At 40.5% G+C, this 72,089-nt stretch overlaps 1 protein-coding gene across 1 annotated transcript; it reads right to left on the minus strand.

Annotated features, from left to right (window-relative positions):
• Positions 1-33,044: 33,044 nt before the first annotated feature.
• On the minus strand, positions 33,045-52,543 carry LOC126088349 (cytochrome P450 6k1-like). The gene is made up of 4 exons (XM_049906485.1): positions 51,652-52,543; positions 43,930-44,166; positions 38,606-38,857; positions 33,045-33,993 (listed from the first exon to the last, which is right to left on the minus strand). The coding sequence occupies exons 1-4, from the start codon at positions 52,541-52,543 to the stop codon at positions 33,815-33,817; spliced, it is 1,560 nt and encodes a 519-aa protein (XP_049762442.1). The 3' UTR covers positions 33,045-33,814.
• Between the last annotated feature and the right edge of the window lie 19,546 nt (positions 52,544-72,089).

The raw sequence follows: 72,089 nt of genomic DNA on the forward strand, positions 1-72,089 counted from the left end.
CTTATGTTATATAATTGTAATTGACACCAGTTACTCAAATTAAGTAACTTGTAAGCATTCATTTCACTGCACACATTTCTGTTGGTCATAGTATATGGACAATATGTGAGAAGTAGGGACTGTTAGTGTTTGCACGTGTGTTAATAATTCAGCAAGGGACTGGATAACAGCATTGCTGGTTCTAAGGACAATTCCAAAAACTTTGTGAGTGCACAAGTGGTGGTTATGGACTTGCTATCTTCTCTGCAAGACTCTTCGATGGTGATTGTGCACCTGCACAGTCGCAACAGATGGCTGCTGGCCATCTCTACAAGGACTACAGTGGGTCTGCATCTCTGGTGGCCCACCAATACTCTCTACAAGGACTACAGTGGGTCTGCATCTCTGATGACCCACCAATACAATACTCTCTACCAGGACTACAGTGGGTCTGCTCTGTGATGACCTACCTACCAATCTTCTTCAAAACGTCGAATGACTCTGCTGTGGGTTTGCTCCATTGTGGCACATTACCTGTCCGCATGTCAAGAGTCAGCACTGTCTTTCTGTTGGAAGGACAACACTACTTCTGCAAGACTGCATGGAAATCCACTACTTCTGTGTGCAATTTCTTTTACTAATGAGACTTTGTGAAAAAAACTGTAATTACTATTATGATGAACGATCAGGACTGTCTTTATGGACTGTGAGAAAATTTTAGCTGTTGACCAACATTGTATCAATAAGTGTGTGCATTTGATATCTTTGTTATTGTAATTATGAAAAATTTTTTCAAATCTGTATTGGCCACTGGCCAAAAACATTTTGTAAAATTTTTTGTGGGGAGCATGGGGGCTATGTAAGTAGGCTGTTTATGTTTTCTTTATGTAAGTTTGCTGTTTATGTTTTCTTATTGGCAACGTTACGTAGCGCGCTCTGTATGAAAATCACTGGCTGTGCTGTGTGCAGTATGTCGCTAGTTTGCATTGTTGCCTGCCATTGTTGTCATGAACTGCTATAGCTGGATGTGAACAGCAGATAGCGTTGGGCAGTTGGAGGGGAGCCGCCAGCAGTGGTGGATGTGAGGACAGAGATGGCGGAGTTTGAAATTTGTAAAAATTGATGTCATGAGCTGCTGTATATATTATGACTATTGATGACTATTAAGGTAAATACAGTGTTTGTTCTCTATTAATATCTTTCATTTGCTAACTATCCCTATCAGTAGTTAGTGCCTTCAGTAGTTTGAATCTTTTATTTAGCTGGCAGTAGTGGCACTCGCTGTATTGCAGTAGTTCGAGCAGCGAAGATTTTTGTGAGGTAAGTGATTTGTGAAAGGTATAGTTTAATGTTTGTCAGGGCCATTCTTTTGCAGGGATTTTTGATAGTCAGATTGCGTTGCGCTAAAATTATTGTGTGCCAGGTTAAGCACAGTCATGTACAATTGTTCTAAGTGGACGTTTCATATGTATAAATTCCTCTAAGGGGACGTTTCAACATGTACGCCATTTTCAGATCGCTGCTGCCGACGCCACGTTGAAATCAGGTCTGTGATTCGTTTTCTGAATCCAAAGAAAGTTAAACCAAAGGAAATTCATCGGCAAATCTGCGAGGCTTACGGACAAAATACTATGAATGATTCAATGGTTAGAAGATGGGTCAGACTGTTCAGTGAAGGACGTGATCAAGTGCACGATGAAGAACGAAGTGGACACCCGTCTGTGGTTACTGATGAACTGGTTCACACAATTGAAAATAAGATTAAGCACAACCGTAAATTTACACTTAGTGCCTTTCCTATGGAAGTTCCGCAAATCTCACGATCACTAATTCATGAACTTGTTACTGAAAAACCACATGGTTGAATACACAGGCGGCAACCTTCTATGAAGAAGGCATACAAAAACTTGTGCGACCCTATGAAGTGCCTACAAATTTTCGGGAGCTATGCAGAAAAGTAATTTAACAGTTGAAGATTTTTGTACAATAAATATTTTTTCTGTATCTGTATACGCTTGTTTTATGTAACCAAACGGAATTTGCTTTGTTGATGACCCTCGTATTTGCAGAACACTTAGAGATTGTAACAGGTCTACTAAAGAGAAAGCTTACACTAATCTTGTATTGCTGTACAATGTAGGATCCGCAACAGATAGGACTTGCGGAGGATATCGAGAAATTTCAATGAAGGGCATCTCGTTTTGTGCAGGGTGTTTCAAAAAGAACATATGTGTGGATATGTAACTTTGTCATGGGGCACATATTGATGAATCTCTCCAGTTTAGAATACAAATGTTAAATATACCCTACATCAAGGACACGAACTGTATCAGATAGACAGTCGAATTCCTCCCATGATCAGGTAAGCATGACTATCGCCACTGATATTGCGGCAGAACGGGCCGGTTCTTCTACTCTTCTATGTTCTGCGGTAGTGTTGGTCCATAAAAACGGTCTTTAATGAAAACACACTGGAAGAAGTCACAAGGCATCAAATCTGGTGACCATGGAGGCCAGCTAAGAAGTGGTAAGCTGCCGGATGTTTGACGACCAGTCCAACGGTGTGGTAGAGTTTCGTTCTGATAGTCGGGCGATGCTGAGGGAATTAGATTAGGAAATGAGACACTTAAAGTAGTAAAGGAGTTTTGCTATTTGGGGAGCAAAAGAGCTGAAGATGGTCGAAGTAGAGAGGATATAAAATGTAGACTGGCAATGGCAAGGAAAGCGTTTCTGATAAAGAGAAATTTGTTAACATCGAGTATAGATTTAAGTGTCAGGAAGTCGTTTCTGAAAGTATTTGTATGGAGTGTAGCCATGTATGGGAGTGAAACATGGACAATAAAGAGAATAGAAGCTTTAGAAATGTGGTGCTACAGAAGAATGCTGAAGATTAGATGGTTATCACATAACTAATGAGGAGGTATTGAATAGAATTGGGGAGAAGAGCAGTTTGTGGCACAACTTGACAAGAAGAAGGAACCGGTTGGTAGGACATGTTCTGAGGCATCAAGGGATCACAAATTTAGCATTGGAGGGCAGCGTGGTGGGTAAAAATCGTAGAGGGAGACCAAGAGATGAATACATTAAGCAGATTCAGAAGGATATAGGTTGCAGTAAGTACTGGGAGATGAAGAAGCTTGCACAGGATAGGGTAGCATGGAGAGCTGCATCAAACCAGTCTCAGGACTGAAGACCACAACAACAACAACAACGTTCATGCAAGTGGCGACTCCAGTGGGAAGGCGCTCCGTCTTGTTAAAAATGAACTTGTCCTCGTCCAGCCTTGGAAACACCCAAACATAGCAAGATACTGCCAACCGTTAATCGTGTTTCTGATAAAGAAGATGAGTCGTATGCAGACGAGTGGGATATCCTACAAAATACATTGACTTTGAGTGAATCTCAGAGATGTTCATTGTGAGCTTGTGAGTTCTATTGGCCCCAAGTTCGGACATTTTGTTTGTTTACTTTCTCCCCACGGTGGAAAGTCGCTTCATCAATCAACAAAGTACGTAGTGCGGAAATGTCATCATTTTAAGTCCATTCCGAAAAGCGTCCATTTATGAGAACTGTTTGAGAGCTGCCTAGCGCATGGTAGGAAGACCGTCAGCAGAGCCAACAACGAGGCGGAATATTAGCCAGAATTACGCTCTTATCCAGTGCAACACGCAGGTTCATGACATGAGCGTAAACTTGGTGTTCACTCAGGCAAGCCTCTTCTTCAGTAATTTTTTGCTGTGAGGGATTTAACAGATTTCCTAACAGCAAATTATTTTTGAGTTCTATTTGCAGTGTATATTAGACATATGCCTTTTCATTCATTGGTGTTACCACAGTCGCACACTTAGTCTTTATTGAAATTTAACATCAGTTGCTCACATGGAAAATAGTAGTATTACAAGTCCAGTACATCATATGGGAGATTATTGTATTTTCGTTAATATCTTGTCAGTAATTTTTGTAAATGCCTGTTAAGAATTTACGCTGATAATGTCAATCATTAGGTTGGTCATCTCCTCGAATGTGATAAGAGAGGGCGTGAAATCCCATTGTAAAGGATTGATGTTTTTACATTTAATCGTTGTTTCAGGAAATGTAAAAAGGATGTTTCTGAAGCTAACTTTTCTGTATTTGCTCTTAAGAAATTATTATGTGCTTTTGCGTTAGGTACATTCCTAAAAAAATATATTGCTCTTAAAGTCAGAGGGCGTAATTTATCGTAGTTTTCATTATGCGTGTACTTCACTTTTTAAAGTTTTTCTGTCATCTCTGGCTGTAAAAAGTCGTCATGTGATTTTAAGAGTTGTTTTTATGTAAGCTTTGGTTTTCCTGTTAATGGTATTTGATGTCTTCGGTTCGTGAGTTTTGAAATACAGAGGGCACTATGATGCTTGTTTTTGCTTTAGTGAGCTTAGCTAGTTGGCTCAGTAACCTACAAACCCACTTTACGGTGGATTGGCAACTGCTAAGATTACAGGATTGGTTCTTCAATAAATTTAAGTATTATTGTATGCAGTAAAAGTTAACATATCTGTTTGACGTAATCATCACAGCACGTGTTACACCTCATAGAAAATACTGTGCTATTATGATAAGGGACTACAAGGTACGAATTATTTGATATGTACGTGAATCTTTATATTTGTATATATTTTATATTTTTATGGTGGCTATACATAGAGCTTCATTTGTGTTAAGATCCTCATGTCTGATGGTTCTTATGTATTTTTAGCACTGAAGATGGTTACACAGTGACCGAAATTGATCTGTAAAATAGAGGATTTAAATATTTACGACCGATGATGCCATTTATCCAAAATATTGTTATCATCGTCACAGTAGTAGGAAGCTTGTCAGAAAATACCACACGTTTCCGCATGTGGTCATGATGTAGAGCCTGTAATAGCTGTAACTCGTACGGCTTCACAACCAGCCAAGGTGTCAAAACACACCAAATTGTGTTGTAGGCTATTGTAAGACGCAATTGACACGATGAATGATTTTGTAGGACTACGATGGAAAGCGATTTGAATTCATGAGACATTTTCGTCGGTGACTCGAAGGCGGCCAGGACTCTTTCCTCTACATACATATCCTGTGTCTACAAACTGTGGATACTATTTGCGAATTATCCATCCATTCGGAAGATCAACTTGGTACCTCAACCTGAAACGTCTTTACACTGTAATCACGGAATTACACTTCACAATCTCGAGAACACAAAATGATTACTGTTGCGGAATAGCCATTTTGCAAAATGTAATGTGAACCAAGCAAACTGAAGACAACCGACAATTAGAGGCAATGAATATAAACCGGAAAATGTATCGTTCCTCCAATAACCGAACCGTGCTGCAGCGATTTATAACTTTGACAACATAATTTTTTTTGTAAAAGTATGTTATTTTTGAATCAAAATGTATTATCGTGAAATAAGGGAGAGAGTGACACGGATACGACACACGAATTGAAGTGTCAGTTATTAAAACAAGGTGTTTTTCGCTCCGGCTGGACCTTCTCACGAAGTTTCATTCACAAACGTACTCCTCAGAGTGTTAAATATTTTGTTGGCTCCCAACTGCATAGTGAGAAATGATCATCATAATAAAATAAGAGAAATCAGAGCTAACTCGGAAATATTTAAGTGTTTGTTTTTCTCTTGCGCTGTACATAAGTGGAATGGTAGAGAAGTAGCTTAAGGGGAGTTAGAACGAAATAAAAACTTTCACATTTTCGGATTTTTCTCATCATAAAATTTGAAATTTTTTGAATAAAAAGATATATATGTATATCACTTATAAACTCACATGGGAAGTAATTTATTTTACAGGGTGTTTCAAAAATGACCGGTATATTTGAAACGGCAATAAAAACTAAACGAGCAGCGATAGAAAAACACCGTTTGTTGCAATATGCTTGGGACAACAGTACATTTTCAGGCAGACACTTTCGAAATTACAGTAGTTACAATTTTAAACAACAGATGGCGCTGCGGTCTGGGAAACTCTATAGTACGATATTTTCCACATATCCACCATGCGTAGCAATAATATGGCGTAGTCTCTGAATGAAATTACCCGAAACCTTTGACAACGTGTCTGGTGGAATGGCTTCACATGCAGATGAGATGTACTGCTTCAGCTGTTCAATTGTTTCTGGATTCTGGCGGTACACCTGGTCTTTCAAGTGTCCCCATAGAAAGAAGTCACAGGGGTTCATGTCTGGCGAATAGGGAGGCCAATCCACGCCGCCTCCTGTATGTTTCGGATAGCCCAAAGCAATCACACGATCATCGAAATATTCATTCAGGAAATTAAAGACGTCGGCCGTGCGATGTGGCCGGGCACCATCTTGCATAAACCACGAGGTGTTCGCAGTGTCGTCTAAGGTAGTTTGTACCGCCACAAATTCACGAAGAATGTCCAGATAGCGTGATGCAGTAATCGTTTCGGATCTGAAAAATGGGCCAATGAGTCCTTTGGAAGAAATGGCGGCCCAGACCAGTACTTTTTGAGGATGCAGGGACGATGGGACTGCAACATGGGGCTTTTCGGTTCCCCATATGCGCCAGTTCTGTTTATTGACGAAGCCATCCAGGTAAAAATAAGCTTCGTCAGTAAACCAAATGCTGCCCACATGCATATCGCCGTCATCAATCCTGTGCACTATATCGTTAGCGAATGTCTCTCGTGCAGCAATGGTAGCGGCGCTGAGGGGTGCCGCGTTTGAATTTTGTATGGATAGAGGTGTAAACTCTGGCGCATGAGACGATACGTGGACGTTGGCGTCATTTGGACTGCAGCTGCAACACGGCGAACGGAAACCCGAGGCCGCTGTCGGATCACCTGCTGCACTAGCTGCGCGTCGCCCTCTGTGGTTGCCGTACGCGGTCGCCCTATCTTTCCACCACGTTCATCTGTCATTTTTCAAACAGATCCTTTATTGTATCGCTTTTCGGTCCTTTGGTTACATTAAACCTCCGTTGAAAACTTCGTCTTGTTGCAACAACACTGTGTTCTAGGCGGTGGAATTCCAACACCAGAAAAATCCTCTGTTCTAAGGAATAAACCATGTTGTCTACAGCACACTTGCACGTTGTGAACAGCACACGCTTACAGCAGAAAGACGACGTACAGAATGGCGCACCCACAGACTGCGTTGTCTTCTATATCTTTCACATCACTTGCAGCGCCATCTGTTGTTGAAAATTGCAACTACTGTAATTTCGAAAGTTTGTCCGCCTGAAAATGTACTGTTGTCCCAAGCATATTGCAACAAACGGTGTATTTCTATCGCTGATCGTTTAGTTTTTATTGCCGTTTCAAATATACCGGTCATTTTTGAAACACCCTGTATTTTTTAAATATAATCTACACCGGTTAAAATGTTAAAATTTTTACGTGCATTACTTCAAGATCTAATAAAATCGGTAATTTTTTATATAGAGGGCTCTGGATTGCTGTAATATAAAGGTTGAATTATGTGTTCGTATTGGTGGCACTGTCAAAAACAGTATTGCATCGTTTCATAGTATAAACTCGCCTTTGTATGTCGAAGTGATAACCTTTTTCCGAGGAAAAATGATGAATAGATTGGTAAATCTCTCAAAAAGCAAAGTATGACGCCAAAACGAAATGTTTTTAAGAAACATGGTTCTCTTGGTCATAGATTTTCGAATAAAGGGAAACATTGTGTTCAACATGTGGCGTGTGAAGTTACAGACAATGAAATACAGGCAAACTCATCTAGAGAGACACCCATTAGTGCTTCGAAGATGAAAATAAAACGTTGTGATACACAGTTTTTTCAAAACGAAAATGATGTAAATGGTAGGTTAGGGTGTATCGTAAAATATGTGGAGGGTCAGTTGGTTTACATGAAGACAGTGAGGTATCAAATGGACTAGCCAGGAAACTTATCATTAATTGTGCCAGTTGTAAATATAGTCATTCATTTTGGAATTCTGGTAAGTGTAAAGATAATCATTTTGAAGTAAATGTTAGGTAGTTTTATGGATTAAGAGCTATTGGTAAATGACACACTGCAGCAAGAACAATGTGTGCCATGAGGAATATGCCACGCCCGCCTTGTAAAATCGAAAGGTATGCAGGATTTATTAGAGCTGCTGTGGAATCTGTTGCATGTCAGTCAGTGAAGGGTGTTTCAAACGAAGCTATTGCAATAAATGTTGGTATGACTGACATACCAGTAGCTTTTGATGGCATCTGGAAGAACTGCGGCTACAGTTCTAAGAATTCTGATGCTACGGTGACCAGTGGGACTACTGGAAAGGTCGTAGATTTCCAGATTTTAACCAAACATTGTTATAAGTGTAAATCAGGGAATGAAGAACGGCATAAAAATGGTTCAAATGGCTCTGAGCAATATGGGACTCAACTTCTGAGGTCATTAGTCCCCTAGAACTTAGAACTAGTTAAACCTAACTAACCTAAGGACATCACACGCATCCATGCCCGAGGCAGGATTCGAACCTGCGACCGTAGCTGTCTCGCGGTTCCAGACTGCAGCGCCTAGAACCGCACGGCCACTTCGGCCGGCGAATAACGGCATATCTGTGACAGAAATTAAGAAGGAACAAGTGGTGGTGGAGGCCTTTACAGCTATTGAAATTTTTAGTCGATCTGTGAACGTAAGGGGAGTGTGTCACAGTAAGTATATAACAGTGTAGTAGCAGCTCAGCCTTATGGCGAGAAGATTATCACAAAACTGAAATCTGTTGGTCAAGTCCAGAACAGGATGGACACCAGGTTGAGGAAGTTGGAACAAAGTTTGAGAGACAAGAAGCTTTCTGATGGTAAAACCATAAGAGGCACGCTGACAGACAAAATGACTGACAAACTATAGCAGTATTATGGGATGGCCATTAGAAATAATACTGACGAGTTATTGAAAATGAAGCAGGCAGTATGGGCTACCTTTTTCCACAGACTGTCAACTGATGAAAAACCAGTACACCACCTTTGCCCTCCTGGACCTGATTCATCGTGCAATTACCGCAATGCCCAGTACTCAAACAGTTCATACAGCCATAAGCATTCCGTCTCAGCAGCAGTCACGGATATTATAAAACCTATTTACAGAGACCTGGCAAATCCTGAATTACTGAAGAAGTGTTGTAAGAGGTCCGAGCAGATGTAATTTCGATGTATTGCTCATGCGCTGCCTGCGATATGCAAGGTATAAGAGAATCGCTGACCAGAGAGCAGTGTTGACCGAGTAGGAACTGTGTAGCTGTAGCAGTAAGTTGTTGCTAGTGGCTAGTCTGCAGTCTGCTCTGATCTGGTATAGTGTATCGTGTTGGCTGGGCCAGTCGCGGTGCAGCGATGCCGGAGACTGAGTATTATTGTATAGGGTAAAAAGCAGCCTCGCACATATCTAGTAATGTTATCTGAGCTCCCATGTAAATGTTTTAAAAATGTCCTAATAATAATCTTTCTCATATAATGTAATTTTTAACAAGCATTCATTTCAATATAAAGAATTTACTAATTTCTCCAATCCATGATCATTCCGGTTGTTGCAAAAGAAAAATCAGTTGCTTCCTTTCATAACTGACAAATCTATCGGCCAGCATTGCACAGGGCTGTGCTAAAAAAATATTTATTGTAAGAGCAGATATATACATGCGTTATCCGGCGACTTCATTGAGGTAAGAATTTTTCTCTTTTTATTCAGAATGATCTTTCAGGGCCATGACGCAGCACTGCTGACGTCCAAAATTTACCAGGTTAAATTCATAGCCAATTATTGAAAAGTTATAAGTGAGCGACAATTTAATTGAGAGGTTTAGGAATTTCTCTGTTTTGAGGTTACACTAAAATGGTAACGAAATTTTGTGGGGAGGTAAAAATGGCAAAGAATTTTGTAGGGAGGTTACAAATGTGAAGGAATGAATTTTGTGGGGAGGTTACACTTGGCGACAACCGGCCAGGATCGTATTTTCTTTGTGAATTTCTGAAAAGTAGTCATATATCTGCTCTTATTTACTTAAATGTAGTTTGCATCTGGCGCAACGCATTTACTAATTTGTCACTCTTTCTTTCACAGATCATCGGCAATTTATTGCTCTTTGTTGTAATTGTTTGTTTTCTTTTTGCTTCGTCTTTGTTTCATTTTTGTGCTTGATTTTGATTTCTGAAAAATGCCGCGAAAAACTGTTAACAGTACATCGCGATGTGAAATGAGTGTAATAGCCGACTCAAATAATTCGACCGATAATACTTGCGACACGCAGTATAATAGCGATAATCCTCTAATTACAGATAATCAGTGCGTGCCGATCACTAGTAAAGATTTTAATGCTAATGATGAGCAAACAAATTCAATTTAACGACAATTGATCACGCGGCACTTTCCGTTACAATTAACGCTGCCCAGTTTAACACACCTGATTTGCAAAATTTACACAGTGAACAGATAAATATTGCTAACGAAGGTGAACAATATACACAAACCACGTCAAATCTATTTGATTCCGATGTAGTGACCAACAGTGCACATCCGGTTGGCGAACCTTTTTGTGAATCAGACAATGACCAAATGGTTGCCGGTACACAAATCGTGACATATGCAGATACACCATCACACAGCACAGAGAATACAGCAGCTAATTTTGGCATGGATCGATTTATGGCATTATTGCTACAACTTAATGAAAATCTCAAACAGCAAATTAGTGAAAAATACGACAACCTTGTAGTGAAGAAATTAGATCTGTGGCACAAGAATTAAGTAATACACATGCAGCCACAACTAAATTACTTAGAGATGAAATTAGTGCAGTCGCTAAACAATGTTCTGAAAACGCAACACAGTTACGCGACGAGTTTAAATTAATGTCAGCAGAACTTTCACGCACGCTGGATGCCAAAGTAGACGCGAAATTTGACCATCAGAACAACCAAATTGATGAACGTTTTAATCACCACCTACAAAACAGTTAAACGCGTTACAGTAAATTTATACTGGAACAGAATAAAGTAAAGCAACAAGTCATGGAAACAATTACTGCACAGAGACAGGAAAATAAGCGTAAATTGTTTACGAAAGCAAAAACATACGTAGACAACAATATTGCTACAGTATAAGACGAAATCAAACAGTTGAACACCGAATTGCATTACGAAATCTCCGATCTTAAAACAAAAACTGACACACACACATTAGACTTTCAGACAATGACCAACAGACTTGAAAAGTTGGAATTAATACAGGATCCCGATGCCATCAAAGCAGACGTTAAAAAATTGAGCAAAACCACACGTAAAATACAAAAACAAATTAATGCTTGTGATACTAAAAACGATTATCAGGTAAAAGGGTTGACTGAAAAATATTATGAATTGGCCAGTCGTATTGACGTTATCGAAAATAATAATGACACCAAATCAGACGATACGTCACCAATTTCGCTTAATCAAACACCCGAATTGCAAAATTTACAGCAGACGATCAGTGAGATAGGTTCGTCCAATAATACATTACGTAGAAAATTGTCAACTTTACAGCAAGAAGTGACAGAGATGAAAAATATTTCAGCCTTTAACACATCACAGCATACGCCACTTTCCGAACATTTGTCAGACTCTCACAGCCAGTATAATTTAGGTAATGTACAGAGAGTACGTGACTTAGATTCTGAACAGTCACAGACAAACAGACTAGCATACAATCCTGAACCTGTTCAGACATTCAGAGACGAAAATTTTGATTACAAGCACTTTCTATCCGTGAGAAAATTTAAAGTATTTAAAAATGACAGAACACAGATTCACCCCTTGGATTGGATACAATTTAGCTTTGCTTTTCCACCAACTTGGCCCGTAACACACAAACTTGAATTTATTTGCAGTTTTTTGGAAGTCGAACCGGCAACTCGTATGAGACCGATTGCGAGACAATGCTACTCGGTAGAAGAATTTCAGAATGCTTTTCTGTCAGCTTATTGGTCGAAGACGACACAGCGCGGAGTCAAGGATCAATTAATTAATTTACCGAATTATGAGAACTCAAATTTTTCCACTGTGACGCAATTTTTTGAACACATGGTCCAACAAAACCAGTACTTAATTGAGCCATACAGTGAATCTGCACTTATCCAATTATGTATTTCTAAATTACCACGATTATTAAGAGTATTACTTTTAACAGGTCAGCAGAAAGAAAATATTTCGGCATTCAGAGATCTGTTACAACCTTTGGAAGTTCAGCAATCAGACTATTCTTTCATAAACAAACATTTTTCACATAATAACCAAAGCCAACCAACATACAGTAATTACGATCAGCCACGCTATTTCAATAGCAAAGGTAATAGACGCTCCAGGAACGACAACCACCAGAACTTCAATAACAGATAAAATTTTAGTTATCAGTATCGTCAAAATTATCGGCAACAGGAACCACATTTTGGTAACAATAGAGGCTTTTCCCTACAACAGCAACAAAACCAGCCGGTTAGCATACCTAACCAACAATGTAGTCTGCAGGGTCAACCAAGCTTTAATGTTTCGCCGCCTACACGTATAGCGTCGGCTCCGCCAAATAGTAACGCACAACAACAAGGATCACTACGTACAGAAAACACATCATTTTAACTCGTACCACAACGCGCCGTATAGTAATGACTATCATGACAGGCGTAAAAGTAATGAGCACAATTTTCAGCGTACGTTTAATAATAGTCGGTCTTACCAGCAGCAAAATCAACCACAACAACAGATTATCATGAATGAACCAGACAGTCGGTATAATCCCGAACGTAAAACGTCAGGAAGAAATAACAGAACAGTACAAATAGTTGAAATGCCACAGCATCCTCCCGAAAATAACAGTACATCAGAAAGAATTTGACTAGATACAGTGCAGAATGAATCTTCCAGCAACGCAAGCAATACTTTTGACACAGAGAATCTTGTTGACGAAAATGTTATTACTTTTGACGACATCCGAGACACTCTTTTGCAGGAAAAACCAGTTATTCAAAAAAATCATTTCCCACCCTGTCATTGAAGTAAAGATTGGATCATCCAAATTTTCAGCAGTAATAGATTCTGGATCACCTATGTCAGTTATAAATGAGGAAACTTTCAACGAATGTAACAAAGAGAATACCTATCCTACGTTACCATTAGGCAAAACTAAAGTAAAAGTTGCAGTAAATCCTTCCCTTTCCTTTCCTAGTTCTTGTAAAATGGTAAAAAAATATACAGTGCGTGTGCACTTTGTCATTTGTTAATATGTTTTGTACTCATTGCGTATCCTAGTTCTTGTAAAATGGTAAAAATATATACAGTGCGTGTGCACTTTATGTCATTTGTTAATGTTTTGTACTCATTGCGTATCCTAGTTCTTGTAAAATGGTAGAAATATATACAGTGCGTGTGAACTTTATGTCATTTGTTAATATGTTTTGTACTCATTGCGTATACATTTTGTGATTTCTTGATATGTTCTGTACTCAGTGCATGTGCATTCTATTTTATTTCATGTTCTGCACTTATATATATATATGTATATACTCTGTGACTGTAAACTTGGTTAATTAAGTAGATTATAGAAAAATTTGTTGCTCATGGCAAGTCCAATTAACTCACCATCGCTGCCAAATTTTTGCCCCCCCCCCCCTCCCCCAGTGGAGGGTTATGTAAGAGGTCTGAGCAGATGTAATTTCGATGTATTGCTCATGTGCTGCCTGCGATATGCAGGATATAAGAGAATCGCTGACCAGAGAGCAGTGTTGACTGAGTAGGAACTGTGTAGCTGTAGCAGTAAGTTGTTGCTAGTGGCTAGTCTGCAGTCTGCTTTGGTCTGGTATAGTGTATCGTGTTGGCTGGGCCAGTCGCGGTGCAGCGATGCCGGAGCCTGAGTATTATTGTATAAGGTAAATAGCAGCCTCGCACATATCTAGTAATGTTATCTGAACTCCCATGTAAATGTTTTAAAAATGTCCTAATAATAATCTTTCTCATATAAAGTAATTTTTAACAAGCATTCATTTCAATTTAAAGAATTTACTAGTTTCTCCAATCCATGATCATTCCGATTGTTGCAAAAGAAAAATCAGTTGCTTCCTTTCATAAATGACAAATCTATCGGCCAGTATTGCACAGGGCTGTGCTAAAAAAATTTTTATTGTAAGAGCAGATATATACATGCGTTATCCGGCGACTTCATTGAGGTAAGAATTTTTCTCTTTTTATTCAGAATGATCTTTCAGGGCCATGACGCAGCACTGCTGACGTCCAAAATTTACCAGGTTAAATTCATAGCCAATTATTGAAAAGTTATAAGTGAGCGACAATTTAATTGAGAGGTTTAGGAATTTCTCTGTTTTGAGGTTACACTAAAATGGTAACGAAATTTTGTGGGGAGGTAAAAATGGCAAAGAATTTTGTAGGGAGGTTACAAATGTGAAGGAAAGAATTTTGTGGGAGGTTACAGTGTCTGCGTGGTCAGACTCAGAATCCCAATGAGTCGTTCAATAATCTTATATGGACTCGCTTACCAAAAAATGTTTTTGTTGGAATCAAGATACTAAAGTGTGGGGGGGGGGGAGGGCAGTGATGATGTTTTTGCTTTTAATGATGGCAACATTGTTAGGATGGAAGTGCTACAGCATATGGGAATTAATCCTGGAGCAAACTGCATCAGAGAACTTGAATGGATGGACAAGGTTCGCATTGATAAAGCAGAGTATGCAGCATAGTTGGCCAGTAAGAAGTCCAGAAAGAAGAAAAGAAAAAAAAATCTTGTAAAAATATCAAGAGAATGGTATACAGTATGGTGCAGGGTGCTTCTGAGTCACTAAAAATTAAAAATTAAGCAAATATTAAGTGAGTTAGAGTCTTTTGATAGTTTAGAAGCCGTTCCTGAAAATTTACATTTTCTGTTGCATTTTTCCCTGAATCTCAGAAACCACTTCGAGTAGAGTATTCAAATTTTCAGGGAGTAATAATATACATATCCTGAGTCTACTGAACTAAAAGAAGGTAATGTTATGTATAGTTAAAGTTATTTAGGATAACATACAAAAACGTACACAAAATTTTAACTGTGTAATCAAAAACTTGTTATTCCGAAAGCAGTGGCTGAAATGCAATTATTGTAGTTCAGTAGACTCAGTACATACTGTTTAATGCCGTGTAAAAGTTTCATGTCAATGGCTACAGTGGTTTCCTAAATGCGGGGATCCAAGTGACTAAATTTAACATTTTCGGGTTAGGGTGTTCCAACCTACCTTAAAGGTGGTTCGATTAACCGTCCGCCAGGCACTTAAATGTGGATTGCAGAGTAGTCATATAGATGTAAGGAGACGATGAGCACATAATCGTGGGGCCCAACTGTGGTGTGGTAAGCGTGCGTCCAGATAGCTCCATTACTTCTGGAAAGGAAGAAGTGTGACTAGTACATGTTGCACAACCACATGCAACAGACATATACATCGAACAATAATAATAGTTTCTGATGTTCACCCAGGCCAATAAGTGAGTTTAGCCAACCGTCATATCCATAATTTGGGATACTATATGTATATCCTCATCGTTTTCCTGTCAATAATAAAGCATTCACATCTGTATCTGTGTTGTCATCAAGTGCATCTATAAATAAGAAAAAACAATACATAAGCACTCTGTGAAAGTGTAAATTATTATTTTGTTATTATTATTATTGGTAGAAGAAGAAGTACTAGTGGTAATACATATCTATTCCTCAATGCTCAGAATCATCCCCCAGACTAGAAAATGGTGTCATGGCCTACGACAGCTCGATGTCGGTACGATCTACAGATGATGATGATGATGTCGTGTGACGAGGGCCTCCCGTCGGGTAGACCGTTCGCCTGGTGCAAGTCTTCCGATTTGACACCACTTCGGCGACTTGCGCGTCGATGGGGATGAAATGATGATGATTAGGACAACACAACACCCAGTCCCTGAGCGGAGAAAATCTCCGACCCAGCCGGGAATCGCGCTGACCACTCAGCTACCGGGGGCGGACCGATCTACCGAAAAAAAACAGGAACAGATTAAGTATTGCATTGAAGAGTGACAAAAAGTAAGAACACCACATGTAAATAAGTATACTTACATTTGCCCACCTAAGAGTACAAATCATGCAACATTAAAGCCATAGCTTGACTGTCAAGGTGCAGGGACGTCAGGCTATTTTCCTCTCACATATATACATGAGATCATTCAGAACAGCTAGGAAAATATCTTATAAGCCTTGTCCTCGGTATTTTTGGAGAAAAAGTTATGCGCAACGTGTAGATATGTATACTTAGACTCCTGCGAGTCATTCAAGACGATAGTCAAAGAGCAATGTCAGTATGACATTGTCACTTGATAAAAGAGTACGCTTACCTCCACCACCACCACCACCACCACCACCACCATGAAGAGAAGCTGCTCGCACCGACTTATCGGAATGCATGTTTCAGCTTGCTCATGCTGATGATGTAATCACCAGTTGTTCATATCGCAAATGTGCGTCTGCAAAACTTTTCCAGTTCCATATTTCATCATATCGACAACTCCTGACAGGATGAGTGCTGTAAGCAGTATGACTGCACGTGCTTTCACCACTTTTTCACGATACGGAAGCAGCCAGCCGGTCACAGTAGCGCATATGCATTATGTAGGGAAGTCCAATTATGTCACAGTGTTTGCTCCACGGAGAGACTGCGTGTGAATGTTCACAGTGCATGCAGCACCGCGTGGAAGTGGGACTGCATTTACATTCGGTATTTTTTCTTCCACGATGCTGAGCAGTCAGTCATCGGTGTTCGTGCCAAGCAAATCACGTGCACTCGCACATGCTGGTCTTGGGCATGGAGGCTCAGGTGTGTACCTCAGTTCATATTTTAAATGACTGGCATTGTACTATATACAGAGAGGCCTGCAACGGCATATGGCAGGAGGCTACTGTGTACATTGTTGTAGGTTAAAACTATATTTACGAATCTTTGACATCTCTGGTGGGACTATATTTTATGTTATTAAGATATGGGAAAAGTTCAAGTGAAGGTCATTGTTGCCCATCTTACTGTGGTTGCATATTTTCTCCTTTACCGATTCAACAAAGACTTTGTAACATGTTTATTTGAGGCGGTACTTTTGCAACACTGTGTGTCGGAATAATCTTTACAATCCCCTGCCTTAGTGACATTTTACTGCAGCTCATAGTTCGTTATATTACTCTGAGGTGCACAAAGAAATTGGTATGGGCATGCGTATTCAAATACAGAGAAACGTAAACAGGGAGAATACGGCGCTGTGGTCGGCAACGCCTATATAAGACAAGTATCTGACACAGTTGTTAGATCGATTACTGCTGCTACACTGGCAGATAATCAAGATTTAAGTGAATCTGAACGTGGTTTTATAGTCGGCGCGAAACGATGGGATACAACATCTCCGAGGTAGCAATGAGGAGGGGATTTTCCCGTATGACTATTTCACGAGTGTATCGTGAATATCAGGAATCCGGTAAAACATCAGATCTCCGACATCGCTGCGGCCGGGAAAAGATCCTGCAAGAACGGGACCAACCACGACTGAAGAGAATCGTTCAACGTGACAGAAGTATAACCCTTCCTCAAATCGCTGCAGATTTCAGTGCTGGGCCATCAACAAGTATCAGCGTGCGGACCATTCAACGAAACATCATCGATAGGGGCTTTCGGTGCCGAAGGCTCCCTCGTGCACCATTTACGACTGCACGTCAGAGAGCTTTACGCCTCGCCAAAGCCTGTCAATGTCGACGTATTACTGTTGATGATTGGAAACATGTTGCCTGGTCGGACGAGTCTCGTTTCAAACTGTATCGAGCGGATGGACGTGTACGGGTATGGAGACAACCTCACGGATCCAAGGACTCTGCATGTCAGCAGGGGGATGTTCAAGCCGGTGGAGGCTCTGTCATAGTGTGGGGCGTGTGAAGTTGGAATGACACGGGACCCCTGATACGTCTAGATACGACACTGACAGGTGACACGTACGTAATCATCCTGTCTGATCGCTTGTATCCATTCGTGTTCATTGTGCATTCCGACGGACTTCGGTATTCCAGCAGAACAATGCGACGCCGTATACGTCCAGAATTGCTACAGAGTGAATCCAGGAACACTCTTCTCAGTTTAAACACTTCCGCTGGCCACCAAACTCCGCAGACATGGCCGTTATTGAGTGTATCTGAGTTGCCCTGCAACGTGATGTTTAGAAGAGATCTCTACCCCCTCGTACTGTTGCCGATTTATGGACAGTCCTGCAGGATTCATGGTGTTAGTTCCCTCCAGCACTACGTCAGACATTAGTTGAGTCCATGCCACGTCGTGTTGCGACAGTTCTGTGTGCTCGCGGAGGCCCTACGCGATGTTAGGCAGGTGTTCCTGTTTATTTGACTCTCCAATGTATTTTTACATATATGGAATCGCTTAAGATTGTAATGCTGGATTGCTTTATGCGTTTTGAAGGTATGTTAAGAAGCTGTCTGTGGTTATTCGCTGTCGTGCAGCAGTCAAAGGGACGTTCCCTAAAACTTTCTGATCAGTTATCAGGACAGAGTTAAAGACAAGAAAGGTAGTATTGAGAAGAAAACTCCGTGCCACATTACAACACTAAGACTTACACGAGACGACGTAAGTTCCATATGTCAGGCACTTTTATTTTTCATCAGTCAGCTTACTGGCATCAAATCCTTGCTACTCCGCTGATTGATACATTACGTTAGTTTGAAGTGGTTCGTTGCCGGCTGTCGGATATATGGATTCGACAAGCCTAGCACCTTACATTCTTGCAGCACCTTACATTATTGTTACAGGTGAGCGTCAACCCTGCCATTGTCTAAAGGCCTCTGCTTGTTCCTCGAAGTTCCTTGCTTTCTGGCTACTTGGTTACATGCATCTTGGGCTGTCTGGCAGAAGCGCGTGGCACTTACTGGTGTACTTGTGGAACCATGCATTGCGAGCCGTTGTGTGTCTTTCTTGCTCTTGGTGTGTTGTTCTGTTGTTTAACGTCCGTCAGTAGAAATCTAATTGACAGACGCCATTTCCTGTTTGAGGGGCGCCACCAAGCTGCCACTTGCACTACTTCCGCACAGAACGTACACTCACAGGATAAAAAATCGCAGCACCAAACATAATTAATGTAGAGTAATGAAATTTCGGAATACATTAGTGTACGTAACATACTTAAATGATTAACTTACAAGATCATAGGCTAATAGTCCGCCCCGGTAGCTGAGTGGTCAGCGTGACAGACTGTCAATCCTAAGGGCCCGGGTTCGATTCCCGGCTGGGTCGGAAATTTTCTCCGCTCAGGGACTGGGTGTTGTGTTGTCCTAATCATCATCATTTCATCCCCATCGACGCGCAGGTCGCCGAAGTGGCGTCAAATTGAAAGACCTGCACCAGGCGAACGGTCTACCCGACGGGAGGCCCTAGCCACACGACATTTCCATTTCCATAGGCTAATGTAAGCGCGAGATAAGCCATTGCAAATCGGAAATTCTGGTTCATTAATAACTGGTGTAACCGCCAGAATGTTGAATGCAAGCATGCAAACGCGCATGCATTATGTTGTACAGGTGGCGGGGAGTTACATACGTACTGGTCTTGGTCGGTCAATACAGACACTGTTAATGCTGTTTGTGGATGACGCTGGAGTTATTGCCCAGTGATGTCCCGCACGTGCTACATTGGAAACTGATATGGTAATTGAGCAGGCCAAGGCAACATGTCGACACACTGTAGAGCATGTTGGATCTCAAGAGCGGTTTGTGGACGAGCGTTATCCTGTTTTAAAATACCCCCTGGAATGCTGCTTATGAGTGGCAGAACAACAGGTTGAGTCACCAGACTGACGCAGAACTTTGCAGTGCATGGGATAACGACGAGGGCGCTTCCGCCGTCATACGAAACCGCCCTCAGACCATAGCTCCAGGTGTAGGTCTGATGTGTCTAGTACACAGACAGACTGGTTGCAGGCCTCGACTGGCTTCCTCCTAAACAACACACGGTGGTCTTCTATCTCTGTAGTGCCAAGTTGCCACCCAGAGCCCGGTCTCCCAGCGACTATAATTTTCCGCGGCCACCGCTGCCAGCAGTGGCTACATTCCTGCCAAGTCTATCTGCAATATCGCGGAAGGAACATGCAGCTTCTCGTAGCCCTATTACAGGACCTCGTCCAAACCCTCTGAGATGCTGATAATGGCGTCTTTGTTGTTTTAAAGGCATTCTTGACTAACATCAACTCACCACGCCCAATCCCAAAGGCAACTAATTCTCACGTCCGTTAGAGCGTGTTTTTAAAGCAAACCTGATTTGCATCCTCCACTAACGCCACTCTTACACGACTGCTGCGAAATTTAAACAGACATCATCCTTCAGATGTAGAAACACTCCTTCCAACTATCTTTTATGTCGCACAACTCCTTCCCTGTGTTGTGATTTTTTCCCGTCAGTGTATTTATGTTGTAACGTCTGTTGGGCGTACCCTACTGCGTGGCTGTCATTTTCTATTTTAGGGGCCCCGTCACTCTGGTACTAGTGCGGTTTACGGTCGGACGTGTTTTGTTTGTAATGTCCGTTTAGTAGTACCTACTGCGCAGGTGTTATTTCCCAGTGGGCGTGTCGCGAAGTTGATACTCGCGCGCTTGCGCATAGGAAGTAGCTTCGCTCTTCCTGCTTTGTGTTTGTATTCACTTAGTCTGCTTAATGCTTCTACAGAGCAATTGTTACGAGTGTGTCGATCGCTGGTGCTTATTTATCAAAATGTCACTACCAAAGTCTTCTTAATTTGTGTTTCAGCATGTTTTACAGCCTCTTTTAAGTCAAGTGATATGACAGTGTACATGAATGGCAAGCATATTAATGAAGTTTATATGTTGCGGACAAAATTTAGAATCATTATCATGGGTGGACTGTACATGTATGATATCATCTCCTGCCTGTTCCCAGTTAGTCCTATTCATCTCCACGAACCCTTTTTATGGAATGAATTTGTGTAGCTGGCCAACTGAATAAAATTATATGCCCCATCATAATTGGGTGAGTGTTTGTTTTACTTTATCCGTTTCGATTAAGTTGGTACTTGTTCTGTTTATTGGCCAAGTATGTCGATTCTGTTTTTTTTTCTGTTTGGTTTTAGATGTTGCCATTTGTAACATTCTAAACTTGCTCTTCGTTAAACATGTAGCTGTAAAGTTTTACTTTTCACTTGACTAGAATATCTAAGGGGGAATACGATGTAATTATTTTATTAAATTATTTCGAAAATTTTCGTCTTCCCGTGTGTGATTCTGTTATTTGAATGTCTCTAATTTTATTATCCATGTGCGTTTTTATAATTTTGCAGCACTGGATTTTATCATTAAAATTTTGCGTTGCAGTTGATCTCTGTTGCTGTAAAGATTTTGTATTCTAATTTCGTCATGGTTTATTGTGGTAACTTTAACTGATTCTTCTAATGGCGACTAAACTGTAAATTATGCAAATGTGTGATCTGAGGAACTATAGGTAATATGTAGATCCAAGTTATCTATGTTGGAAGCTGCACATTTTAATCCCGTACTTTATTTCTGGTGCCTTGTACTCTACAATTCAAGTTAAAACTACAAATAAGAAAAAAATATTAATAACTTTTGTCATTCGGCACATAGTGTTCTTAAACGTTGGGTGCCTCACCTGACTAGTTTATGTTATGCATTTGAAGGTTAATAAGTTGGTCGAACTGTAATGTAATAATCTGGATAGCCACATAGGTTAATATGCAATGTTTAAGAAATGCTAACATGTTTTCTTCTCAGTAGTTTACTTTCAATAATTCTTATTAGCGCTACCGACTTATTGTTGGAGGTCTTACTCGTTACCTGTATTGTATTTGTATTTCTTACCACGTACTGGATTGTGTTGTAGTAAAGTTTGTCTTATTAAAACTCTTTATTATCTCTAGTCCCAATAACTTAGCACTTCCCTAACCAGCTCCTGCGTTTTCAGTTTCGTTTTTTTCTGTGGTAATGTTACCAAACAACTACTTCATGCAGTTTGTCCCTATGACTAGAATAGTTATCGATTTGTGTTAGTCTTAAAGGACAGTTTCGTCGGCAAGACATTTTTGGAGCTCTTATTGCTCTAACAACGCCTAAGAAAACAGGAAAGAAGGGTTCACAGTAACTCTCGATATCCGGCTTGTAAGACGTCTGTATAGTAGTGGTGCAGCACACACACAGCTTGGGTCTAGTGCAGCAGGGGATACAACCCGTCGGCTTTGAACAATGACGTCATTCCTTAGCCATAGATCGTAATGTCTTCACTTCGAGGCATAGATAATAAAGCAGTTCTGTGTTCTAATAAGCACTATCATTAAAATAATTGAATGTAAATCTAAAAGCGATCGCTTGATATTGGGTGCATCATTTTACAGATTGCTCAATGAAGTAGGATCAGTTTATTCTATCTCGTGAGATTTTTTTTTTTAAAAAGCCAAAAAACTCTTATTACGTACTGAAGGGAGCTAGAACACTAAGAAGAATCGCTTCTCGGCTTTTGACAAGATATTGCTTAATAAAGTAGGATCAGTTTATTCTATCTCGTGAGATTTTTTTTTTAAAGCCAGAAAACACTTATTACGTACTGAAGGGAGCTAGAACATTAAGAACAATCGCTTCTCGGCTTTTGACAAGATATTGCTTAATAAAGTAGGATCAGTTTATTCTATCTCGTGAGATTTTTTTTTTAAAGTCAAAAAAAAAACACTTATGCTTTTGACAAGATCAATGTTTATCTCTCTCGCATTCCTTTGTTTCTCAACATTCTCCTCAGCTCGTTCATCTCTGTAATACATGCTCTCTGGCGACTTGTGACGTCATTGTTCAAAGCCGACGGGTTTTATCCCCTGCTGCACTAGTCCCCACAGCTTAGTGTAATTGGAATAGGATTTTACAATTGAATTGGAAGTAGTCAAGAGATCACGATCTAGGCATGTGAATAGCATATTTATAGACTTGAAATAGCATTGGGAAGAGTGGGTTATACATCTACAACTACATGGATACTCTGCAAATCACATTTAAGTGCCTGGCAGAGGGTTCATCGAACCACCTTCACAATTCTCTATTCCAATCTCGTATAGCGTGCGGAAAGAATGAACACCTATATCTTTCCGTAAGAGCTCTGATTCCCTTATTTCCGGTGTTCCGAAAGGATAGGCTAAACACGGTTGGCGGTGGCGTGTTTGTTGCTGTCAGAAGTAGATACTTCCTGTGATTTAGTATGGGCAGAGGCCATTGTTGGCAACCGGAATAAAATAATAATTGGATACTTTTACCGACCTCCCAATTCAGATGACACAGTTGCTGAAAGGTTCAAAGAAAACTTGAGTTAGATGTCAAACACGTACCCGACTCATACGATACTAGTTGGAGGTGACTTTAATTTACCCTTGATATGTTGGCAAAAATACATGTTCAATTCCGGAGGTACGCATAAAATATCATCCGAAATTGTGCTAAATGCATTCTCTGAAAATTATTTCGAGCAGTTAGTTTATGAGCCCACGCGAATAGTAAATGGTTGTGAAAACACACTTGACCTCTTAGCAACAAACAATCCTGAGTTAATAACGAGCATAAAAACCGATTCAGGGATTAGTGAACACAGGGTTGTCGTAGCGAGATTGAATATTGTAAGCTGCAAAAATTAGCTGGTGGAATGTTCGTGTTGTTTCGACACATCGATGTTGGCTACCACCTGCAGGGTAATGATGTAAGGTGGCATGCAGGATACTTTACCTGAGTGGTTTACCTTCTTGGAATGTTACATGTGGATAACATGCTAGAGACTTATTCTACGTTGCATAGTATAACACCATTTTAATTGGTGCACTACGCAATACTAGTAGCGTAGCGGTTAGCGGGACATCTTTGGATCATCTGATCTGACAGATGTTTTGGGTCTTCCACAGAATTAGAGCTACCGACAGTTTACAAATTGTGTCATGTTATAGCATGATCATGTGAAAAGACGGTTCCTTAATGGGTATAAATTCTTCTTTCTAAGAAGTGTGGCCTAGTGGTTCTAGTCGCTTAAGTCCGGAACCGCGCTGCAGCTACGGTCGCAGGTTCGAATCCTGCCTCGGGCATGGATGTGTGTGATGTCCTTAGGTTAGTTAGGTTGAAGTATTGAAGTAGTTCTAAGTCTAGGAGACTGATGACCTCAGATGAGAAGTTCCATAGTGCTCAGAGCCATTTTTTGCTAAGAAGTGTTTTAGTGAAGGGCCCGCCTCCTGCACTCATACACTACGTTCGATAATCTAATAGATTCTGTTTATGCTCTACTCTAGTAGGTTTTATGTCACTGATAATCTGTATCTGCAGCACGATTTAAAATCTAAACTCGCTTATTCATCAACAGCTTACAAGCAAGTTTTGCTAATCGGAAGAAGAACATGTGCAAAGATTTTTCTTTTATTCTGATGGGGATGTGGCAGTAATTACACGCTGAAATTTATACAAATAACATAACATGCGGCTATTCTAACTTGCTTATACACAGTTGTGAGTGTGTGGTGTGCGAACCCATAGAACATTTAATAATGGCAAGCTTAGCACGAGCACTTGGTCGTTAAACATTTGCTAGACGTCACAGATTTCTATACGTTAAGGAAGACGTATTTACCGCTGGAAGCCGTATTTGGACTGTATGGACGATGGTCAAACAGGTCTTATGTGAAACTTGTCAGTAGTTCACGAATTTTTTTGTTGCGACAATGTGTGGACTTAAAATACCACGCGATTTGTTTCGAATTCCTTTGCCGTATTTGGATTAGTGTCTCAGCCAGTAACTGAGTTAGTAGAGCATCTTTCCTCTTCCGAGAGACAGTGAGGTAAATGTCTGGCGAAGTTGCACTCAGTAGACTACTGATTTTTTTCTCGAATTTCGCACTAGAGGCCTGCAAACAGGACGTTTTGCTCGCTCATAGTCGCTGGAGCCCACTGCGAACGGGTGTGGTTTGTCCGAGTACGAATGCTCGAAGCGAACATGCCGATGTGAAACGAGGCTCTGCGGGTGCAGGGCTGGGGCATTCCGGTCTGGCGTCCCGTTTCAGTAGCACCTCTGTCTGCTGGGCAGCCTCTCTCCTGGCATACTCCCACTAGCTGATGGAGCTACTCTCCCATCATTTTAGTTATGCTGTAGATGTCTGTACCTGGCTGATTGTGTCCAAGTGCTGCACCATTGTCACCCATAAGAGAAATTTTTTTGCAGTAATGAAAATTAGGAAACAGTTTGTAGTTTCACAGTAAAACTTTGTTACTACCATCTATTTCGGTCTCATAATGAAAAGTCACATTGCTGTCTTTTATAACACCTGTAAGTAGACTGTTTAGGTTTTTATGTTGGTAACGCCACGCAGCGCTCTGTATGAAAATATCTGACTGCGCTGTGTGCAGTCTGTGTCTGGCTCGACTCATTGTTGGAAGTTTTTCACTAGTGTAGTGTTCGGCAGTTGGATGTGAACAGCCCGTAGCGTTGGGCAGTTGGAGGTGAGCCGCCAGCAGTGTTGGATGTGGAGAGAGAGATGACCGAGTACTGAGATTTTAATATGAGCGGAAGATTTGGACGTGTGTCCGTGAGAAAAACGAAATTTGTTAAACTGTATTTCACGAATTTATACATATATTATGACTTTTGAACACTATTAAGGTAAATACATTGTTTGTTCTCTATCAAAATCTTTCATTTTCTAACTACATGCCTATCATTAGTTAGTGCCTTCAGTAGTTAGAATCTTTTATTTAGCTGGCAGTATTGGCGCTTGCTGTTCTGCAGTAGTTCGCGTAACGAAGACTTTTCTGAGGTAAGTGATTCATGAAGGGTATAGGTTATTGTTAGTCAGGGCTATTCTTTTGTAGGGATTATTAAAAGTCAGATTGCGTTGCGCTAAAATATTGTGTGTCAGTTTAGAAATGTTGAGAATAAGCAAAGTGAAAACATTCTCAGTACGTTCAGTTTCACTCTGGAGTTTGAAAATCAAGTAACGTAAAAGTTTTACCAGCAGAGTCATTCTTTACATTCAAAGGGGAAGTTTCACACCATCTGCTTTGAGTCAAATGTACTTAAGTGAACCTGACCATCTAAGAAATTAGAAATGTAACAAGGACATAATTGTCTTCAAATTTCCCCTGTTGGCATAATTACAATGAATGAATTGGTTTCAGATCAAGTTTTCTCTTCCGTATCATATAAAGTTCCATGACTCAATTTTCTCTCGCTAGTTACATTTGAGGCTGGAACACAAAACATTTTTCATGCTAAATTAGATAGCTTGGGAAAGAGGCTATGGTTCCGCTTTCATCTCTGAAGCAGACATTCGTCGTCATCACTATCCATTCAGGCTAAATACAAGTCAACCACGTAGGTTATGACGTGGTCCACTGTCCTGTCACTCCGTAAACATAATCTTCATTCTTTTGGCTGCTGAGTGCAGCTCACCTGCCAACAGCCCTAAGTCAATATTTACAGGTATCACAAGCACAGATTAAGATATTACTGCTACGTTATAATTTCGTTCTTGCTATCAGGAACCGATATTTCATCAAATATTTGAGACACTTTCTAATGCCTCATCTCCATCAGGAGCAGACATAATTTCCAGTAATCAGAAGGGATTTCACAGACATGGTACTATTCTGTGCAACGTCTGTATTTCGACTTTTTCATCTGTGAGACTCGGCAATCGTTCAGCATTCGTGATATCTACAGTTAATACACAAGATAGCAGTTGTTAAAATACCAGTGACATTGAAACTGGCTTTTGCAATTGCAATTTTCATTTTCTGGACACGCAGCACATATTAAACAAGAAAACTGGGTCTACGATGTGCGACAATAAAGTAATGAGACTGATGTGAAAAAAAAAATGTTGCTTACCGTTTTAGTCAAATTTAATGTTGTCTCCTTCAAAGTAGTTCCCTTCTGCTTGCACATACTTTTTCCAGCGCTTCTGCCATTGATGGTAACATTTCTTGAACTCATCTTTTGTAATATCCTCCAAGATCCTCGTCACAGCTTTTTGGACATCTTGCGTTGTTTGAAAATGGTGTCCCTTGACTGCCGTTTTGACTCTTGGAAGTAGAAAAAAATCGCACGTAGCGATATCTGGTGAATAAGATGGCTGTGGTAGTACTGAAATTTGTTTTGAGGTTAAAAATTGCTGTACTGACAGAGCAGTATGGGATGGCGCATTATCGTGATGCAGAATCTAGTTATCAGCAATGTTAGCATGGACACGAAGAACTCTTTCACGAAGTCTAAAATTTCTTTGTAGTAATATTAGTTAACTGTTCGTCCAGGAGGCACCCACTCTTTATGAACAATTCCCTTGGAATCAAAGAAGCACACAAGCATGCATTTCACTTTTGACTTTGGCATGAGAGCTTTCTTTGGTCTGGGTGATCCCTTTGAGCACCATTGCGAAATTTGGCGTTTTGTCTCTGGATCGTACTGAAAAAAAAAACAACTTTCATCACCAGTGATAACACGGCTCAACAATTCTGGATTGATTTCCGTTTGCTCTAACAGATCGGCTGCTATATTTTTCCGTGTTTCTCGCTTTTGTGGTGTGTGATTTTTGGGGACCATTTTTGCAAAAATCTTTCTCATACCAAGATCTTCAGTTATTATTAGACGAACCGTTTCTCGATTGATGTTCAGTACTTCTGCAATCATTTTCACGGATAATCCTCGATCAGATCGTACGCGTTCACGCACCCTGGCCAAGTTGACATCCGTCCATGATCTTGATGGTCGTCCACTGTGGTCTTCATCTCCAACACTCGTTCTGCCTTCACTAAACATTTTATGCCAACGGAAAATTGGAGCTCTTGACATAATATCGTCTCCAAAAGCCTTCTGAAGCTTACTGTAAATTGTCGTCGCGTTTTCACCCGAAAGAAATGGCATACTGTTGTGCACTATTATGCGATTCCATTTCCGTGACGACAGACACAAACACGTGTTAACTTATTAAAGCACAACTCACGACTGAGAAGTTGCATCAATGTGCTGCTTGGACTAGAAGCAGCAAAGACCAATGTCAAAGATATTGTGCCTACGAAAGCCTACAGGTTTGCCACATCTTGCAAAGAAAATCAGTCTCTTTACTTTATTGTCGCACCTCCTATAGTAGTTTAAAAGCACACTCAACAGCAAAAAAAGAATACTGGACCGCTGCAGAGGAAACAGCAGAAGAATCGAACCATTTGGCAGTAACAGCAGAGAAACCGGACTAGGGAGTGGCGTCGGACAAAGGGAGCGGGTCATTAATGCGAGATACCCGACGCTCACTCTGTATACACCTATGTCCCGTGTGCCTAGGATTTCTTATTTTACGACACATATTACAGACCTGATTGAATGTTCAAGTCGCAGAGACAGCACCTAGATGCTAACAAATATAAAGTACGGAGGCTACAAAAGCTTTTAAGAATGCGCTTATAATGTCTCACTATCTACTACTCTGGCTTAAATAAGAATGGAAGACTGATTTCAACAGTAATTTTTTTTTAAATCGCTTATCTTCGTTTTTTGCAACCTGAACAGGTAATTCACTCGTTTTGGAATAAAGGTTAAAGCCACAGAATTACCTTTCACAAGCTTTTGGACTCACGTGTTCAAGAAGACTAATATTACGGATGTTTCTCGTAGTGTAATGGCTAGAAGACGGGAGTGTTAATCTGAAGGTGCGGATTTCTAAGATGCATTTCTTCCACTAGCTAAAAACTAGATATGTATTAGAATTTGAGAATATACTTGCTATGTGTTTGTTAAATTGCTGATTGGGCATATAATTATGGGATTTGGATGTAGATTTAGATTAAAAGTTAAGAGTAAACCGGAATGTTACTAAAACAACTCAGTCATATTCTAAGTTCGAATATAATAAATTTCCTCGAGACAGAACACCTTGTGTCCACAAGTCAGCATGATTTTGGAAAGCACTACTCGTGCGAATCTCAGCTGTGTCATTTCTTACGTCATACCCTGCGAGTCATGGATGAGGGGCAACAGGCAGATTCCATATTCCTAGATTTCCGAAACTCATTTGACACAGTGCTCCACTGCAGACATAACAAAGGTATGAGCATGTGGAATAGATACCCAGATATGTGAGTAGCTCGAAGACTTCCTAGTTAATAGAACCCAATAGGTTGTCCTCGACAACGAGTGTTTGTCAGAGACAAGGGTGTTCCCAGGAATGCCCCAGGAAAGAGTGACAGGACTGTTATTGTTCTCTATATACACAAATGACCTGGTGGACAGAGTGAGCATCAGTCAGCAAATATTTGTTGATGGATGCTGTGGTGTCCAGGATGGTGCTGTCAATGACTGACTGTAAGAGGGTACAGGATTACTTAGACAAAATTTCTAGTTGGTGTGTTGAATGGCAGCTAGTTTTAAATGTAGAAAAATTTGAGTTAATTCAGGTGAATAGGGGAAAAACCCTGTAATGTTTGGATACAGCCAGTACGGTACTGCTTGACATTGCTAGATGTAATACAGCAAAGCAATGTGAATAGAAGCGTTTAAAGATTCTGGTAAGGAAGGAAAATGGTCGACGTCTGTTTGATGGGTGTGTTTTACGACAGTTTGTCTCTCCTTTTAAAGGAGCCCGTGTATAAGACACTTGTGACCCTCCGCCACGCAACATATGATGGCTTGCGGCGTATGTGTGTGTAGATGTAGGTTAGCAGACTACTGTTACGATTGCTTCTTGTTCATTAGTTCTGTTTTGTGCACGCAACAGCTGTTTTAAATACCAAATACTACAGTGCTTCTGAAATGCCTTCACAAAAGAAGACGAAGTAAATATTCCAGAATTCGAATCGAGAACAGCTGCCAACATGAGTAACGTAGAAGTAAAAATCCTCGGAGTAGTAAAGCAGCTCAAATCACTTAATAAAAGCAAGTCTTCTGGTCCAGACTACACCAATTAGATTCCTTTCGGAGTATACTGGTGCATTAGCTCCATACTTAACAATCAGATACAACCGTTCGCTCGACGAAAGATCCGTACCCAAAGACTGGAAAGTTGCACAGGTCACACTAATATTCAAAAAAGGTAGTGGGAGTAATCCACTAAATTACAGGCCCATATCGTCAATGTCGATATGCAGCAGAATTTTAGAACATATATTGTGTTCGAACATTATGAACTACCTCGAAGGAAACGGTCTATTGACACACAGTCAATATGGGTATAGAAAACATCGTTCCTGTGAAACACAGCTAGCTCTTTTTCACATCAAATGCTGAGTGCTATTGGCAAGGGATTTCAGATCGATTCCGTATTCCTAGATTTCCGGAAGGCTTTTGACACTGTACTACACAAGCGGCTCGTAGTAAAATTGCGTGCTTATGGAAATTTCGTCTCAGTTATGTGTTTTGATTTGCGATTTCCTGTCAGAGAGGTCACAGTTCGTAGTAATTGACGGAAAGTCCTCGAGTAAAACAGAAGTAACTTCAGGCGTTCTCCAAGGTAGTGTTATAGTCCATTTGCTGTTCCTTATCTATATAATCGATTTGGGAGACAATCTGAGCAGCCGTCTTCAGTTGTTTGCAGATGACTATGTCCTTTATCGACTAATAAAGTCATCAGAAGATCAAAATAAATTGCAAAGCGATTTAGAAAAAATATCTGAATGGTGCGAAAAGTGGCAGTTGACACTAAATAATGAAAAGTGTGAGGTCATCCACAGGAGTACTAAAAGGAACTCGTTAAACTTCAGTTACACGATAAATCAGTCTAATCTAAAAGCCGTAAATTCAACTAAATACCTAGGTTCTACAATTAGGAACAACTGAAATTGGAAAGAACACACAGAAAATGTTGTGGGGAAGTCTAACCAAAGGCTACGTTTTATTGGCAGGACACTTAGAAAATGTAACAGACCTACTAATGAAATGTGATTCCTTTAAATTTTGGATTACAATCGGATCGATTACTACACCCCTAAACGAGACAAGCTGCTATTTTTAATGGAGCAACTACGCCACCACACAAACAAAGCACAAGGTGCTGCTTAGGATAGGATCAAAAAAGCTGATACAGTTCCCCAACGGTCGAAACTAAGCGCGGTCACATCAGAGTGATACCACGAGAAAGCATCACCGAAATAAACCGTTAAGGTATTAACTGCGGCGAACCTAATGTTTTGGGCTATACAAGCTGACGGAGGTCAGCTTCAAATTTATGACTTAATGACAACTACCTTGTTATTTTATCTCCATGTGTGTATGTGTACATAAATATCTTTGACTTTCACAGAAATAATGCATATCTTTGAGCTAGGCGCCTATTATGCTGAAGGGTACGTAATTTTCCATGGCATATCTTCCAACATGGCGCCCCTAAGCAATTGACTGTCTTATTTTAATACAACGGTAATATTGATTCTAGAGGAGGGGATGGAAAGTGCTTCCGACTTCTTGGATTTTTAATTTGTTTTATTTGTTAAAACTACATTCTGACTGGCTCACTCATTTTAATTCTACGCTGGGAATTGAAGGAAAGGAGGAGGGGGGCAGGGGAGGGAAGGGGGAGAATATGAAGTGACTTATCACTTGATGTAATAACAGCGTTACTAATAAGAGGAGCGGGGCCTGTGACGTCATCATTACGAGCTTTCCGAAGTGGTCACATGACTGCAGTCGTTGCATTCCAAAATGAATCAGAAATAACATAGCTATCCTGCTCGCAATGGGGAAGCACACAGCGTTAAAAATAATGGTAAATTTGTGTATGTGCAAACATTTGCACAAGGTTAATTAACAATCGGTCTGAATATCGGACGACTTTAATTTTTACGTATAATTATTGTATGTTGATAAGAAAATAATCCGCATTTCTAGCACTTTGTTTGCATTGGAAAGGAATGTGCTGTGTGGCTGTTTTCTGGCCAAATGGCAGCAGTTGCACATGTGTGCCTGTATGCTGGAAACACGATCAGATTACGCCCTTGCCTTTTAGCGTTAGACGCTGACAATACAGTAATGTCAGGCTGTACTAAGGTACAATAAAGTGACTATTACTCAGATCGATAAAGCCACGACGTGATTGTTCTACTTTTAGAGTTTGTTTTGGAGGGTCACTTAACAAAATCAAGTTTTCGCGTGGGAGCAGACTGGGGGATATTGCCCAATATTTTTATACTTCTTTAGTTCTTTATTTCGGGTACAAATCTACAGAGCAAATATCCTGAACAATGTATTTTATTTTATTTCATTTCGTTGCTTCCCAACTGTCGGAGGGTGTCTTGCGTTTCGCAGTAGAAGTTCGATTTCCGACAGGGGTTATTGTATCTGTAGTGGGTGTTGTGTGCTAATAAGTGGTTATGATCTTTGGAGCGCACATAATCTATAATAGAGACTCCTTCCATGGTCAGTCTTTACAGACAATACCCTTCCAGGTGAAGCTACGCAGATATTGAAAAAGCTTACATAAATATATTTAAAAAAATCCCGAAAATCCCTCTCATACATCTGATACTTGGGCTTATAATTTTTTAATATTTTACTGCGGAGTCACATCTGACTACTAGTCATGTGTGTGTACGAAACGGAAAACAAAACACTGTCTAACTGTAAGATGAACGTGAACTTCCTCGGTACCAGAGTGCTCTCTATCCGGTTTTTCTTCTATATGCTTCGTCATTCCTGTGTAGCGAAATTTCAGCCGTATGTACTGTAAAATTCTCATGGGGTTAGAGTTCTACGTGCCTATCGAGAAGGAGCTAAAGCTCACGAGGGCAGCACGATGGAGAAAATCAGCGTCATTGTTGTTTGGAGGAAGCAACAATACAACGGCATGAAAATAATAAGAGAATCCATGGAAAATGTAACTCGCAGTTGCAGGACCATGTTCTATCCTCGCCCATCTCAAAACGAGTCGAGTATCATCCGCTGCTTTGCCTCCAATGGTAAGGACAGTTTCCCTTCAGCGCGAAGGAAAAAATAATGTAATATCTTGAGACCGTGCACGTCGCCTAGATAATAGCAGTTTATTTTACTGTTTCTATTAATTCATAAAAAATATTCTTTTCGCCTTCTCCTTTCAAGAGAAACTCGTTGATGTTCTGATTTTATAGGCACATATCTAAATCAAAGAAATACTCTATCTGTAGGTTGACAGAGATAGGAACTTATAGTATGGAATTAATTAAGCGATTCTACATATCATCTCATTAAAAGAAAGGAAAATAGTGTACAGGCCCTTGCTTCTGACTTTTCCAAACATTCTTGTAAATTACGTCTCTGACTAACGTCAGCCCCTGCTTACTTGTATGAAGCGCAAAAGCTGTGGTCCTTACATCCAACAAATGTTCGCAATGGTACTCTAGCAACAAGCGTACCGTACGTGGTTTTGTTTCAGACAGTAGTAGGTAGAGACGACAAGTAAGTAAGTACGCTAAGTTAAAAGTGAGGATAGGTATTCGACACCTCTAAAGGGCATACAAAGACAACACAAAGCAAGTGAGCAGGAGACATTACAATGCATACATCTTTATGGTTTGGTAAAAAAAAAAAACTGTTCAGCTTTAACAGTGATATCAGTCTTAATGGACACTACATGACACAAGAAATAGTATCAATTGGCAGCTTGTAACATTTCATTGTAATCAATAAAATGACATTAATTTTCCGTCACGACACAGGGTTATTTGTGGGATCCGGTACTCAAGGGATGCGAGTAGAGGGTGTGCAGACACTCTTGCTGAGCTGTCCAACGTAGCTTCAGCTTCAGTTTAAGCCCCATCTTCAGCACGCAGCCATTCGTCGGCGCTCCACCCTCAGGTCGATTCCGCCAATTGGTGTCAACAAGATGTTGTTTGGAGCCATGCGTAGCTTCGACTGCTTGCCTCCAACGGGCAGAAAGTCAAATTTCGACAGCAGATGTACCAGCGCCACCTTCACCTGCATCAGCCCAAAACGCATCCCTGCAACAAAATAAAAAGTAACATCAGTTAGTTGTACATGTTATTGATAATGTTATTTTTCTTCAGTCTTGAATTGTCGGTATGAGTGAAAAACCGAATTTCATTCGTTCCCTGTATGACTGCAATGAATTTCAAAAAAATGGTTCAAATGGTTCTGAGCACTATGGGACTTAACATCTGTGGTCATCAGTCCCCTAGAACTTAGAACTACTTAAACCTAACTAACCTAAGGACATCACAAACATCCATGCCCGAGGCAGGATTCGAACCTGCGACCGTAGCAGTCGCGCGGTTCCGGACTGAGCGCCTAGAACCGCTAGACCACCGCGGCCGGCAATGAATTTCAAAATAATTCGTTATACTGAGCTAGTGCTGAGTAAAACCAATCATAGACAGGAATTAAGTGTTGAAAAACGCAAAAACGTAGAAATCCAGTAGTAAAACTGTTTTAATTAATACAGTCCACACAACAAATCACCCCATTCCTTTCTAGGTTCTGTTCAGTATTGCAGACTGAAATAAAATTTGATACAATCGCCTTGTGGGTAAGAACTACCTACATATCAAATGTGTGGGGGGGTGGGAATCGGGGTTAAAAAGAAGCTTTGTCCGCGACACGTGAATTCCCAGACTTTATTTCAGAACTAGAGCACTTGGCTACTTGCAACAGACGTCACACGATTTCAGACCTTCATGAACTTGTTTCTCGATGACAACTCCTACAAAATGATGAAAGGAGCAACGTTTACGCTTACTACTTTGCCGTTGTTCACGCATTAAAAGTGCCGCTTAAATCATAACGTCATAATTTATTACTTCTTTACTACCAACTGTACTCGCGACACATTTTACGGACAGTATCCACATATGCCGCTGAATGTAGCTACAATATTTTATCATTGTACGACACATGGTTCAGGAAATGTGCTAATATACCACTGGATATAAGATCAAAATTATTCAGTGTACGACACATAGTTCGGGAGATATGACGCCATAAATAATGAGATGCGTGAAAAGTCGCTGCATCTTGCATGATGTTTAAATTTATTACTTCTTTGTCTCTAACACTATTCGAAATAAGTATCGCAGACAGTATTGACATACGCTGCTGAACTACCTACATTATTATTTCATTGTACAACACATAGTTCAAGAGATATGACATGATAAACCTTGAGATACATGAAAAACTACCTCATCGTGCGTGGCGTTTAAATTTATTTCTTCATTACTACTAACTCCATTCGCAAAACATGGTGGAGACAGTACCCACATATGCCGTTGAGTATACCTGCAAAAAATGTAACTTCATCTAATGTCTGGGGGGCGGGACTACTGCTGGTGGATTTCCAATAATAAAATACCAACAGTTGTTATTTTGGTTTTATTTGTTAGGCAATCAATTTCGGCATTGCATTGTCCCATCTTCAGGCTTGCATATAACGAGTAACCATCGCGTTAGAAAACAACTGGTATAGTGAAGATTTTTTTCCTACAGGCATGTGCGCTCCTTGGAGTTGCTGACAGCTGTCTAAGGAGGGCACATGCCTGTGGGGAAAAAAAAAACTTCACAATACTAGATGACAGTGCTGCACTGGTTTCTAACACGAGGGTTACTCGATGTATGCAGGCCTGAAGATGGCATAATGTAATGCCGAAACTGGTTGCCTGACAAATAAAACCAAAATAACGACTGTTGGTATTTTATTATTGGCTACAAAATTGTATCTTTGTGCGACTCAATAGTTCAGGGGATATGACGTCATAACCATTTAGCACAAGGCCAGACGCTGCTTGGTGTACGCATGGACCCACTGACGTAAATAAATAACTGAGCAACGCTGGGTTTCTATGCTAATGTGGCTATAAAGATACTAGAGTGAAAAATAAAACTATACCCTCTGCTTTATATAGTATAGGTCCGCCACAACACACTGATCACAGTTTTCTTTTTCTTTTTATCCTGCTCTTTTAAATATGTATAGCTTTCATATTTAGTTTGCAGACTTGTGTTTTCTGGGTTTTTAGTGCTAATGATGACTAATTAGAATCGCAACCTGTGAAAAGTCATAAGTCAACCAAATGCAAACAAGACATTTACGAATACGATGGAGTATTTCAAATACATCGCATGCTCAATCTTGACAATCTTAAATTTCATTACAGTAGTATGGAGAGCGTGAAATAATTTATTTCACTACCTAAAACTGTCATATATAACTTGCTGATAACTTGCTGTCGTGGATGAATTGCACAGGGTTGTTTGACCTTCCAAAAAGAAATGCGCACAACGCTACACAGATAAGAAATGCATCGATAGTGAATGGATAGTTAGTGGGTATTGTGGATCCACCTAACAAAAATTTTGTGTTTGATCTCCGTTAGCTCTAGTATATTTACTACCAGCTGACTTAGCAATGATCTGATTTTGCCTTACTATGTAAGGCAAAATCTTAGTCTATGAAACGGGATGTATGCGACAGTTCAGTAAATAATTTCAAAATGTAGAAGTCACAACGACAAGCTGAAGAAAAGGGGATCAGTAAATAAAAAATTTTAGAACATCACTACCGAATAAAATAGATCAGGTTAACAAAAATAATAATCCTGAAGTCCTGAAGAAATAGGACAACGATAATCTGCCCCCTAAAAATAAGTAAAGAATAGAAAAAACATAAAGTTATCAGAAACTACAGATAGGAACACTTTTAAGTACAGAAGCCTCCAGAGTTCAACGTAAACTTAAAAAAAAAAAAAAAAGACATAGGCATGAGAAATTAAATGGCAACATGGAGAAGAAGACTATGGAGTACTGAAAAAAGGAAACAAGTATAATGTTGAGTCTTCTTCCTTACAGAATCGTGTTTATATTCTTACATGACTGGATTCAAGCATGTCATATAAACATGTTCACACCAACACGCTGCACTGTGGCCTCAGACTGAGCGTGGGCCATATAGTGTAAGCAAGTTGCTGAAAGAGATACGTGTCACATGTTCAAATATATGTCTAAACGTCAAAAAATACAAACATAGTCGCACCAGAAAAAAACTTTAAAAAGCAAAATATAAAAATTAGTGTTCTATCAACGGAAGAAGTGCCATTAACAATGCTATTCGTTCCAGTTTTCCGGGATAAATGTGGAGCCGTATTTCAAGATGTACCGATTTGGCACAGATTTTTAGTTATCAAGACACATTCATTAAATTACAGGTCAACAGTATGTGTGATTCCATTTCAGTTACTGTATCACTATTGATTCCACCCATTGTATTTCAGTGAGTTTCATTTACTTAATCAGGCGCTTCGATTTTTGTTCATAGAAGTGATTTAGATGTAAAGTTTCGTGCACAAAACAGCACGAACTGAGAGTGCTTTTGATAGATGACTTGTATCGGGTTTATTTTTTCAATGAGTATAAAACTGTGAAAACTATAAGTATAAAGTACAGGAAGCGTAAGATTGTCTAGTCGAATTAGATCTGGCGATGCTGAGGGAATTATAGTAGGAAATGAGAGGCTAAAAATAACAGCTGAGTTCTGCTATGTAGTCAGAAAAATAACTGATGACTGTGAATATTAAGCAAAAACATTTCTGAGCAAGATAATTCTTTCGACGTTGAATACATAACTGAATCCTAGAAACGCTTTTCTGAAGGTATTTGGCTCGAGCTCAGCCTTGTACAGGAGTGAAACATGGACAGTATACAGTCTATGCGAGAAGAGAATAATAGAATGCTGAAGATCAGAGTGGTAGATTGAATATCAAAAGGAGGTACTGAACGATGTTGGGGGAATAAAGAAATTGTGATACAGCTTGACTAATGAAAGGGATCGGATGATACATAGATGTAAGGTATCAAGTCGTTCTCAGTTTGGTAATAGAAGTGTGGAGGGCAAAAATTGTAGATGGAGGCCGTGACTGAAATAGATGCAGGTAGCTCTAGTTCCGAACAGGATAGACTAAGGTGAGAGTTGCATCGATCGAGTCTGTGGCCTCACGACCACAAGAACCACCATAGTAGTGTTCGAACAGTCAGCACGATTAATTATTCTAGTGTTTCACATTAACTAAAGATATTTACCTAAAGTACTTACGTTTCTTGATACGTTGGCAAAATCGTAATTGACACCAGATGTGAGTTGTTGGGAACTGCATTAAACATAGATATCCTATACCGTGTCACATATGTTAATAATTAATGTTATTGTGATACTTTTTCATCGTGTGCACTAGACGTGAAAATATTTTCATATGAGTTATGTAAAAAAACCGAACAGCTGCGAATGCGAATAGCACTATGTGGGTTCCGTACAAACTTAACTATGTATATGGATAGTTCATCTAGCATCATAGGTTTTGATGAGTGAGTTTCCAAGTATCCAAATATGTGGCATAAAACGGCCACATCTTTTCATTCCATTGACTTACAAATATTAGCACCACTAAAGGATTGTAGACTGTAATAACTGACATTAACTTCATCTTCTCTCTCTACCGCTCTTGAGGAAAAGGGCAACAGTGCGATCATATAAGGTTCTGTTTTTACCGACTGAGGAACGGAATACTAAAACAACAAAGAGTAAAGGTGAAAGGAGGAGTGACTCACCAATGCAGATGCGTGGCCCTTCGCCAAAGGGTAGATAGCAATAGGGGTGCCTCGATGCCTTCTGCTCCTCAGAGAAGTGCTCCGGGTCGAATTTCTCGGGGTTTCGGAAGAATTTCCTGTCATAATGGAGTCCCATGACTGGAATGAGCACCTTGGTTCCTTTCTCCAAGACACAGTCGTATCCTGGTAGCTTGTAATCCTGCACCGCCTCGCGATTCAAAACTGGAACGGGCGGATACATACGAAGGGTTTCTGAAAGAAAAAAAGGGAACTATGTCAACGGATGAGTTTTAATAAGTACTCCACACTGGTCCTCGATATGGAGTTTTGTCTCCCTTAGCGATTGTACTTCAGTTGTTGTCTGAAAATAAGTCAAAGAAAATGTACAAGCGTGGTATTTACAATAGAGAAAGAGAAGATGTGATAATCATTAAGTCCTGAACCGTTTGGCCAATTAACTGTTTTCTGAAGGCCTTTGCCAACTACTAAGTATTTTACGAAACGCACTACAGGCAGGTATCAATATGTGCTGTTTTGTCACTGTCGGTTTGTTAAACATCTATTGTTTATGTACCATGTCATGTTTTTTATGGCCTGCTTTCTGGTGTAACTGTTATTTTCATCATTAAGTGTGGCAAGGTGTGTATTAGGAGAGGACAGTTTGAGCATGGCATCATCCAAATTATTCTTCGGAGGACTGAAAGACAGTGAACATCATTGTGCAGGTTTTCATATCCACGTCACACGCTGATTGGGAGTGAAAAGAGAGAGTACCATACAGAACAATTAACAAAATGTCTGAAGGCGATGGAATTTTAATTCTTCTAGGTTCCTGTATTGCTGTTAGATTGAGGGGAGTGGAAGGTGGGGTTGCTACAAAATAGGATACTTATTAACAGCAGTCAGCGTATATTCAAATGAAAACACTTAAACTTGGGAGAGGAAGTATTCTCTCTATATCAACCGTATCCATTTGTGCAAACCATGCAATTATAAAACTAAATTGTTAGTCAGAACACTAACATAAACTTGACTACTCCTGTCACACACAGTAACAATTCACTGCTCCTGGACCACTGACAATAACTTCAAATCAAAATTCATCATAAATCTTGTAGGACTTGTAACAAATAACATATTCAAAATGATCCGTAATTATTGTTTTGTGGTCTGAGGCTTGGTGTATGGGTGATGCCCAAAATCCATTAATAAATTTGAAAATACGGTTTAAGATGTTACAGCATTCTGTGGCTGATAACAATGAGTGCAGAGGGTTCTTTGTGCGAAACACTTAATAATGTAAAGTGTTGAAGAAATGATCAATTAAGGAAGGCATTAAATACTCTCTCTCTCTGCTGAATAAATGAAGATATAAGTTCTCTCTCTCTCTCTCTCTCTCTCTCTCTCTCTCTCTCTCTTGTATGTGTGTGTGTGTGTGTGTGTGTGTGTGTGTGTGTGTGTGTCCAAGCGCCCACGTGTACGTAGGACATAGGATGTAGGTTGTACCTGGTTGCAAAGTAGAAGTGTGGTTCCTTGTTAGAGTACTTTTCAGTCTTCTGCGTCTAGACAGCCATGCAACTGAAGGTAAATGTGTTCAATTACTCTGTCTTTAAATAATAGCATTCACGCGTAATGTGGTGACTCTTTTTCCGAAATTACAAAAAATTTATTCGCAGAAATCTTTTTCCAAACATGTACCTAGGAACAAAAATATCGAACTGCTCCAACTGGGAAAATCTTGTCAGTACTGTATTTAACAGTATATTTGTTACATTGTTACTCTACTACACACCAATAATCATTAAGAGAAATCAGACTAAGGAGAAACATTGTCAAAAACCAGTTTAACGTTAGAAACATTTTGAAATAGGAACTATTGAAAACAGATACAAATTTCCATTCTCAAGACAGGTAAAGTTGTTAGGACGGTAAAGAAACTCTGTTCACTCGCACATATCACATGTTCCATGGTAGAAGAACTTGTCTCCGTTGTTAGGTACAGCATGGTGCAAGACCAAAGGAGTATGGCTTAGTAATCCACATAGGAGTTCGTTCATCACGAAATTGTATAACTGCAGAACTAACAAAATCTTATAAATAGCGTTAATATATTATAAGGCACTTACTTGTGTAGAGTAAAAATGCTTACAATTGCTGCACAAAGTACAACCTCAAATCTCACAATAACGAAATAAGCAGAAAATGCCAGAAACTGTTAACGGCTGTCTTTGGTGGCATTGCTTTCGTGTGATCCTAAAATGAGTCATTAGATTAAAACATCGGCTAAGAAACATCATATGTTCCTAGGTATATTATTGTAACGCTACAGCACTCTATAAACAGCAAGTAACAGAATCAGGTAATGCTAGGCAGCGATAAAGTGGGAGTCTTCTTGGGCACATAGACAACTTCTAAGGTAGGGACGGGATGGTGGAGAAGAAACAATTCATGGACTGTAAATTCCATTCGTGCTTTTGATTGATGAAATGGTTTTATTGCACTTGCAAAGTGCGTGAATTTTGCTTGCAGTGATCATTCGATGACGTTCAAATGTGTGTGATTCATGGTTCAAATGGCTCTGAGCACTATGGGACTTGGAACATCTGAGGTCGTCACTCCCCTAGTACTTTGAACTACTTAAACCTAACCAACCTAAGGACATCACATACATCCATGCCCGAGGCAGGATTCGAACCTGCGACCGTAGCAGTCGCGCGGTTCCGGACTGAAGCGCCTAGAACCGGTCGCCCACAGCGGCCGGTAAATGTGTGTGAATTCCTAAGGGACCAAACTGCTTAGGTCATCGGTCCCTAGACTTACACACTACTTAAACTGACTGCTGCTAAGAACAACACACACACCCATGCCCGAGAGAGGACTCGAACCTCCGGCGGGAGGGGCCGCGCAGTCCGTGGCATGACGGATACGATGGCGTTCAATAAGTAATGCAATAGATATATGTTCTCGGCCATAATGTTGTATTTGTTATGGAGCATCGTATAATACTCCCGCTTCAACTACCATAGTTTCACGACGTTCAGATACGTGGCGCTGTTGTACGTAGTCTTCAAAATGGCCCTTGTGAACGGATGTGCGTTTCGAACAGAGAGCTGTCATTGAGTTTCTTTTGGCTGAAAACCAGAGAATCGCAGATACTCACATGCGCTCGCAAAATGTCTTCGGAGACCTGGCAGTGAACAAAAGCATGGGTAGTCGTTGGGTGAGGCGTCTGTCATCATCGTAACAAGGTTGCGCGAACATATCCGATCTCCCACGTGACTGCCGGCCGCACACAGCAGTGACCCCTGCACTGTTGGAACGTGTGGACACTCTTGTTCGAGGTTATTCACGGGTCGTAATAAAAAACTAGCTACAGAACTGCATGTGACTGTTGATAGTGCTGACACACTCGTTCAGCAGTTGGGTACTCATGGGTGTGTGCCGGCAGGGTTCTTCGCCGCCTAAGAGAAGACCATAAAGATTAACGAAGGACCTTCTGTGGAACTGCTGGCACGTTACATGGCTGATCGTGACAATTTTTTTGAACATCGTCACAGGCGATGAAACATGGGTTCATCTCTTCGACCCGGAAACAAATCGGCAATGCATGGAGTGGCGTCAAGTTAAAGCCACACCCTCAGCCGGTAAATTCATGGTGACTGTCTTCTGGGACTATGAAGGGGTTATTCTGTTTGATGTCCTCCTCCATGGTCAACGTTCAACTCTGAAGTGTATTGTGCCACCCTCAGGAAACTGTAGAATTGACGTTAGCGTTTTTGTCGCCACAAAAATGCAAACTAACTTCTCCTTCTCCATGACAGCTCAAGGCCTCACACAAGTCTGCGCATCCAAATGGAGAACAAATCTTCACTGGACTGTTTTCCTTCAGCCGCCCTACAGCCAGCACCTCGCACCTTCTGATTTCTATTTGTCTGGCCCAATGGAGGATGTACTCTGAAGGAAGTACTACATGGACGACGGGGAGGATATTGACGTGGCAAGACTTTGGATCCGACGTCAGCCAGTAAGAGTAGTACCATGCGAGCATACAGGCCCTCTCAGTATGGCGGTGTAAGGCCATCGCATTAAACGGAGAGTACGTTGAAAAATAGGATTGTGTTGTATGTTAACTGGGGGCCTAGAAACGACGGAGACGCTCCGTCCCCGCCGCAGCCGCAGTGGTCAACAATCCCACGACGAGTACTGCGGTCCACCTCACCCCTCCGCCGCCCCACATCGAGCCCAGGGTTATTGTGCGGTTCGGCCCCCGGTGGACACCCCCCTCCCACCCCCCCACCCCCCCCGGGAACGACTCAAACCAAGCAAGTGTAACCCCTATGTTTGTGCGGTAGAGTAACAGTGGTGTAAGCGTACGCGGAAAACTTGTTTGCCCACATAGTGTAGCTGAGGCGGAATAAGGGGAATCAGCCCGCATTCGCCGTGGCAGATGGAAAACCGCCTAAAAACCATCCACAGACTGGCCGGCTCGCCGGACTTCCGACACAAGTCGCCCGGGCGGATTCGTGCTAGGGTCTAGGCGCTCCTTCCCGCCCGGAAAGCCGTGCGTTAGACCGCACGGCTAACCGGGCGGGCTAAAAATAGGATTAGTAGCCAAACGAGTGAGCAATAATAAAGTGTATCGGAATCCTGAATAAAACCAAACGGCTTTCTGAAAAAAAAGCGTTGCATTACTTATTCAACAGCCCTCGTACATCAGTGATTGGCCTATATTGTAAAGATACGAGCATAAATATTCAGAGAAATACTGTTGTGTATGGACGTCAGTGAGTGATCATTTTGTAGGAGTGAACTGTGCCATAATACGTGAACAAGGAGTATATGCAGCAAGTTGTGTAATTATGTCATTTGTTTGGACTGATGTTCACAAGGATAGACATAATGTTTTAACTATCATCCCAAAGATTTGAAATTAGGTAATTAATTTATTGTTTCTTTGCGTCTGCATGTCTCAGTAGAGGTACACACTGAAATCCCCAGCCTACAGCATAAGACCACTAGTGGAGCCGAAAGAAAATGATGCAGCCACTGTCAAACAGAGATGGGCTGCATCACTGGTTTGGCACCAATAGCCGGTTCCTACGACATTACGACGTGGCGATTTGACTGTGTACCTGCAGAGATATACCTGCATACAAAAACAAACAAAAAATTCCGTAGTTTAATTTTTTCGATGTGATAATTGAAACTTTTTTGTACCACTTGTAATAATTAAGATCTTCTCCGCTAATGTCCATTAATGGGTTCATAATCATACTTTAATTATAATAATGTATAATCAAAGTAATGAAAAACATACAACGTACCGTTCACCACCTTTTCCAAATACGGCATCTGGGTCATTATAATGTCATACGTCACATCACCGTTGTTCTTCTTCAGTACGTCGTCAATTTCTTCTTGCACCTTCTTCTGGATATCCCGATGTCTAGCGAGCTCATACAGGCAGAAGCTTACGGTAGTGGAGGATGTTTCGAACCCAGCGAGGAAGAACACCCACGCCTGTGCTGCCACCTCCTTGGTCGTCAGCGTCTTACTTTTCTCTGCCAGGGACAAAATATGTTCGTAAACAGACTGTTACTTATACCACAAAACAAATCAGCTTAAAGATACGAACCACTATCTCACATTGAATCGTTAGAAGCAGCTTCTTCCTGAAAATTGCTTTCGAAATGTTCTTACATTATAACAAACTGTAATAGCAACAGTAATGGTTGCAGAAAACATACCTCTAAATTCGTAATATGGAGAAAATAATTCGTAGTCTTAAATATGATACATAATAATTTATACACGATGTTTGAAGCAGTTAGTCCCATACTCTTAGGAGGCAGTGTTGGTGAAACTAAAACTAGGTGGTATAAATGTAAGTCCGTAAAGAAATATTGCTATGGTAAGATATGGGCTATTTTACTTGTTTCAGGCACGTCGCTCATTGCTTATTTCTTACGGCTGGCAGTCTCTGTACGTCTCCCACTAACGCTAATGTCAGTTACAACCAGTTTCTGACAATGACCGAGTCCTGAAGCGGAATACTGAAGACGTGCAATTCGTAGAGTGCACTGTATTTACATATTTGTTGAGTTTCACATGGAATTATTTAATAAATTAACATAATAATTATTTATGGTCAGGTTGAAATACTCGATCGATCATGGAATCAAATATCGGAATGGTGCGAAAATTGGCAGTTGACCTTAAATAACGAAAAGTGTGAGGTCATCCACATGAGTGCTAAAAGAAACGCGTTAAACATCGGTTACACGATAAAGCAGTCTAATCTAAAAGCCGTAAATTGAACTAAATACCTAGGTATTACAATTAAGAACAATTTAAATTGGAAGGAACACACAGAAAATGTTGTGGGGAAGGCTAACCAAAGACTGCGTTTTATTGGCAGGACACTTAGAAAATGTAACAGACCTACTAAGGAGACTGCCTACACTACGCTTGTCCGTCTTCTTTCAGAATACTGTTGCGCGGTTTGTGATCCTTGCCAGATAGGACTGACTGAGTACATCGAAAAAGTTCAAAGAAACGCAGCACGTTTTGTATTATCGCGAAATAAGAGAGAGAGTGTCACAGAAATGATACAGGATTATAGGATGGACATCATTAAAAGAAAGGCGTTTTTCGTTGCGACAGAATCTTCTCACGAAATTTCAATCACCAAAATTCTCCTCCGAATGCGAAAATATTTTGTTGACACCGACTTACATAGGGAGGAACGATCAACAAGATAAAATAAGGGAAATCAGAGCTTCTACGGAAAGGTGTTCATTCTTCCCGTGCGCTATACGAGATTGGAATAATAGAGAATTGTGAAGGTGGTTCGATGAACCCTCTACCAGGCACTTAAATGTGATTTGCAGACTATCCATGTAGATGTAGATGATTTAGTATAAGTGTTTTAGTATGTAGCATGAGTGACTAGATTCACGAGGCCACACATTTTACCAGAGTAATTATCAAGCGCTGTTTGCCAATCATTTTTTACGTCAAATTACTCATGCTATCGGAGAACGTTTCCCTTGTAGAAGACAACGTATGGGAGGGCCCCCTCCCCCAATTTTTCTTTACCTCGGAGGACAGTATGTTAAAGAAATATTTATTTTGCGGAGGTTCAGTAACAAGGCCGTCTCATTCACATGACTTTAATCACTGATATTAATAATTTCATTTCATCTTCCATTTCATATCTGATGTAACGCGAGCCAATCAGCAATGAACACAGCTTAGAAGAGTTTATCTGCTATGCACGTGACAAAACCTGACCGCAAACAGATGTGTTCTCATAAATACGCGAATCTTTGGGTAAGTGAGCTGAAAGGTGCCTGAGAATAACTGGTAAACATGTCGAGGGTCAGTTTAAGATCGGGTGATTGTACAATATACTCAACATGCAGGGTTCACTGCTTCCATTCTTACGGTAATTAGTAACAAAAACACAAAAGTGAGTGCCTCATGCTCTCATTACTGTCATATTCACTAACATATTGTTACTTAAGGCGTTTGATGCAAAGGTCACGGAAATGTCGTCTATTACGTGGGCTTGGGACACAAAAAGGAACGGAAATTATTACTATATGAGCCACAGCATTACTCCACGACTTCTGATCTCTATTTGCATGCAGTGTTTAGGTTACATTTTGGAAATATCATTGTATACTGCAGTAGACACCAACTATCTATCTAAATCTTCAAGGTATCCCGTCACATGTTGTCTTTTAACATCGATACAACTGGATGAGAGCTCGTAATGGCGGAAATATCAATTACTGTTATTCAGAACAAGACGAAGGGAGTTCGTAGCACTAATTTCCTTATCACCACAGTGCCAATATCCTGCGTCATATCTCAAAAACTCCCCACAATATGGCATGGAATGAGAGCAAGACACAGTCGATGGCGAAACCAAAAGAACTAAAGTGGTGTAGTGATGAATATTTTTCCAGGCACAAAATCTTTAGATCTTTAGTGAATTAAGACGCCAGTTATTGGTCACTGGAATTGAACCGCTCACACAGCTGCTGTCAATGAAGAAAGATTCTGTTAGGAGATTAAGAAAGGGAATTTTTTTGTCCTACTACATATTCCTCCTGACACCTATACAGATGATGGAGCTGATAACATGAAAGCAATTTATTGGTATTAATATCATTCTTAAAGAATGAATTATCGTTGTGCGATTAGATTCTGGATACAAATATTCACCAAATTGTTATTACGACTGAGAGAGTGATACATGAATAATGTAGTACGGCTAACCATTAAGGACTTACAATAAAACTGCAGTAAGCAATGATGTCTTAGTAATCAGCAACATTAAATCTCACGTCATTGAATGAGATCTTTGTTGTCTGTAATATGAATGAAAGCACAATAAGATATATTCATACAAAAATGTTTTAAGCTGACACTGATAAATGTAAGATTTCTGTAGGTACCAGGATAAGGAACTAATGTGGTTTCAGAGGAGCCAAATTACGGACAAATGTGGCACCTAAAGGCTGAATCAGAAGGTTTACCGCATGTGTAAACAGGCTTTACAAGCCACGTGAAGGCAACTTGCCTAGGAATGAGACCCTAAAATAAACACCTCTGATCCTCCAGGTTGGGGGTCCTGCATTGGGATGGTACCTAATCTACTTGAAGCATTAAAACACTCAAGTTTCATAGAAAGAAGCCAGACAGACCCGATAGACGCAACCAAGGCTAGGAAAAAGGCAAACGACTTGACAGAGCGGATACATTGAAGACTGCTGCATGGAATGTAAGTAATTTCAACATGAAGGAGCTTGGGTTGTAAAGAAAGTAAAAACAAAGAAACATAAATATGGCAATGATTAGTGAAACTAAGAAAAAATGTAAAGGTCACCAAAGATGGCTTGAGTACATACTGATGTGTAGTGGCATATAACACCAAAACAGGGTAAGTGCTGGAATTGAACTATTAAATGACAAGAAATCGTAAAAGACCCTCACATTCTCAAGATATGTAAATGAGAAAATAATTATTGCCAGATATTAAGACTGAAAGAGGTTATCTCACCCTGACTGGACTATATGCACCATGTGAAGGAAGGGTAGACTATACTGAGTAGTTCTGTCATACACTGCAGGAGGATATAGACGAAAAGAATGAAGAAGATTGTTTAACTCTGACAAGAGATTTAAATGCGAGGAATATGGAAATAGAAAATGTGGTAGGAAAACATGGAGAAGCACACCTTAACAAAAATGGAATAAAATTTAGAGCATTCAATAGTTATAACAAACTAAAAATCACAAACATATTGTTCCAAAAAAAGAAATATACAAATATATTTGGAGTGCCATAGAATTGAGATCACTAATATACTATGTATTAGTCAGCGAAAAAATGAAGGGAATGGTACAAGATACATGAGTCTACACGGGAAGCGACAATTTAAAGATCATTTTCTGCTCGTTAGTAAAATGATTATGTGGCCAATGTGGAAGAGAAGCAGTATTAAGGAGATGGGATTTTAGTACAAGAGATTTTTATCAAAGATGACTGACTAAGTATATGTTAGAAATACCAACAACAGAAGACATAGGCATAGCATATAACAACATCAGACAATATCTTATAAGAACGATATGGAATACAGAAAGAGACATTAAGAGAAAAAGAAAATCCTTTTTGAATTTAATATAAAATGACTCAGAAGAATCAAGAGAAAAATACATATAACAACGAAAGAAACCAAAAGCGGTTATAAGGATTGCTGGAATAGGTTTGTCGCCCAAACAGAAAATGATGTGCAAGGGTGTATAGACTTCTGTTATAAATTGTTGTTGAGAAACCTGAATAAGATGGAGAGAGATACTGTGAAGACAGTTGTAACAGAAAGTCAGGGTTCGGTGAAAAATCATAAAAATCTTTGGTGCAATAATAATCAGTTGATGGAAGAAGAGGAGATGATGGAAACAAATAGCTTGATCCAATTCCAGAAATACTACTGCAATATCGATTTATACACTTGATAAATACCCGCTGGCTTGGAAACAGGATACTGGAGCAGTGGAGGGGAACAAATCTAGTATCAGTCTTCAAGACAGGACTTACATCCAGCATAAAAGTTATGGTGGAAAATAACTATCGTGAACACAGGATACAAAATATACTCTGAGATACTTAATGCTCATTTGCAATCCATAGCAGAGACCAAGTTATCTGAAGTTCAGTATGGGTTGAGGACAGAAAGATCTTTCTAAAGTAATGTACACAAAACAAAAACAATAATGCAGAAGTGTAGAGAATATAAGCTTCTGATATATACATCACAATCATCGATTTTAAAAAGGTGTTTGACAGGGTAGACAGGAATATACTATGGGAAATTTTACAAATACATGGGCACTGTGAACATCTAACATGAGCAATAAAGAGTCTGTATTTGAACATACAGATAGTTCTGTAGGAAGGAAGAGACCCTCAGATATTAATTATAAATTAAACAGTCAGATATAACTATACCCTTTCTCTGATACTTGTAACACTATTATCGATTTCACCTTACTTATCTCATATAATATCTTTGTCTGCTCACGTTTAATTTAATCTCTGTAGCACCATATTCTTTGATGTAACATCTATGAAACTGTCTTGTTAATAATTTATGTTACTATAGATAATGCATATATGTAATTTCGGAAGCAATGCTCTTCAAAAGTTCTGAAATATTAAAATTATTCATGTGGAACTGCTTTGTGCATAGGGAAAGTTTCTTTGTAATCATGTAAAACCTGGAGGTAAGTCCCTCTGCCAAGAAACTGGCTTGGCCAGAACGGAAAAGGTGGATTTCGCAAGACTCCTTTCTGTTGCAAGTCAGTTGGTGGTTAGCCAGCAAACTGTTTACACGTTTTGTGCTGAATGAGGCAAAAGGAGCAATAAGAGTAATGACTATTGATTCGGATGTGGAAGACTTTTGGCTTATTTTTCATGGCATACATTGGTTAGCTCTGAACTACAAATATCCGGCACTAAGAAGAGAAATTTCAGAGCTTGTTATACGAAAGGAGCTGTGACGACTTTTCTGCCTTTTTTAGTTGCCGCAAAAGATCGCCACAACCATCACCTTCGTCTCAAATAATCAGATGAACGCTGTAAAATTGAATTGATTAGTTATTTAGTTTCTTACTAAAATAATAACAGTGTTTTGTTCGAACTTCATGTTGAGACCTATATTTTAAACTTAAGTCATTTACCTAGGCAGGGTCATTTACCAAGTGCCGCAAAGTGTTTTCAACTATCCTACTTAACTTAACTGAAAAGTAATTGCTTTAATGAATAACGTTTGATAACTTTTGTCGAGCAGGAGATTTCTTTAACATTCAGTGATTCTTTTTTCTGAAGTACTTTAGGTGATTTTTATGGGACAATAGGTGAAGTTATACCAAAATATAATTACAAAGGGAAGATCAAAAGTATTTTGTTTAGATGTCATTGTTAGTGCAGTATTAAAGGTATTTGCATAAAACTGTGATTCTTCAAAGTAGTTACTGACTAATAAATTGGAAGGTCTAGCACATGGAAAGTAATGTACAGGTTTGTAACAGTGTTTACATTTTTACGTATCTGTAGTTAAAAGTGTTTTTCATATTGTGGCTTGAAGGAAGTGCTCAGCTTTAGTCTGAGTCCCTGAAAGATCCTCATGTCGAAGTTAGTTGTGCCCCACCACCAGTAATCAATTGCATGTAATGGTCATTAACTTACATACTTTAATGTGTGAACAGTAAGTATTATTGAGACCCAGTTGTTGCCAAAAGGTTTCATGTTCCTTCTGCCTAGTTAATATCAAATCACTGTTAAAATGCTTGCTAAGTTGTGCTACTATTTGATATCCTATTTCAATACCCAATTTCAATATCAAGTAAAGTCAATCCCTATAGTTAATTTTCTTTATGAACAGTGGAAGTACTTGGCACAAGTTTGGCTAATTAGGGTGGCGAGCGTTTTCTTTTAAATACTCGGAGTTTATTTCATAACTAATAGAACCTAGGTGTGAATGCCGTTTGTCCTGCTACTGCTAGTCTTTCGTGAAACAAAAACTGTCCAGTACCTGTCCATTTCACACAATCGCTGTCAAATCAAATTCCTTTCAAAGGAGTAACATTATCCTCGTATTGCCAATTTAATATAGCTGGTAGTGTTATACAGTGTTTAATATACATTTATATGGCACCATTCGTTTGTGGCAATTTCAGTTCCATCACAATGTGTTGACCCAGGAGAAACCAAACTTGTTAATGTGCTGCTATCCAATGATGACATGCTGCTTATAGACAAAAGAGAAGATGGATTGCAAAGAACGTTACATAAGTTGCACCTGTGCTCAACTCAATATAATCTGAATACTTCCATAAGCAAAATAAACATGATAGCGTTCATAGTAAGAAACCCCTTAAAAGCCCAAATAAAGGATAAATAACCAGCTAATTGAACAAGTCCCTAGCTACTGTGACTAAAATATGTCATTTGATGACAATAGGAACATGAATATTAAATAAGTTCCAAATGATATATAGCACTACGGGGTGAACATTAAAGAACAATATCTGTAAAGACGTCGAGCTTAAATTCTATAATGTAATGGCTGTCCCTAGGCTGCTTAATGGAATGAGTCATGGATAAGAGAGAGAGAGCGAGAGAGAGAGAGAGAGAGAGAGAGAGTTAAAAGCAGCGGAAATAAAATTTCTAAGATCTGTGAAAAGATGTTCTAAAGAAGACCGATTTATAAAGAAAGAGACCAGAGAAGTGTTGCAAATGTGTAACCTAAATGATAAAATACAGCTACATAAAAGTGGAAAGATTATTTGGACCATATGAATGAAAGAAGACTGCCAAAAATTGCAAGTAGATGTAAGCCAGTCGGAGAAAGAAGCGTGGGAAGCCCAAGGAAAGACGAGAATAAATTATGTGAAACCAGGATAGGTTACGAAGGGCTAAGCCTTTTTGGAAAGAAGAAGAGAAGAACAAAACGCTGATAAAGGAGACTTACGTTCAGCACTTTTCTGCCCAGTTATTGAGAAGCTGTCATCAACATATCCAATGTTCTTCAACTGAATCATCAACTGCATGAAGTCCTTCCTAATGACGCCTGTCTTCTCTCGGTGTTTGACTGTGTCATCAACGACGCGTGTAAAGTACTCTGTGATGTCCTTTGGTGTGAAGGCTATTGGCAGCAGGTTGCGCAGTTTGGGATTAGAGAATCCCAGAGCCTGAGTCAGGTAAGAACGGATAGATGGCTTGAAGAAGCGCCGTCCCCACTGACGGAACTCCGCCTCGGGGTTGTGCTGGCTGTCAACGTCGATGCCGAAGGCGCAGGAAGCAATGACGTCGGTGGAGTAGCGGGCAATCAGCTCGCGGACTTCCACAACACTGCCCGCAGGTGTGACGTCAGCCAGAACCCGCGCGCAATCGAGCACTATGCCGAACATGGCGCGCATTTTTCCCGACGTGAACGTGGGCGTCAGTTTCTGTCGCAGACCCTTCCACTTGGTTCCTCCGAGGAAGAAGAGGTGCGCCGTCAGGTGATCTGTCTCCTCGTCTACGTAGATGCCCCGGTCGGGAAAGTAGTTGAAATCCTTCACTATGATCGTTTTGATCAGCTCTGGATCCCTCACAACAAGAAGAGGATTGTTTAATGAGTAAATACCCACGACGTCCTTGCCTTCTGTTTCAGAATAAACGTCTTTCATATCTTCACCCGGACATTTCCTCATTAGTGTCGTGTTCCAGCCATTTCCTAGTGGAAAAGAAGGCTCCAAGTATGGCAGACCCTTCTTCTTCCAGTAGGTGTAATTGATTTTGAAGGTAACGTACAGTACTGCGAAAACTGTTGACAGTACAGCCAACATTTCAGTCACCCATGAATCGAAGAAGATAGCCATTTTGGTTCCTATGGAGAAGAAAAAATTGATTAGAACATTAATATGATTGGATGATATGCATTACAATACTTACTATTTATATGACTTGCTGCGTTGCTCAAGCAAGTGACCGCCACAACTATGTAAAATAGTAAAGCTAACCGTTAACTGTATTTCAGTGACTGTATTAGTTTGTTGGTTTACATTCAGTATCTATATAAATAAAAATGTAAATATTTGTTATTCCAGAATGGTCTATCCCCAAACGTTCTAGACCGATTACTAAGAAGTTTTGACACAACGTTGCTTTCAAATACAGAAGTGTTATTGGGTACCTATTTCTTTAGTATATGACATACAATACTTGTGTATCTTTGTGAGACTTTTTGTAAAAATGCATCGCTGTTATTAAATTTACGTACGTTTATGCATTACATAATTTAAAAAATGGATAAATAAAACAGCACATGCATATTACAATAGAACGTTGTGTCAAAATTTCAAAGAAATCGGTTAAAACTGTCGGAGATTTGCGACTAGGAACATCTGCATTTCCTATATAAATAAAAATGTAGATGTTCATTTCTACAAAATCTCAAATTTTCGAAATACTTTATGGATTGCTTTGAAATTTTGACACAACGTTGCGTTCGAATACTTAAGTGTTTTTTTAAGTGCTGGAACGCCATCGGGTATATAGGTAATATATATGTAACAAAAGAGGAAACGTTATAAAAATGTACATGTTGGATTGTTGAAACTCATTAACCTCGGACATTTGTTGGCCTATTGCTCTATCCCACATTGCTTTCTGTTTTAGAACTGTAGATTATTTGTGATTACACTACAGATGTTATGGAACAAACATCAAAAACAAATTTGAAACTGGTACCTTAGAATTTCTCCCCTCTTTAGCAACAGACCTTTTTGTGAGAAGGACACTACTATAAATGTGTAAATGTTATACTGTGAAATTATTCCGTTACTCACGTGAGAATGTCTCAAGTAATGGCTTGTAAATGAACAACTACGTTCTAAACTAATCACCATTAACTCAAACGTAAACGAAACTAAGACTGAAAACTATAGAAATAGCTCTTAGCAAGAAATGATTACCGTAATTTAAGTAAATAGAATTTTCTTACATTGTGAAGAACGTATAAATCTCCTGGCTGGGTAGAACAGGTCGCCACCATTTTAATGGGTGACAGAAAGCAGATATTCATGCAGAATTTGTGGACGATAGAAAAAATATGAACTGATGAAACATTAATTAATGATAGATGACAGAAATATTTAAAATTTTCGTTGAGTAAAAGACAACCACCTAAGTTGGAGAAAGCAGTGTTACTGGCAAAATGATGGCAGGTGCAACCACGTCGGATTTCCTCACATTTTCCTCCAAATCCTTTACGACAGTGAAAACTGAATATACTACAGTGGATCTCAATCTCTTCTTGCACAGTCTGATGGGCATAATTTTTCTACAAGTCGTATCGAAAATCCGTCATTCAATGAGCGTTAGAACAGCTTAGTTTTCTACATTCATATACGCACGTATATATTCATGTATGAATATTATCTTATGAAATTATTTCGTTAATCACAATATAACCTCTCGGGTAATGGCTTGGAAATGAACGAATCCGTTCGAACTAGTCACAATTAACTTACATGTTAATGTGTCTAAGCAAGTTAAGGAAATGGTAAGACTAAATAAATGTTGCTAGTTCTTCTGCCAACTCAGTGTTGGAATTCCATATCAGTAGCGTTCCCTTGTTAAAGAGAGCCACATGTACCAGCACTACTCTGTTTCAGAGAGATTTTCTTTTGTTTGGCCATCTTACTTAATAAATTTCCTGTTCATGATATTTCTTTTAACTTTACCGTTTTGCATTCACTTACTATTATATTTGTCAAGTCACCATTCTTTTCCTTATACTTTTTTATCTCCTTTATGCTATTCTTTGGCACGTAGTCAGTCCCTTGTATTAAAACGTTCTGAATAATCCTTTTTATTAGTTCAAGGCTCATGTAATTTGTGAACTTAAGCACTGGCAATTTTTTTACCTAACGCCGTTATTCCTGGTCAGAAATATTACTTTTACTGTCTCAACTATTTCTTCAAATAAGAATATTCCTCCTTTATTATCTTCCTTTTTATATTTTTTACTTAGCGTATTGTTTTCCCATGGATCTGTTATTCCACCTTGTCCTTCTTAGAATTTATAAGATAGAACAACGCCTGATACCTTTTCTGGATCGACAGTTACAAAGAAGTTCTTTTATTTTTCTTCATTACATTTTACATTATGAAGCACAACATAAGAATTGTTTCCCCTGTGTCACTACCTTTTTGCAAAGAAAAAACGTATCAGAATTTTGGGTGTGGGGAACCCTCCAAGTTCCATACATAACTTGCTACAAGTTTTCTCGCAAATGCCGCTGGCATGTGCATTAGAACAGCATAGAAAAACCTCTGTCTGCATTATGGATAACTGGATTATGACGTAAATACACTGCTCGGGTTTGACGCTGGATCGTACTGTGTAAAACGCTCATCATTTTATCGATGCAACCGCTCGACATATCCAGGTCATGGTTGTTGCTGCAACTACCACCGTCTGAGGATGTCGACCTGTTGCATCCAGGAAATATTGTGCGATTTACTCAATACAGATTCGTGTGGAAAGCACGAAAAGTTACATCTGTATTGTGATCTTCGTGATAGATCGTACTTACGTAGTTTCACTAATTCACTTAACTTTCGTACATCTATGCCTGCATTTTATATCTGCTGAAAGAGAGATTGTACATTGGTCTGTTAAAGACTGTTAAACTATTATTATTATTATTATTATTATTATTATTGTGAATACTATTACGTTTACATTACGTATTCAAGTTCACAGTGAGAAAGTAATGTAACAGTCATTTTCTCTTGGTATGTTAATTTTCTCATCGATTCCGTTGCTATTTCTGCCATTCTCGTCTCTAGCGTACTGTCTCTTTACGCCTCACATCACACGTGAAATAGTCTCAGATCTTCGTGTATGCTTTTTAATGGCGAGTGACGCAATGTCTGAGTCAGTGCCAAAGAGGACTGCTCCAACTCCACTGAAATCTGCACGTGACTGTGCAGAACGTTTGCATCTAGATCTACATCTACATCTACGCTCCTTAAGCCACCTTAGGATGTGCGTTGAAGGATACCTCTATTATTTTACCCCTTGCCTGAAGTGCTTAGGAAGACCGACTGTCGATAAAGTTGTGAGTGAGCTCTGATTTTTGTGACATTTTTCGTCTTGGCCGTTACGCCAGACATACCGGTATGGGAGGAAGTAGTATGTTGTCCATCTCTTCTCCGAATTTTCGCTCTTCAATATCCACTGTAGCCTACTCCGTAATACAGAACGCCTCTATTTTAGGGGCTGCCACTGGAGATTGTTGAGGATCTGCTAAACGACTTCACGCTTGCTAATCGACTACATGACGAAACACGGCACTCTTCATTGGATCTACTCCGGTTCTTCTGTTATGTCTCTTTCGCAAGGAAGACGCCCAACTGACGAAAAATACGCAGTACCGAAACAGCATTTCTTTCACGTCGCGTGTCTCTTCTCTTGCATCTATGCTTTTACGAGTCACAAATAATAACAGCATATACGTGTACAGGTTTTTTCATAATAATCGTTCTGTTAAATTCTGTTTGAGAAAACAGAAGCTGTTACACATATGTTTTGCTCGAAGGTTCTGTTTTCAGCTGAAATGAAATGAGCGTATGGCATTGTTGGCCGGGAGGCCCCATTCGGGGCAGTTCGGCCGCCGTATTGCAAGTCGTCTTCAGTTGACGTCACATCGGCGACTTGCGAGTCAATGATGATGAAGTACGTACACCACCCAGTCTCCTGCCGGGAATCGAACTCGGGCCCCCTGTGTGGTACGTGGTAACGCTACTGCTACGCTACGGATGCGGACTGTTTTGAGCTAGTCGAAGTTCGTAGGCCCGATAATTTTGACCTATACGCTTCATTTATAATGTTTATTACAGAAAAGGGCCAAAAAAGCTATTTGAAGCCCTACAAAAATAAAATAATTTTTTTTAAAAACTGTACACAATCCACTAACCAGGAAGATGATCAGTGACAAAAAAAAGAATACAACTTTTCGAGTCTAGGGTTACATCTGGACAAAGTCTACTGCTTCCATTTCAGTAAAAATATTCGAACAAACGAGGCGGAAGTAAAATACCTCAATGTGAATGCTGTCCTGCCTCACATGAATTTCTATTCAGAAGCTTCGTGGAAGGGATCACATGTTTGTGACGTTCCTACTGATTGCATGCTACACGCACTGTGGCTCATGCTCATGTCATTCGTCATAAAGAGAAACAGCGAAAGTACTGCTGTGGTAACCTGGACGTGCACGGGAACAAATGTGCGGGTTGAAGCGCCAAGTTTGTGCAAGTGTTTTTTGAGCCACAGAGAAGTATGACAGCACCACGTAAGTTTTCCAGTCACTTGAGTGTTAACATAAGGCGAAACCTCCCTCGAAATGCGCACTGACGTATTTTTTTCACTGAAAAAATACTTGATACTGTCCACACAATAATATCACGACGTTCCTCATACGCGCGCTCGTGTGTGTGTGTGTGTGTGTGTGTGTGTGTGTTTGAATTTTTGCGGACAGTATTAACTTGGGAGAAAATTTGGCTGTCTCTTTTTGACGTGAAACTGCGCCACTAAACTTTAAACAACGAAATTAAACATATTTACACAATAAAAGACATAAAAACTTTTATCATGTATACTCAGTGACTCACAATCAAGAATCAATTATTAAACAAACAAAAAGGTCTGTAATAGGAAAAGCTATAGCTGTCAAAAATAATAAAAAATATTAGTCTAGTTAGACAAAAGACTACGTAAACTGGATTGCAGTTTTGTGACGTCCCCTTTTGCTGAACCGGCTGGGTGGTGACGAAGTTATTCTACAACAAATATACTTCAAAGACGTATAAGTATCAGTTTAGTGGAGCATGTTGTATGAGAAATTCTATGGCAGTTGACCCAAAGTAAAGATAGAATTACCATTCTAACCCACTGTTGCTACATATGACACCTGAGCTGAATTTTGAAAAGTTTGTAGTCTGTTTCTAAAAATCAGACACGTGCAAACGATTAACGACATTATTTTCCGCGAGAATTTAACTACAATTTATTAATTAAACTGAAGAATAACGAACGTAAATCTACAGAAGGTAGTAATAGGCCAGTATGAACTACGTCTCTTGGTTTAATGTCTGCACCAGAAACCACCCAAGACGTTTCCCGGGAAGTGTAACCGACTGCTTTATTGCTATCACATTATGCATGTGAATACTGATAATCACACATCACTCAATATTCTCCGGCTGGCTATAGGTCTGTTAGCAGTAAATAAACAATCTGGGTGTTTATTTCTGCTGAATCAATATTCTACAACCGTATATGTCATACAGCTTCCAAAACATTTGACTGAATAGGCTCTATACTCCGCAACAATGGTTCAAATGGCTCTGAGCACTATGCGACTTAACTTCTGAGGTCATCAGTCGCCTAGAACTTAGAACAAATTAAAGCTAACTAACCTATGGACATCACACACATCCATGCCCGAGGCAGGATTCGAACCTGCGACCGTAGCGGTCGCCCGGCTCCAGACTGCAGCGCCTAGAACCGCACGACCACTCCGGCCGGCTCTATACGCCGCACAGTGCATAAATACACTCCTGGAAATTGAAATAAGAACACCGTGAATTCATTGTCCCAGGAAGGGGAAACTTTATTGACACATTCCTGGGGTCAGATACATCACATGATCACACTGACAGAACCACAGGCACATAGACACAGGCAACAGAGCATGCACAATGTCGGCACTAGTACAGTGTATATCCACCTTTCGCAGCAATGCAGGCTGCTATTCTCCCATGGAGACGATCGTAGAGATGCTGGATGTAGTCCTGTGGAACGGCTTGCCATGCCATTTCCACCTGGCGCCTCAGTTGGACCAGCGTTCGTGCTGGACGTGCAGACCGCGTGAGACGACGCTTCATCCAGTCCCAAACATGCTCAATGGGGGACAGATCCGGAGATCTTGCTGGCCAGGGTAGTTGACTTACACCTTCTAGAGCACGTTGGGTGGCACGGGATACATGCGGACGTGCATTGTCCTGTTGGAACAGCAAGTTCCCTTGCCGGTCTAGGAATGGTAGAACGATGGGTTCGATGACGGTTTGGATGTACCGTGCACTATTCAGTGTCCCCTCGACGATCACCAGTGGTGTACGGGCAGTGTAGGAGATCGCTCCCCACACCATGATGCCGGGTGTTGGCCCTGTGTGCCTCGGTCGTATGCAGTCCTGATTGTGGCGCTCACCTGCACGGCGCCAAACACGCATACGACCATCATTGGCACCAAGGCAGAAGCGACTCTCATCGCTGAAGACGACACGTCTCCATTCGTCCCTCCATTCACGCCTGTCGCGACACCACTGGAGGCGGGCTGCACGATGTTGGGGCGTGAGCGGAAGACGGCTAACGGTGTGCGGGACCGTAGCCCAGCTTCATGGAGACGGTTGCGAATGGTCCTCGCCGATACCCCAGGAGCAACAGTGTCCCTAATTTGCTGGGAAGTGGCGGTGCGGTCCCCTACGGCACTGCGTAGGATCCTACGGTATTGGCGTGCATCCGCGCGTCGCTGCGGTCCGGTCCCAGGTCGACGGGCACGTGCACCTTCCGCCGACCACTGGCGACAACATCGATGTACTGTGGAGACCTCACGCCCCACGTGTTGAGCAATTTGGCGGTACGTCCACCCGGCCTCCCGCATGCCCACTATACGCCCTCGCTCAAAGTCCGTCAACTGCACATACGGTTCACGTCCACGCTGTCGCGGCATGCTACCAGTGTTAAAGACTGCGATGGAGCTCCGTACGCCACGGCAAACTGGCTGACACTGACGGCGGCGGTGCACAAATGCTGCGCAGCTAGCGCCATTCGACGGCAAACACCGCGGTTCCTGGTGTGTCCGCTGTGCCGTGCGTGTGATCATTGCTTGTACAGCCCTCTCGCAGTGTCCGGAGCAAGTATGGTGGGTCTGACACACCGGTGTCAATGTGTTCTTTTTTCCATTTCCAGGAGTGTATTTCACATTTTTATGAAAACAAATGCATAGCGAACGTGATTGACGCATATCTTTAGCGCAGCAAAAACTGGAATAAGTAGATAAATTTTAAAAAAAATTAACGTAAATCAGTAACTCGTAGTGATTAACATGCGGCATGCGAGGCCGTTCATTTGGAAACACTGTCATACGGTTAATAACCGATATTCTTCGCAGTAACAAGTTGGGGCAGTATAGGAACCATTTATGAAATGTATTTCAGCAGTGTAAGCAAATAAACTTGAGCGCATTCAGAAAACAACAAGCGAGTTTGCATACACTAGACGGTGAACAGCAAGCCTTGGGCAAAGCCTACTGTCGACGTCCACGAAGACGCAACGTTCCAGCACTGAAGCAAAATTTCTCTAGTTAATTCGGAAGTACAACGGTGCCCGTAAGCTACGAACGAAAACACAGAGAGCGGGCAATAGATGCGGAGGTCCACGTAACTACGATTAATATTATCCCGTGCCCAGTGCCAGTAAAATGTTATAGCCACTAGGTAGCTGTATAATGAACACAGTAACGCATGATAGAACAGTTACTACCTGTCTTGTCAGTTCGTAAAGCATTTGTTATGCGGAAGAGAAACCTGGTTTTATACTAGACCCACACTTTGAGATTTTAAATAAAATAAAAATAAAATAACTTTGAGAATATATGCCGTAAATGTCGCCATACCACCAGAACTGAATTGCCTCCTGCGTATTGGTATTTCATGACTTGAATATGAGTGCTGTAATTCTCACTAACAGCAAAGATAAATATTTTAATCCCATTAACATAGTCCAATCTGATGAAACGCTACATTTTATGACAAATTTTACAGTATGTGTGATAGAACACTGTAGCTTCGATTTTTACTCACTAACTGACAGCTTGATTTAATTGTTTAAGCAATGCTCCGATTCCAATTTGATGTAATGGTAATAGAAGTACATGCATACGTGTGTTTAGTACAAGCGAAAGAAAACTGGCGAGAGTGCAAACGAGTGGCTCGCAGAACGAAAGATGCTGTGATACCAAGATAGGCCAGTACTTGCCTGTTGCCGACGCAGCTGCTGTTGTGGACAACTGTGCGATGGATTCTGCACGCAGCTTATATACGCGGCTCAAGGTTCATCTTTCGCGAGTCTCGTATCTCCACGTGACTAAGTACGAGATGTGGAGACGCCAACGCCTCAGCAGCACTTAAAGCCTTACATCTGAGCACAGTTCACGTTCTGCGCAGGTGACTGACAGCGAATGCAAACACCTCTGCTGGCGATTCGCCACGGTTACACCCGCTACTGAACAACTTTGCGAGGTCCGTTTGGGTGCCTCCTGTGATGTCGCACATCCACATCTGAACTCCTCAAGCCGCCGTACAGTGTATTGGGAGGGTACATGGTTTACTAGCACCATCTTATCCTCTCCTGTTGTGTTTGTAGATGAGGAGCGACAATACAAAAGAATCTCGTGTGCTACTCTGAATTCGCTCGATTTTGCTTAATCTCTCCATCACAAAACGAGACTGCGACTTAATTACACTACTGGCCATTAAAATTGCTACACCAAGAAGAAATGCAGATGATAAACGGGTATTCATTGGACAAATATATTATATTAGAGGTGACATGTGATTACATTTTCACGCAATTTGGGTGGATAGATCCTGAGAAATCAGTACCCAGAGCAACCATCTCTGGCCATAATAACGGCCTTGATACGCCTGGGCATTGAGTCAAACAGAGCTTGGATGGCGTGTACAGGTGCAGCTGCCCATGCAGCTTCAACACGATACCACAGTTCATCTACAGTAGTGACTGGCCAGGGCAGCAGTCGAACATTTTCTGTATCCAGAAAGGCCCGTACAGGACCCGCAACATGCGGTCGTGCATTATCCTGCTGAAATGTAGGGTTTCGCAGGGATCGAATGAAGGGTAGAGCCACGGGTCGTAACATATCTGAAATGTAACGTCCACTGTTCAAAGTGCCGTCGGTGCGAACAAGAGGTGACCGAGACGTGTAACCAATGGCACCCCATGCCATCACGCCGGGTGATATGCCAATATGGTGATGACGAATACACGCTTCCAATGTGTGTTCACCACGATGTCGCCAAACACGGATGCGACCATCAAGATGCTGTAAACAGAGCCTGGATTCATCCGAAAAAATATTGTTTTGCAATTCGTACAACCAGGTTCGTCGTTGAGTACACCATCGCAGGCGCTCCTGTCTGTGAGGCAGCGTCAAGGGTAACCGCAGCCATTGTCTCCGAGCTGATAGTCCATGCTGCTGCAAACGTCGTCGAACTGTTCGTGCAGATGGTTGTTGCCTTGCAAACGTCCCTATCTGCTGACTCAGGGATCGAGACGTGGCTGCACGATCCGTTACAGCCATACGGATAAGATGCCTGCCATCACTGGTAGTGATACGAGGCCATTCGGATCCAGCATGGCGTTCCGTATTACCATCCTGAACACACCGATTCCATATTCTGCTAACAGTCATTGGATCTCGACCAACGCGAGCAGCAATGTCGCGATACGATAAACCGCAATCGCGATAGGCTACAATCCGACCTTTATCAAAGTCGGAAACGTGATGGTACGCATTTCTCCTCCTTACATGAGGCATCACAACAACGTTTCACCAGGCAACGCCGGTCAACTGCTGTTTGTGTATGAGAAATCGGTTGGAAACTTTCCTCATGTCACCACGTTGTTGGTGTCGCCGCGGACGCCAACGTTGTGTGAATGCTCTGAAAAGCTAATCATTTGCATATCACAGCATCTTCTTCCTGTCCGTTAAATTTCACGTCTGTAGCACGTCATCTTCCTGGTGTAGCAATTTTAATGGCCAGTAGTGTATAAGACCTGTAGCAATTTTAATGACCAGTAGTGTATAAGACCTGGGTGGGCTTTTGCAGAACTTCGTTAGAAAAGATAAGTGTTGGAAGGGGGTGTTTCAGACATTCGCCTGGTAACTAGAGGAAACGAATAGAAAATCTTTGTCAGAAACAGGGACTGGCCTTTGAAAACATTTTTTTTAATCTTTTTTTTTTTACCCTTCTCATTCTCCAGTCCTAGAAGTGGAGTGGGCTGTTCGAGATTAAAGAATCGCCATTCTATTCAGCCAGTTATCATGAAATAAGCTGATAGTGCAGCAAATAGGGAACCCCAATTGAGAATAAATTGGAGGGGGCTTACCAGTTCCGGCATACACCTTACAACCAAGCGAAACACCACGAAAACCATGGTCGGAACCGGGGCACCGTAACTTCCCGATGAGGCAGCGACCTGATGCTTTCATCATAGATCAGAAGAGGATTACAGTGTAAGAGTAATTCACTTTTTTTGTCTGGTGTAGGGAGGAGGGCGTTTTGTTCTCCTGTACGTCTAATGTTCAGTACACATCAATTTTAAACTAACTATCGGATTAGCTACAGACTTAAAACTTTCAACATGTCTTGGAAGTGGATGCAAAGCAATATTAATTCGATTTCTTGTCTGGTGTGTACCGGAAGGTACTTTATTTTTCTGTCTGTCTGATGTTTGGTACAAATTTTGCCTACAGTATTCAGCTTACACATTAGTTCACACTTGCAAAAGTACGGCTTCAGTATTTCACTTTTAATAGGTCTGTGGCAAAATGTCATCTAATTTCCGCATCAGCTTCGTGAATTAATTTGTAATTGCGACCGATAATCTATATACATGTCGCGCGAAGTGACGATAACCCTTGAAATATTGACTGAAATGTGATGGACAGTTTTAATTAGCTAAGGCTATGGCACGATTCAGCTGACATTCCTGCCAATTCACAGTACACGCACTTTTAATTATACTGATAAGCTAAACTGATGAACTCCACTACTTATCTATTTAACTGTACTGCCGTCTGGCGAATAATAAAAATATTTGGAAGTTATAAATAAGTATTAAAAGTAACTGGTATGAAAATAATCGTAACCACGATAACTCATACTTCGAAATGACCCTTTGGTCCACCTCTAACTAGAACCATATTAATTTATTTCTGGGGCATTGCCATATTTAGCTGAGATCTCATCGGGACACTCCGAGATGGGGGTATAGAAATGAAGTGAAAAATTTAATGTAACTACTTTCTATTTAGAACACAATTACATGGAACTCGGTACACCACATTGTTTCTAAGATTTCACCTATTTAAGCAAGTCTTCTTTCTCTTTTAAAATTTAGAAAACTCCATACAAGTCAGTTTGTAATTAAGCTCACACTGTAAGATTGATTCCAGAGTCCCTGGCAGCTGCCGATTTCTTTCATCAGTCCACTGCGACGACATCAGCGAAAACACTCTTTCCACAGTGGCGTTGTGTGCGGAAATAGAAGACAAATAATCGCATAATTTTAGCTGCAGGCATTTGGGTTCATTATTTTCGGTTTCCTTAAGAAAGTCAATCAACCTATCTTCCACGGAGTGTTTAGACTTCCATACTTCCGCATCCCGCTTAGTTTCTAAAAAGCTCTTGAGATACATATGTTCCATATGTCACCTAAAATATTCAACCCATTTTTAGTCAGGTATAAGTGTTTTCAGTCATCATCCAATCTGGGGTTTCAAATAGCGTCATCTAATCAAACAAATGATATTTATAAAAGAAATAGGCCACTTTCCGTAATCAAATGCTATGATACAGCAAGCCATTTTCTGTTCCTCAAATTTCAAAATCAGATTAATTATTTCTTGGTTAGGATTCTCATTTGTTAATTTGTTCAAATTCATCTTGGCCTGCATGCTAATAAGACTAGCAGTCATTCTTTCATTCAGGAATTTTGATTGTTGATTAATGTATTTCTTATTTGAATTATCGAGGCTTTATTCTTCTCCCAGCTTTTTATATTTTTTTTCAAACAGAGTCAAGTCTGACTGCAGAAACATGGAGTAAATTTTACTTACCGGACTACTGAAAAAATATGAAATTATTTTGGTGGCCCCTCTTCACCGTCAAAAAATTATTTTAAATGGAATCCAAAGCTTAAGAATTCTCTCACCTGCAGGCATTAACGACAGCCATCTTGTTTTTGAGTGAGGTAGAAGAGTCTGATGACTGACGTCAACGTATAAGCAGAGGTCTTTCAGCTTCTCTGTCCTTAGCGTGTATACTGAAAAATAATTAAATAATTTCATCACGATTATTTCAATGTGGGCAGTCAGGACTGCAACAGCGCTTAATGTAGTATTGTGGAGGATGTAAACAGTTCATCCAATTTCTTCTACGTTTTTTCCTAGTTTTTTTAATTTGGTGAAACTCATTCCGCTGGCCGCGTCGATGAAGCCATCCGAAGTTGGTTATCGTATTGTCTTCAGAAAAAGCGATTAATTTATGTAATAAAATCTGCAATTGTCTTAAAGTGTCAAGACGAAACTTTGCAATTGTCTCCGATACTTCGTTGTTCAGAAATCAAATTCAAAACCATCTGCTGGATTCCGTCAGTTTCAGTAAAGTATTGAACAAGTAAAGGAGACATCTTTTCAGCCTTGCGGTTCGATGCGTCGGTGCTCATGCCGTAAAATGAAACTTCTTTCAATTGTTTTATGCATTCCGACACGGACTGTGGCGCGAGAATATTTTTAACGATCCCTGTAGCTTTGGTGCTGTCTGCAGACTGCTTTGCTGTGACTTTGGAGTCAGGGTACATTGCATAATTCAGTTTCACGGTACAGTCAAGAGAAATGAAGGACTGATGATGCTTGACCACTTCATAAGCTGTTGTTAGTTCTGCAACAGCAATGAACAATTCTTCGTGGCTATCATGAATGTGGAAATAGCCTTTGATGTCGGGGCTATCGCCCGTATATTGGTATGAATCTTCGTAGAAATGTGATGCCTCACATTCGGCTTACCTCAGCGAGTTTCTGAGATGAAACTGCTACAAATCTCACACAACATCCCCCATTTCCGTACGTCCTTTCTTGACAAACGGTCACACTTTTGTGTAATCACCTGACAAGTGACATTTTCTCTTTCCATCCTTAGCCATTTTCGTAAGCTATGATAAATTTATTGGGCGGTGAACAGTCGATAGTAACACTTTAGTCATCGAAGTACTCATTGCTATACAATTCAAGCCCAATATACCCGCAGCAAACACTTCAGACATTACTTACCAACTTGCACTCGTCGTTCGTATATACATTTAAAAAGAACCGTCTTATCAGATCGCTATTCAAATGGGAACTGCCAGATTTTCCGCGCGGCGCTGCTACTAGAGAATCCGGTATTTTCTGGAATGATTGCCCTAGATCTAGAGGGTGCTTGCATCGTCGACACAGGATACGCAACATGCAAGACCATCTATGAGACGACCATGTCAACGTAAATTTATTGAAAAATAAACTAGCTGAGGCAGCATTTACATGTTTCACTAACATATGGCATTACTTCGGTACTTGAGCCAATCTCTTAACAGTATTTTGCAAAATCGGGACAAAACTTAGTCTTGTCGGAATGTTGGAACAAGAAGGTCCATAACGCTGACGGTTCCAATTTATCGGGACGGATGGCAACTCCACTGGGGCACCATCGTCTTTCGTTGATGTCGTTGTCCCAATGTGCATATATCTTGTGTGAGTGTGTGTGTTTTATTCAAAGAGTGCAGTGTTGTTGACGAAATTTTGGTTCATACTGTAGTCAATATGTAGCATTTTTGCATATTAATTCAACTGCGAACAATAACAATAACCACTGAGCAAAACACATGCAGCATACTCGTAGATAGAAGAAGAAGTCAACTATTTCTTGATTTATATTGGAACATGATCCTGAGGAATTTCAAGTATAAGGTTTTAAACTGTAAACAGAGCCAATATAACATCGTCTTCCAACGCGTAAGATGGCGCAGTGGTTAGCACACTCGACTCGCATTCTGCGCGACGACGTTTCAAATCCGCTTCAAGCCACTCCGATTAAATTTTTGCGTGATGTCCCGAAATCGCTCCAGTCAAATGCCGAGATGGCTCCTTTGAAAAGGGCACGCCTGATTTTCTTCCCCATCCTTCCGTAATCCTAACTTGTGCTCCGTCTCTAATGACCGCACTGTCGACAGGATGTTAATCTATGATTTTCCATATTTTTAAGTAGCATCTCCCAGTGGAATACGTTGGACAATTATGTGTCGGTCTCTGCGACTAAACAAACTCGTCATAACATAAGTTTGGAAGATGGGAGACGAGCTACTGGCAGAATTGGAGCTGAGGGATGGATCGTGAGTCGTGCTCGGGTAGCTCAGATGGTAGAGCACTTGCCCACGAAAGGCAAAGGTACCGAGTTCGAGTCTCAGTCCTGCACAGAGTTTTAATCTGCCAGGAACTTTCATATCAGTGCCCACTCCGCTGCAGAGTGAAAAATCTCATTCTGGAAACATCCTCCAGGCTGTGGCTAAGCCCTGTCTCCACAATATCCTTTCTTCCAGGAGTGCAAGTTCTGCAAGGTTCGCAGATGAGCTTCTGTGAAGTTTGGGAGGTAGGAGACGAGGTACTGGCTGAATTGAAGCTGTGGGGACGGGTCGGGAGTCGTGCTTGCGTAGCTCAGATGGTAAATCACTTGCCCGCGAAAGGCAAAGGTCCCGAGTTCGAGTCTCGGTCCGGCACACAGTTTTAATGTGCCAGGAACTTCCATATCAGTACCCACTCCACTGCAGAGGGAAAACTCTCATTCTCGTCACAACATAGCTCGCAGCAGGCCTTCGAATTACGTCTTCTGATAATCCTGCCTGATATGAGCCCCACTGAATAACATTTGCAAATCAGAAGAACGAAGGATTTGTAACGGACCTTCTTCGTGGGCAAATCTGTCTTCGATAGAACTCCCTCGATAAATTATAGCCCTGTGCGTGTTTTCTCCACCACTTGATTTAAGTGAACTGTCTACAAGTCTGATCTTCTCACGTTCTTATGGGGACATTCAGCCTTCTTCAGAAAGAATCTTCAGGCGAATGCATAACACAATAAAAGGAGAATGACTGAATGTTCAATGTAGAAAATTAACCCTTTCATGCACCGTTTGTTAGGGTCCAGTGATATCTGTATTTCATTCTCTCTTGAAACATTAATTTAAAATGTGAAACGACCCCTTACAAAATTTAATGAATTACTGTGCTGATAAACCTCTTACATTATTTGATTTTCAAACAGCTGAGCAGAACTGAACGTACTCAGACATTTCTCTCTTTACTTATTCTGATCAACACTAAACTGACACACAATATTTTTGGCGCAACGCAATCTGACTTTCAAAAATCCCTACAAAAGAATGGCCCTGACTAACATTAAAAATAAATTACCTCACAAAAATCTTCGTTACTCGAACTAGTGCAATACAGCGAGCGCCACTACTGCCAGCTAAATAAAAGATTCAAACTACTAAAGGCACTAACTACTGATAGGCATAGCAAATGAAAGATTTTGATAGAGAACAAGCAATGTACTTACCTTAATAGTGTTAAAAAGTCATTATATATCAGTCCATGTTATCCTATATTACAAATTTACTCTTTCTGATTGACACACGTCCAGATCGTTCGCTCTCAAAATTCCGCCATCTCTCTCCCCACATCCACCACTGCTGGCGGCTCACCTCCAACTGCACAACGCTATGCGCTGTTAACAGCCAACTGCCCAACACTACAATAGCAATACTGCAACAATGCAGACCAGCCACAGACTTCACACAGCACAGTCAGTGATTTTCATATAGAGCGCTACGTGGCGTTACCAACATAAAAACCTAAACAGCCTACTTACATAGCCCCCCATGCTCCCCACAGAACATTTTACAAATTGTTTTGCGCAATACAGATTTGAAAAAAATTTTCATAATTACAATAACAAAGAAATCAAATGCACACACTTATTGATATTCTGTTGGTCAAAAGCAAAGATTTTCTCACTGTCCATAAAGACAGTCCTTATCATTCATCACAGTATTAATTAAAATTTTATGCACAAAGTCTTGAAGAAGTGGTGTTGTCCTTCCAATGGAAAGACAATGCTGTTTCTTGACATGCAGACAGGTAATGGGCCACAACAGAGAAAACCCACAGCAGAGTCAGTCGAAGTTTTGAAGAATATTGCTATGTAGGTCATCACAGAGCAGAACCACTGTAGTCCTGGTAGAGATTACGGTATTGGTAGGCCAACAGAGGTGCATACCCACCGCAGTCCTTGTAGAAATTGGTGTGCCATCAAAGACGCAGACCCACTGTAGTCCTTGTAGAGACGGCCAGCAGCTAACTGTTGCGACTGTGCAGGTGCACAATCACCATCGAAGAGTCTTGCGGAGAATATAGCAAGTCCATAAACCACCACATGTGCATTCACAAAGTTTTTGGAATTGTCCTTAGAACCAGCAATGCTGTTAATCAGTCCCTTGCTGAGTTATTAACACACGTCCAAACAGTAACAGTCCTCTTTTTTTCACATATTGGGCATATACTATGACCAACAGAAATATGTGCAGTGAAATGAATGCTTACAAGTTACTTAATTTGATGAACTGGTGTCAATTACATTTTTATAACATGAGAATACAATAACAAAGGTACAAAATACATCATTAAAGAACATAACAATACAAATAACATTTGTAGTAGTACAGGCTTTACAAAAGAATAGAAATAAACAGATACATCAGTGTTACAGGAATTATGACATAAGTAAATATATAAAATATCAGAATAAATTTTGAAACATCAACTTCACACATGAGAAACAAAACACAATAAATAATGTCTAAACATCTTTACAAAGTAAATAACATATTTTAAATGCAAATTATATTTGAGGTTAACAGTATTCCTCATCATAGTGAGTGTAGCTGAGTATTAGAAAAATTCTACAACATACGTCTTGTCAGATAAACACATAAAGACAGGAAGAACACAAATACACAAGGGTACACAAACACATAGCGGAACAATACAAAAGGAAAGGACAGGGTTTGTTTTACTGCAGTATTTTGCAAACAAAACTTTCTTTACACCTTGGAGATCTCCCTTCATTCATCATTATTCCTAAAAAGTCCTATCTATACCTGCTTTCTGTATTCTATTCATATTTCTTTCAAAATAATTATTTCTCAGTGTACAATACTCATTTTGACCCAAATCTTTTCATATAACTTCTCAATGCATTCTTTCCCTATTCTCCATATTTAGTTTCTTATATAGTCTACCCCCTTTTATGCTAACTTAAATCTACTGAGCTCAGATGCTAAACTAAGGGACGAGGCAATGCAGCAACACAAAACAATTAACACAAACAGCAATGACAAAAAATGCAAATTGGCAAAGCAGGCAGCAATAAATATAAATTAGCAAAGCAAATGCAACGTTATCACCAATATGGGACAACGTTCAGCAAAAAGAAAAATAAATCACTAGTAAAACTGGCTTAATACAATGTAAAATTCAGTAGAACTATGCCTGGCAAACAACGGCAGCAAATGCTACAACTTATACCTAAACATGACAAATCTCAAGCAGAAAATACATTACAGTAAAAATGGCGATGTTTAATACCTATGTCACATCTTAATACTAGAGTGATTCATCATCTTGACTTACTCAAGCAGACAAGTTACCAAATCGTAAAAAATTATATACGCAATTCCTGTGAAGGGAAATGTCTTTTTGTGCTCCCTGGTTTGTTTTGGAAGTAGATCATAAAATTATTGTTTAATGGATCTGTAGACATAAAATATTTACATTAGTACATCTATTACATTTTATTTTAGCCAATGCTGCAGTGCAGCTAGAAACTAGATATTAAACAAAATGAGCAATCTCTCAACGAGAAAGACAATAGATGTAAAATGTTTCTCATCATTTCATTATGCATTTTAGTAAATATCATAAATTAAGAGCTCCACAGTGTAATAATATGTTTTCAAGTTTGAGTGCGTTGTATTTGCGATGCTTTCTACAAAGAAATGTCAATAGTGAGGATAATGGCCTCCTTTTTTCTCCACCTGTGCCTCTGAAAGGCACACACTAATGGCTTTTTTTCCAGGTGACTGTCTCTCAGATGGGCCTCCACAGCACATTACATCAAGGTCATCTGCCTTCTTTACTGAAATATTTATGGCAGCTGTTTCCACTACAGTGACAGTCTCATTTAAAATAAAAAAAGGTTAGGAATTTACATTAGAAGTGTGTAGAAACAAAATCTCATATATAACAGTGTCCAAAAAGTTTTGTCAGCATTGTGGTAACTAACATTCACGTATGTACACACATTTCATAACACTTAAAGTACGATTCTTAGTTTCCAACATCCTTTTTTACAAATCAGATTCCCTAACCACTACTCATTATTCCTTACCTTATTACACATATACATATTCGTCGACACTTCTCCAATATTTCATCATAATAAATACATAGCATAATCAAATTCCTCATATAGCATCAGCTTATTGATCATAAACATACTTCAACAGCATAATACACATCATCGTCGTCAGTCAGACGAAAGCCACCCGCAATCAGACTCTGAACGACATGTTCGAAAACAAGGGTCGACAAGAAAGAGAAAGAAACGTAGCCGTACACCCCCTGATGAATCCATTCTACGGATGGATACCAGGGATGCAGACCTGAAGAGGGACGGCAAACCGCTCTTTGATGATCAAAAGTCTGATGCAAACGACCCGTCACAGGCGACCACTGGCAACGACCACCCCTCCTTACTGGCGCCGTCGCCCCCACAGGTCGACGCTGAAGAGAGCCTATCCAATGAGACGAAAACTACGTCTCCTCTCTATGTGAATGATGTGCACAGCCGATGCCCTACCGCAGTATCAGTCTACTGGGCAGATGACGTGGAGATCGAAGGGACTGGGGTGGACAGTGCTGATGATGGGGCGCCCCCATCGGTTGCGCCCGCGCCCGCAAACTCTCCACAATAGCAGCCTCTTCAGCGGACCGGCAAGATCGACGACCTCTCGCTCCTGAAGAAGAAGCCCCACCTGTGCCTGTAGGACTCCAACACCAGCATTATCGTGTCGCAACGATTAACCTCACGACCATTCGTGCGCCCCACAAACTAGCGCTGCTCCGCGATATGATTTATGATGCGGACATAGATATTGCGCTTTTTCAGGAAGTGCATGTCGCCGATTTTTCGCCACCACATGGCTTCACGGCGCATCTTTCTCCCGCTTCGGACACCGGTAGTGGTGTTGCCATCATCTTACGCGAGGTCTTCCTGCTGAAGATGTCCTATACCTCCCCAACGGCAGAGGTATGGCCCTTACTCTCTTTGGTGTACGCATCGTCAACATTTATGCACCGTCGGGGCTCCAGCTACCGTCGTGAACGCAATGCATTCTTCG

Source organism: Schistocerca cancellata, chromosome 6 (assembly GCF_023864275.1).
Source record: "Schistocerca cancellata isolate TAMUIC-IGC-003103 chromosome 6, iqSchCanc2.1, whole genome shotgun sequence".
Taxonomy (NCBI): domain Eukaryota; kingdom Metazoa; phylum Arthropoda; class Insecta; order Orthoptera; family Acrididae; genus Schistocerca; species Schistocerca cancellata.

Bases quoted from the DNA above. Each gene is read 5' to 3' on its own strand.
- LOC126088349 (XM_049906485.1), bottom strand. From the start codon at position 52,543: ATGGCTATCTTCTTCGATTCATGGGTGACTGAAATGTTGGCTGTACTG. The intron at 38,858-43,929 runs GTACGTTGTATG...TTTTTCTTTCAG, and splicing joins TTTGGAAAAGGTGGTGAACG to AAACCCTTCGTATGTATCCG. The intron at 33,994-38,605 runs GTGAGTCACTCC...ATTTTGTTGCAG, and splicing joins AGGGCCACGCATCTGCATTG to GGATGCGTTTTGGGCTGATG.